Source organism: Nicotiana tabacum, chromosome 5 (assembly GCF_000715075.1).
Source record: "Nicotiana tabacum cultivar K326 chromosome 5, ASM71507v2, whole genome shotgun sequence".
NCBI classification, from domain to species: Eukaryota; Viridiplantae; Streptophyta; class Magnoliopsida; order Solanales; family Solanaceae; genus Nicotiana; species Nicotiana tabacum.
Window position 1 is genome coordinate 123,091,167 of NC_134084.1, and position 66,795 is coordinate 123,157,961.

General features: G+C 39.4%; 3 protein-coding genes, 2 long non-coding RNA genes and 1 other non-coding gene across 12 annotated transcripts; 2 read left to right on the forward strand and 4 right to left on the reverse strand.

Annotated features, from left to right (window-relative positions):
* Window positions 1-22,839: 22,839 nt before the first annotated feature.
* LOC107762761 (heme-binding-like protein At3g10130, chloroplastic) lies at window positions 22,840-34,688 on the reverse strand. 5 transcript variants are annotated; one of them, XM_075254011.1, is made up of 9 exons: window positions 34,339-34,688; window positions 33,960-34,049; window positions 33,778-33,848; window positions 31,871-31,996; window positions 25,355-25,456; window positions 25,150-25,254; window positions 23,898-24,033; window positions 23,325-23,434; window positions 22,840-23,208 (listed from the first exon to the last, which is right to left on the reverse strand). In XM_075254011.1, the coding sequence occupies exons 1-9, from the start codon at window positions 34,547-34,549 to the stop codon at window positions 23,134-23,136; spliced, it is 1,026 nt and encodes a 341-aa protein (XP_075110112.1). In that variant the 5' UTR covers window positions 34,550-34,688; the 3' UTR covers window positions 22,840-23,133. The 5 variants fall into 5 exon arrangements, with proteins under 5 accessions (XP_075110112.1, XP_075110111.1, XP_075110115.1 ...); XM_075254010.1 differs by having other exon boundaries at window positions 33,960-34,052; XM_075254014.1 differs by having other exon boundaries at window positions 32,071-33,848; window positions 34,339-34,676.
* LOC107825072 (uncharacterized) lies at window positions 30,696-31,862 on the reverse strand. Its single transcript, XM_016651908.2, has 2 exons — window positions 30,990-31,862; window positions 30,696-30,911 (listed from the first exon to the last, which is right to left on the reverse strand). The coding sequence occupies exons 1-2, from the start codon at window positions 31,818-31,820 to the stop codon at window positions 30,834-30,836; spliced, it is 909 nt and encodes a 302-aa protein (XP_016507394.1). The 5' UTR covers window positions 31,821-31,862; the 3' UTR covers window positions 30,696-30,833.
* Window positions 34,689-39,541: 4,853 nt separating the features above from the next.
* On the forward strand, window positions 39,542-43,968 carry LOC107825070 (uncharacterized). 3 transcript variants are annotated; one of them, XR_012709749.1, is made up of 7 exons: window positions 39,542-39,704; window positions 39,842-39,939; window positions 40,080-40,137; window positions 41,034-41,062; window positions 41,194-41,290; window positions 42,735-42,782; window positions 43,667-43,968. It is a non-coding gene; the product is annotated as an uncharacterized LOC107825070 (long non-coding RNA). The 3 variants fall into 3 exon arrangements; XR_012709748.1 differs by having other exon boundaries at window positions 39,543-39,704; window positions 41,039-41,062; XR_012709747.1 differs by lacking the exon at window positions 41,034-41,062 and having other exon boundaries at window positions 39,547-39,704.
* Window positions 43,969-45,814: 1,846 nt separating this feature from the next.
* LOC107825071 (uncharacterized) lies at window positions 45,815-47,154 on the reverse strand. The gene is made up of 2 exons (XR_001656987.2): window positions 46,782-47,154; window positions 45,815-46,251 (listed from the first exon to the last, which is right to left on the reverse strand). It is a non-coding gene; the product is annotated as an uncharacterized LOC107825071 (long non-coding RNA).
* Window positions 46,874-46,979, reverse strand: LOC142181416 (U6 spliceosomal RNA). The gene has a single exon (XR_012710069.1). It is a non-coding gene; the product is annotated as a U6 spliceosomal RNA (small nuclear RNA).
* A 1,275-nt stretch (window positions 47,155-48,429) lies between the features above and the next one.
* On the forward strand, window positions 48,430-49,663 carry LOC142180940 (uncharacterized). The gene is made up of 2 exons (XM_075253045.1): window positions 48,430-49,416; window positions 49,502-49,663. Exons 1-2 carry the CDS (start codon window positions 48,430-48,432, stop codon window positions 49,661-49,663), a joined length of 1,149 nt encoding a protein of 382 aa, XP_075109146.1.
* The last annotated feature ends 17,132 nt before the right edge of the window (window positions 49,664-66,795 follow it).

A 66,795-nucleotide genomic window follows, 5' to 3' on the forward strand; every position in this document is an offset into this window, starting at 1 on the left:
AAATCGCATCAAATAATGCTAAAATCGTGAATCACACCCCCATTCAAGCCTAATGAAACTAAGAACATCTAACTTCTATATTCGATGCAAAAACCTATCAAATCAAGTCCGATTGACTTCAAATTTTGCACACAAGTCATAAATGACATAACAAAGCTAGGAAAATTTTTAGAATTAGATTCCGACCCTGATATCAAAAAGTCAACTCTCCGGTCAAACCTAAGAAATCTTTAACCTTAGATTTCTAGATTTCGTTAAATGGCAATAATTTAATCTAGGGATCTCCAAATTCGATTTCGGGCATATGACCAAGTCCCAAATCACGATACGGAATTACCGGAATGGTCAAAACTTTTATCCGGGTTTGTTTGCTCAAAATGTTGGCCGAAGTCAACTTAGTTGAGTTTTAAAGCTCTAGTTCACAATTTAATCTATTTTTCACATAAAAACCTTCCGGAAAATTATACGGACTGCGCAGGCAAGTTGAGGAATTATTGATACCGCTTTTCAAGGTCTTAAAAATACCGAGATGATTATTTAATTTAAAGATGACATTTTGGGTCATCACAAACAGTCCAAAACAGAGTTCTCCATCTCAAACAAAAATGGATGAGAAAGGTGTGCATTCCCCAATGAATGCAGCAAGATCCACTGTATCAGATAATGATACAGCTAGTCCGGTTCAAACGGTAACCGGTAAAGACACATCAAATCCGTTTATGGCTTTCACTTTGCCAAAAAGTGAAGATGAAGGTCCATCTAGAAGAAGACTACCCAGAAGGTTAACACAGGGAGAAGCGTTAAAAAGAAGGGTATAATTTCAAAAAAGAAAAAAAATGAAAAAATAGAAAATATAATTAAACAGACATTAGAAAACCTTTTTTCAAGAAAAGGAAGAACAAGACAAACACATGGTTGAGAATCCAAGTCCAAGTCCAAGTCCAAGTCCAGAAAAGACCCAAAGTTCAGGAGAAGATGACAACTATGAAGACAACCTAAATTATCAAGATGCTCAAGATCATATGATGAGTCAGAAATGCGTTTTGCTACAATAGCTATACATAATTTAGACACATAAAAGCAAAGTCTAGGTTAAACAGCAAGTAAAGAGCACCAAAGACAAAGGAAAAATGACAAGGCTTGTATACAGAGCAATAATGTTGGCGTACCAATGAGAAAAACAAGAGAGTAAAGAAGATGTGACATGAAGAAATGCTAGCTGTGCTAAAAGACAAAAGTGACAAGTGACATAAAGTAGAGAAGATGTGACAAGAGGTAATGTTAGTTGTGCTTAAAGACAAGTTAAAATTTTGAGTGGAAGAAAAAGTTACGAACACAAAAGGAATCTTTGACCAAGCCATGTGAAGATGGGGCCAAATGAAGTACCCTGCAAGGCTGGACAAGATAGATTTCGAAAGAGTTTGGAATCCATTTGTCACGACCCAAACCCTGCTCCGGTCGTGATGGCGCCTCTCGTGAAAACAAGGCCAGCCAACAAACCCATATCGCCTTTCCAAAAATAGTTAAACATTAATAAACAGTTTAAATATGATTTAATGATATAATTAACGGAAGCACAACCCGACACAGCCCTAACCGGGATGTCACAAGTCACGAGCATCTACTAGGGTATAAATACAACTAAAAGCCTGGAGTGTACAAATACAGACTAATGAAATGAGGAGAGAGAAAAGTAGTGCTGCGAACGCCGGCAGCTACCTTGCTAAACCCTAATGACTCTGCCTCCGATCAGCCAAAACATACCTGAATCTGCACACAAGGTGCAGGGAGTAATGTGAGTACTCCGACTCAGTGAGTAATAATAATAAATAAAGACTGAAGGCAAGAAATCATGCAAAACACAAGGTATTCCATACTGAAGCAGTAAAATCACTTTAAACAGTAAAGCAGTGAGAAATCAAGTGAAAATCCCTTCTTTTTGTTCCAACAAGTAAAGCAAGTAGTTTACGAGTAACAAAAATGATAGAAATGTAAACAGCCCCTCGGGCAAAACATGTACAACAAACCGCCCCTCGGGCATAATATCAACAAAACCAGCCCCTCGGGCTCAATATCATAACAGTGCCAGCCCCTCGAGCTCAATATCAGAACAGTAACAGCCTCTCGGGCTCACTCTCAGAATAGTATCAGCCCTTCGAGCTACCTCACAATCACTCAGAACAATGGGTACTCGCGCTCACTGTGGGTGTACAGACTCTGGAGGGGCCCCTTATGGCCCAAGCACTATATCAAGCCACCTCGTGGCATCATCACTCAGAATATCCTCACATCATTCAAGCCACCGCGTGGCATATAAAGTATCGCAGGCCCTCGGCCTCACATCACTCAAGCCACCTCGTGGCATAAATAGTATCTCAGGCCCTCGGCCTCATATCACTCGGCCTCACATCACTCAAGCCACCTCGTGGCATAAATAGTATCTCAGGCCATCGGCCTCATATCACTCAGCATATCCTCACATATGTCCCTCGGCCTCACTCAGTCGGAAATCATCATAAGCCCCTTGGGCATTTGTAAAACAGTAGTTCTCAGCCCAAAATACCATTTAAAAATATCATTTGAGTTTTCAAATCTGCATAAAAGTGACTGAGTTTGTAAAACAATAATTATCAACAGGACTGAGTTTAAATATAAGTCAAAACAGTGAGGAAATAGTGATAAAAATTCCCAAATGATTCAAATAATTGGCACGAAGCCCAAGTATGGCAATCAACCCAAATCATGATGATAACAAATAAGTTTCAATCAAATATGCGGTAAAATCATCAATCGGGATGGACCAAGTCACAATCCCCGGTAGTAAAAGACCTCGCGCTCATCATCCATTGCGGGTCTCACCTCAATATAGCACTACGATGTGCAAATCCGGGGTTTCAAACCATAAGGACATCATTTACAATCATTACTCACCTCGAACCGGCTAATCCTCTAGCTAGTGATGCCCTTGGTCTCTCAAATCGACCTCCGAATGCCTGGAATCTAGCCACAATAATTCGATTCAGTTAATAAAAATTATAGAAATTAATTCCATATGAAATTCTACATTTTCCATTAAAAATCCGAAATTGCACTCAAAATTTGCCCGTGGGGCCCACGTCTCGGAACTCGACAAAAATTACGGAATATGAAACCTCATCCAACCACGAGTCCAACCATACAAATTTTACTAAAATCCGACATCAACTCGACCCTCAAATCTTCAAATTAAACCAAGAGGGTTTTCAAGATTTCCCAACTAAAATCACCAATTAAATGCCAAAACTAGTAATAGATTCGGGTAATCTAACCACAATTAAGTTAAGAACACTTACCCCATTGTTTTCTCTGAAAATCTCCCGAAAATCGCCTCTCCCCGAGCTCCAATTTGGTAAAAATGGAAAATGGGAACTCAACATTTTGTCCAGAATTTCCGTGGTTACTGTTCACGTATTTTACTGTTCATATGTACTATACACGGATACTGTTCATGTTTACTGTACATGGTACTGTACACGGATACTGTTCATGTTTACTGTACATGGTACTGTACATGGATACTGTTCACGCAGGTGCGGTTACTGTTCATACGTGCGAAAAATGCAGAAACACGGATATTGTTCACGCAGGTGCGGTTACTGTTCACACGTGTGAAAAATGCAGAAACTGCCCAGAAAATTGTAGCAACTTTTCTTTTCACTAAAAAGCCCTAAATCCATCATACGAACTCGGAATTCGATGATTCTTGTTCCTATGAGTCTCAAATAATAATACGAACATAGCCCTTCAGTCGAAACTCAATTAGGAGCTCATTTGCTCAGTTCAATACCCATTTCGTTCGTTAAACAATTAACTCATGTTTCATGTCAAAAACCTAATCGCGACTTGATGAAATTAGACCAAACTTTCCAGATCAGTCCTATAATTCATTATCAAAATTCTGGAAGTCTCGAAATCAAATTTCAATCTCTAGAACTAAAAATGGACATTTGGATCATTACATGCTTATGCTCAAAACGGCAAAATCTTCCAAAAACTCTTCCAAAACTTATCTGAGCCTCATGGGACCCCAACCAAACATGCTAACACACCCCATGACATCATTCAAACTTGTTTCAGCCTTCAGAATGCTGAAAACAACATTAAAACATCGAATCAGCCTCGGATTCAAGCCTAAGAATTCCAAAACTTCCAAATTCCAAATTCGATCAAACATTCTATCAAACATCCTCCGAATGACTTGAACTTTTGCACACAAATCCCAAATGACATAATGAAGCTACTGCAACTTCAGGAATTCCATTCCGACCCCTATATCAAAATATCGCCTATCAACCGGAAAACGCCGAAATCTCAATTTCGCCAATTCAAGCCTAAACCTTCCACGGACTTCCAAAATGCATTCTGATCACGCTCTTAAGTCCCAAATCACCTAACGGAGCTAACCAAACTATAAAAATTCAAATCCGAGATCAAATACAAACAAGTCAAATCTTGGTCAAACCTTTCAAATTTCAAGCTTCAATTGAGAACTGTTCATCCACATTCATTCTGATTAACCTGAAACCCAACACCAACAATTTACATAAGTCATAATACACCACACGGGGCAAGTCATGCCCGAGAACTGGCGATCAAAGTGCAAAAGCTCAAAATGACTAGTTGGGTCGTTACATCCTCCCTCACTTAAACACATGTTCGTCCCCAGAGTTGTTCTAGAAGCCAACTCATAGCTGAATAACCTTACCATGTATATGCCCGGGGGTGACCCCACATCACCCTATCTCACATAGGTCTGATAACACATTGCAACTGAAATTGCACAATCCAATCAAGCTCATAAGCCATAGAACCACCTTTTCATTTCTGAAACCATCGATACGATCAAAACCTCACACTTATACTCTGAATAGACCCGAACTAGCTGTAGTAACCCATGCCTGCAACCTCGGGAGCAATCCCATGATATACCATATAACTCTAACGCTCGCAGCAATAACTTCTATTCACAGCAGCTGCCCATAACAACCAAATACTGATAGAAAACCTCTTATCAGCTAAAGTCTCATTCCAACACTTTCATATACTGCCAACGATAAATGAAACATGCAATAAATCATAACCATTTCGCAAATCAACCATTCATGAAGCCATTTCTCCTCTGGCAATTACCATAGCAAAAATTTTTTTGAACTGAACCTCGATGTTTACCCATCAAACATGCAGAAATCGAATCCGTTTATTTTCATTAATGATCCCAACGATCTCCTCTGACCCAACACACTACCCTGGTGACATGTCACACCAATAGAGGCCTAAGCCACATCTAGCATACTACGCGCACCAATAAGCAACGGTCCGAACATACTCAAATCATGAAAATGACTCAAATGAAAGAGTTGTACCTCAAGCTCACCAGTACCACCACAATGCAGGACTGAGAACCCATCTCACATCATAGAAACAGAATGCACGAATCTAACCTGCAAGGTCATACCTCCACATATATTCACTGCAATGCGCGACCTTATTTAAACATTGCTCCACATGGAACCACCTTAAGTCACTATGCTCGAAATCAACAACCACGCACAATTTGATATCTGGAACCAAAGCAATTCATCATACTCACGGTGAAGCAAATAACATACACCACGCAAACCCGATAGGACATAACCGATACACCGTTCACCGAGCAACACCAAATTACTCTTCCCGCTCGACTTCCATTATGAAACTCTGATAGAACCGCACCATAGGTGCCTATAACCAACAGATCGTATCGTCTCACAACACAGAAAGGCAACTCATAGATCTCCCCAGATCACTAATAAGCTCAATAACGGTCGAATCAACCTATCCCTCAACAATACAATTCGGGGCCAACCAAGCCGACTCGAGCTAGAACACGCATCCACATTGGCCTGCCAACGAACTCCTTACCAAGGAAGCCTAAAGCTGCTCCTTCAACTACCATAACTCCTTCCGGAGCCATACGATACGGTATCCGGCATCACATAAATACCGAAATCCACAACATCGCCCGACGACATGCCAGGCCACAAGAAACGCTTTCGGAAAGTCCCTCAACACCGGAACTGAATCAATGGTAGAAACCTCTACACTAACATCCATCACGAAGGCCCAATTAAGAAAAGCAATCCTTCCTAGCCGTTCGCTGGGTCTATGAAATATAAACCACTCCACTAGAACATAACCCGACGCACATCGCTACTCAACCTTTGGTATTTCCAACCTAGCCCATAATGTAATAGTCCAGAATAACCCAACACTGAGACGATCAATATAAATCCCCAACATCACATCCAAAATATAACATACCAAGCAAAGAAAGATCCACTCAAGCCTCCAAATCTCGGTAGTCACTAAACAGTGCTGATACACACGATCTACAATCACAACATAGCCTGAATATGAGAACTTTCGTCTCCATGTCCATACGGCACATGAATCACCATATCCTAACCCAATTTCACCGTCCGAATATATGCCACACCTTTAATACCCAATCATTCCACTATAGATACTCTAAAATTTCCCTGTGCCACCAAGCAAACCCGAATATCACCAGTCGATCTAAAAAGAAGGTGCCGCAATACTACCGAAGTGCTATCAACTTAATAACATTGCCCTTTTACTAAAACATAGACTCTCGTCAAATCATTACCAATTAGCAGTACCATTTCCTTAATCATCTGAGGCTACCCACTGCCTAAGAGTTTTATGAACTTCCTTTCAGAACTGAACTGTAACTCATCTAGCCAAGAACTTCCATTGATCCCATATAGAAGAAAAATCATTACATATCCTATGCTTCTCACACTCAGAGAAATTGCACCTCTCCAACCACGGTAGAAATCAATAAGAACTCTCCCAATTCCATTTGCACAAATGCAACTGCCAGGACTGAATTGTGACGACCCAAAGGGTCATCACCGTAGTTCTTTCTTGTTCTGCGCTTTCGAGGCCTTGAAAACCTCGCTTTTAGTTGCCTTGATTGGCGTGCGTAGTTCGGGCACATAGCCGGAAAGTTTGATGTTAGAATATGTGAATTATGTGAAATATTTGATGAATTTTGGTATTAATATGCATAATGTTGACTTCGGTCAACATTTTGGGTAAACGGACCCGGACCTGTGATTCGACGGTCCAGGAGGGTCTGTAGAAAAATATGAAACTTGGGCGTGTGCCCGGAATCAAATGCTGAGGTCCCAAGCCTGAGAAATAAATTTTTGAAAGAAATTGTTTTTCTGAAATTTGATATGAAAATTTGAAATGAAAAAGGGGTTAGAAAATATAGGTATCGGGCTCGTGTTTTAGTTCCGACGCCCGATACAAGTCTTAAATATGTGTTAAGCACTATCTGTAAAGTTTGGCTAAAAACGGACGTCATATGACATGTTTCGGACTAAAAATGGAGAATTTGAGTTATGAAAGTTGAAGAAAGAAAATCATGTGTTTGAGGCTTGATCCTATGTATATGACATTATTTTGGCGATTTGATCGCACGAGTATGTCCGTAAGATGTTTTTAAGCTTGTGTGCATGTTTGGTTTGGAGCCCCGAGGGCTCGGGTGAGTTTTGAATGGGGCCCGTGAGGTCTTAGACTTAGAAAAAAAAAATATACAGGTTCAGATGTTGCAGGCCCAGCGCGGCCGCGGCCATTTCCGCACGGTCCGCGCTGGCAGCCACGCAGCCGCGGTGCTTTTCTGTGCGGTCCGCGTGGTAGGTTCAGAGGGTCGACCAGCGCAGCCGCGCACCAAATCAGTGCGGTCCGCGCTGGGTGGGTTCAGAGAGAGCCCACTTCTCCCCTCCCTCAGCGCGGCCGCGGTGCATTTCTGTGCGGTCCGCGCCAGCCCCCAGAAAAATGTATAAATTCGGGATTTTTAGTCATTTTTCCACTTTTCAAAAACCCAAAACCTAAGAGGCGATTTTTCAAACAACTTTTCTTCTTCAAAACGATTGGTAAGTGATTTCTAACTTAATTTATTTATTCCTTAATATCTTTTAACATAATTTCAACTTCAAATCAAAGATTTTCATGGGGAAAATTGAGTGTTTTGGGTAGAACCTAGGTTTTCTACAAATTGAGAAGTTGGACCTCAATTTGGGGTCCGATTTAAAAACAAATCATATATTTGGATTCATGGGGGAATGAGTAACCGGGTTTTGGTCCGAACCTCGAGTTTCGACCACGTGGGTTCGGGGGTATTTTTGACGTTTTTGGGAAAAACCTTGAAAAATTTATTTTCATGCATTGGGGATGATTCATTTAGTAATTATTAATGTGATTAAGTAACTTATGACTAGATTCGAGCAGATTGGTGGTGGAATCAAGAGGTAAAGCTATACTAGAAGTGTGAGTTGAGTTTGGAGAATTCGAGGTAAGTGTTTGCTCTAACTTTGCCTTGAGGGAATAGGATTAGGATGATATTTGCTACTTGCTAATGTGGAGTACGGTGTATAGGCATGGTGACGGTTATCTATGCACCGGAGTCTAGCATGATCGTGAGTCTTGATTGCTTTTAATTTGAATAATGTGATACAAGCTCCTTGTTTATTTGATGAGTTTCATATAATGTGAACGGTTGAGGTAAAATTGTGATTGGTGTACTTTTGGAGCGTTAGCTCGAACATGAAGGTGTTAGTTGAGGAAGAATGGATTTATAGAGGAGAATTTGTTGTGAATACTCCCTTGCCGGGATGTGTAGACTGATATATATATTCTCCCTTGTCGGGATATTTTGGGTTGTTAGTTGTACCCTTGCCGCGTTAAAGGTATTGAGTTGTCATTCTCCCCTGGAAGGGTCTTCTATATGAAGTCAGATATTATGAACTATATTATGGGGTCGTGTGGCACGCCATCCACTTATATATGATATTATGGGATCGTGTGGCACGCCGTCCACTTATATATGATATTATGGGATCGTGTGGCACGCCGTCCACTTATATATGATATTATGGGATCGTGTGGCACACCGTCCACTTATATATGATATTATGGGATCGTGTGGCACGCCGTCCACTTATATATGATATTATGGGATCGTGTGGCACGCCGTCCACTTATATATGATATTATGGGATCGTGTGGCACGTCGTCCACTTATATATGATATTATGGGATCGTGTGGCACGCCGTCCACTTATATATGATATTATGGGATCGTGTGGCACGCCGTCCACTTATATATGATATTATGGGAACCGGAGTCTCTTCTACTTATTTCCGATATTTCATTTTTATCTGTTACTCCTCGATAGCATGTCCCCTCCCAGTTTTACTTTGTATTACCTTGTTATTATTTTCTTGCACTCGTTGTATATATATCTGTACAGGTTAATTGTGGTAGGTACTGTCTAGCCTCGTCACTACTTCGCCGGGGTTAGGTCAGGCACTTACCAGCACATGGGGTCGGTTGTGCTGATGCTACACTCTGTGCATTTTTGGTGCACAAATCAGGGAGCAGCTTACGGACCACAGCAGTAGGATTTCTGGGAGCTGTCTTCAGTCCAGGGACTCTCGAGGTAGCCTAGCTGGCGTTCGCAGGCCAAAGTCCCTTCCCATGTTTTTCGTTTGTTCATCTTGTATCAAACAACATGATGTATTTCCTTTCAGACATTGTTTGTAGTATTCTGTAGTAACCGTGAGCTAGTAACACCAGACCTTGGGTAGTGATGTGTATTAAACTTCCGCACTTTTGGTTTTCAGTTGCTTTAGATTTAAAGTCTTCCGCTTAAATTTTGTCTCGTTTATTATTTTGTTTGAAAGAAAGCAGGAAAGGTGTTTTAAATATTTGGCTTGCCTAGTTCCGATAGTAGGCGCCATCACGATACCCGATGGTGGAAAATCCGGGTCGTGACAAAGTTCATTTCAGAGCACTAGGTTACTTAGGTCTCACAACTCACGGACAAGCTCAGTAGAGTCTGAAGGATCGATACGGAGACGTCTGTATTTATCCCGCAGAGGCTACTGAGTTAGGAAAACTTCACCTTGTTCATTCTTGTCGTGCGATTTTGTTTCTCAAGTACTGATTGTCTTTCCACTCTGTTCTTTCGCAGATGGCGAGGACACGTGCTTCCTCTTCTACCGTGCAACAGCCTGAGCCCCCAGCAGAAGCTCCTATTAGGGGCAGAGGGCGAGGTCGTTCCAGAGGCCGAGGCCGGGGCAGAGCTCAGCCCCGAGCAGCATTTCCAGCGACGGAGCCTCAGGTCGATTTTGAGGAGGAGGTTCCGACCCCAACTGTTCCAGTGGGCCCAACTCAGGTCCTAGAGGGTTTCATAGCCACTCCAGTGCTTCAGGATGCTTTGGTCCGACTGGTAGGCTTTATGGAGGGCATTTCTAGAGCGGGTTTGCTTCCCGTAGCTCTAGCCACATCTCAGGTTGGGGGAGGAGTTCAGACTCCCGATACTCGTACTCCAGAGCTGGTAGCTCCTCAGGCTCAGGTTCCAGCAGTTCAGCCAGCCGTGGTAGTTCAGCCAGCTGTGGCAGCCCGGCCAGGTATTGCGGCTCAGTCCAGTGATGGTGCGGCTATATCCGCGGATGCTTTGTGGAGGCTTGATCGTTTCACCAAGCTCTTCATAACCACATATAGTGGCACCCCCTCATAGGATGCTCAGGATTTCATATTCAGCTGTCATGAGGTTCTACGGACTATGGGCATTGTAGAGACCAATGGGGTTGACTTCGCCACTTTTCGCCTGGCAGGATCCGCCAAGACTTGGTGGAGGGATTTATGTTTAGCCAAGCCAGCAGGGTCGCCATCATTGACTTGGGATCAGTTTTCAGAGTTATTTCTGGGGAAGTTTCTTCCAGTTACTCAGCGAGATGCTCTTCGCAGGCAGTTTGAGTGTCTCCAGCAGGGTCCTATGACGGTCACCCAGTATGAGACCCAGTTCATTGATCTTGCTCGTCATGCCATTGTGATACTCCCCACCTATAGAGAGAGGGTGCGGAGGTTTATTGATGGGTTGGCCCAACCGATCCGTGTTCAGATGGCCATGAGTGCCGGTAGTGAGATTTCATTTCAGGAGGCGGCAGATGGTGCTCGCCAGATAGAGATGGCACTTGCTCAGGGAGGTGGTCATGGGTCTGATAAGAGGCCCCGTCATTCTGGTAGATTTAGTGGTACCTCGTCTGGAGGTAGGGATTTTTATGGTAGAGGCCATCCTTCGAGGCCCTTTCAGTCAACTCTCCAGGCTTCTCATGGTACACCAGGTGGTCGTGGTTCTCAGCCGCAGTATTCTGACCAGCAACTCTTCAGTTCACTATCAGCACCTATCAGTGCACCACCACTTCATTTTTCTCAGCAGCCGAGGGCTTGTTATACTTGCAGCGATGTGAGTCACATTGCCAGATATTGCCCTCGAGCTTCCAGCAGCTCGCAGCAGCAGGGTTTTCGCCCGATGGTCCAGGCACCAGTTGCCCCACAGCCTACCCAGCCAGCTAGAGGCGGGGTTAGAGGACATAGAGGTGGAGGTAGAGGTCTTAGAGGTGGAGCTCAGACCGCTAGAGGTAGGGGTCAACCAACAGCAGATCGTCCTAGGGATATGATTCAGGGAGGTGGGGCCTAGCCCTGTTGTTATGCTTTGCCAGCCAGGCCAGAGGCTGAGTCATCAGATGTTGTGATTAGGTACTATTCTGGTCTGTGATAGGGATGCTTCTGTGCTATTTGATCCCGGATCTACGTATTTATATGTGTCGTCCTATTTTGCACCCTATTTGGTTATGCCTAGTGACTCGTTGAGTATTCCTGTTTATGTGTCAACACCGGTGGGTGATTCTATTGTGGTCGACCAAGTTCATCGTTCTTGTATTGTAGTGTTTGGGGGTCTTGAGACCCGTGTTGATTTGTTGTTTTTGGACATGGTCGACTTTGATGTTATATTGGGGATGGATTGGTTATCCCCGTACCATGCTATCTTGGATTGCCATGCCAAGACCGTGACCTTAGACTTATCGGATTTACCCCGTTTAGAGTGGAGATGGACTTCTGGTCATTGTACCCGCAGTATTATCTCGTATGTGAAAGCTCGGCGTATGGTCGAGAAGGGATGTTTGGCCTACTTGGCGTATGTTCGCGATTCTAGCGCGGAGGCCCCTTCTATTGATTTTGTGCCCGTTGTTCGGGAGTTTCCTGAGGTTTTCCCTTCAGACTTGCCGGGTATGTCATCCGACAGGGATATCGACTTTTGTATTGATTTGGCCCCGGGCACTCAGCCCATTTCTATCCCGCCATATCGTATGGCCCCGCCGGAGTTGAAAGAGTTAAAGGAACAGCTGCAGGATTTGCTTGAGAAAGGTTTCATTAGACTCAGTGTTTCACCTTGGGGTGCGCCGGTGTTGGTTGTTAAGAAAAAGGATGGTTCGATGAGAATGTGCATCGATTACCGGCAATTGAACAAGGTTACAATTAAGAATAAGTATCCACTGCCGAGGATTGATGATTTATTCGACCAGCTTCAGGGTGCGAGGTTGTTCTCGAAGATGGATTTGAGATCTGGTTATCATCAACTGAGGATTAGGGCGTCTGATGTCCCCAAGACAGCATTTCGCACTCGGTATGGGCACTATGAGTTTTTGGTCATGTCATTTGGATTGACTAATGCCCCAGCAGCGTTCATGGAGTTGATGAACCGAGTGTTCAGACCTTATTTGGACTTGTTCGTGATAGTCTTCATTGACGCTATTCTTATATACTCCCGTAGTCAGGAGGAGCATGAGCAGCACCTCAGAGTGGTCCTTCAGACCCTAAAGGATAGTCAGTTGTATGCTAAGTTCTCAAAGTGCGAGTTTTGGTTAAGTTCAGTCGCATTCCTGGGTCATGTCATATCAGCAGCAGGTATTCAGGTAGACCCGAAGAAGATAGAGGCAGTCAAGAACTGGCCTCGACCAGCTTCAGCTACGGATATTCGGAGTTTCCTGGGGTTAGCAGGTTACTACCGTCGGTTCGTGGAAAGGTTTTCATCCATTGCAGCCCCTATGACCAGATTGACCCAGAAGGGTGCCCAGTTCAGGTGGTCGGACGAGTGTGAGGCGAGCTTCCAGAAGCTCAAGACGGCTCTGATTATGGCACCGGTATTGGTTCTGCCCATAGGTTTTGGGCCATATACGGTCTATTGTGATGCGTCTCGTATTGGGCTTGGTGCAGTGTTGATGCAGGAAGGCAAAGTCATTGCTTATGCTTCGAGGCAGTTGAAGATCCACGAGAAGAATTATCCGGTTCATGATCTCGAGTTGGCAGCCATTGTTCATGCCTTGAAGATCTGGAGGCATTACTTATATGGCGTAACGTGTGAGGTTTACACTGATCACAAGAGTCTTCAGTATTTGTTCAAGCAGAAAGAGTTGAATTTGAGGCAGAGGAGGTGGTTAGAGTTGCTAAAGGATTATGATATTACTATCTTATACCACCCGGGGAAGGCCAATGTGGTGGCCGATGCATTGAGCAGGAAGTCCGCCAGCATAGGTAGTCTTGCTTATATTCTAGTCAGCCAGAGATCGCTTGCTTTGGATGTTCAGGCCTTGGCCAATCGTCTTGTGAGGTTGGATATTTCTGAGCCTAGCAGAGTGTTAGCTTGCACGGTTGCTCGTTCCTCACTATTAGAGCGTATCCGCGAGTGGCAGTTTGAGGATCCCCATTTGTGTGTCTTGAGAGACACGGTGCAGCGTGGAGGTGCCAAGAAAGTAACCTTAGATGATGATGGTGTATTGAGATTGCAAGGGCGAGTTTGTGTGCCCAATGTTGATGGGATTCGAGAGTTGATCTTAGCGGAGGCCCACAGTTCTCGGTATTCTATTCACCCGGGCGCCGCGAAGATGTATAAGGATCTGAGGCAGCACTATTGGTGGCGTAAGATGAAGAAAGACATCGTTGCGCAAGTGGCTCGGTATTTGAATTGTCAGCAGGTTAAGTACGAGCATCAAAGACCCGGTGGTCTATTTCAGAGGATTGCACTTCCCGACTGGAAGTAGGAGAGGATTATGATGGATTTCGTTATTGGACTTCCGATGACTCGGAAAAAGTTTGATGCAGTTTGGGTCATTGTTGATAGGCTGACCAAGTCAGCGCATTTTGTTCCTGTTGCAACCACCTCTTCGTTCGAAAGGTTAGCCGAGATTTATATCAGGGAGATTGTTCGCCTTCATGGGGTGCCGCTATCTATCATTTCGGATCGGGGTACGAAGTTTACCTCGCATTTCTGGAGAGCGGTTCAGCGATAGTTGGGCACCGAGGTTGAGTTGAGTACAGCATTTCATCCCCAGACGGATGGTCAGTCCGAGAGGACTATTCAGATTCTTGAGGACATGCTCTGAGCCTGTGTCATTGATTTTGGAGGCTCGTGGGACCAGTTTTTGCCTTTAGTAGAGTTCGCCTACAACAACAGCTACCAGTCCAGCATTCAGATGGCTCCGTATGAGGCGTTGTATGGTAGGCGATGTCGGTCTCCAGTTGGATGGTTTGAGCCGGGAGAGGCTCGATTATTGGGTACAGATCTGGTTCAGGAAGCCTTGGACAAGGTCAGGATTATTCAGGATAGACTTCGTACAGCTCAGTCCAGACAGAAGAGTTATGCAGACCGCAAGGTTAGAGATGTTGCTTTCATGGTTGGTGAGCGAGTATTGCTCCGTGTATCGCCTATGAAGGGCGTGATGAGATTTGGGAAGAAGGGCAAGCTCAGCCCTAGGTTCATCGGTCCATTTGAGATTCTTGATCGTGTGGGAGAGGTGGCTTATAGACTTGCCTTGCCACCTAGCTTGTCAGCTGTGCATCCCGTGTTTCATGTATCTATGCTCCGGAAGTATCGCGGAGATCCATCGCACGTGTTAGATTTCAGCACTGTCCAATTGGACAAGGATTTGTCATATGAGGAGGAGCCGGTGGCTATTCTAGACCGGCAGGTTCGACAGTTGAGGTCGAAGAGTTTTCCTTCGGTGCGTGTTCAGTGGAGAGGTCAGCCTCCTGAGGCATCGACCTGGGAGTCCGAGTCCGATATGCGGAGCCGTTATCCTCATTTATTTCCCGACTCAGGTACTTCTTTCTTTTGTCCGTTCGAGGACGAACGGTTGTTTTAGAGGTGGAGAATGTGACAACCCGAAGGGTCATCACCGTAGTTCTTCCTTGTTCCGCGCTTTTGAGGCCTTGAAAACCGCGCTTTTAGTTGCCTCGATTGGCATGCGCAGTTCGGGCGCGTAGCCGAAAAGTTTTGATGCTAGAATATGTGAATTATGTGAAACATTTGATGAATTTTGGTATTAATATGCATAATGTTGACTTCGGTCAACATTTTGGGTAAACGGACCCGGACTTGTGATTCGACGGTCCCGGAGGGTCCGTAGAAAAATATGGGACTTGGGCGTGTGCCCGGAATCAAATTCTGAGGTTCCAAGCCCGAGAAATGAATTTTTGAAAGAAATTGTTTTTCTGAAATTTGATATGAAAATTTGAAATGAAAAAGGGGTTAGAAAATATAGGTATCGGGCTCGTATTTTGGTTCCGACGCCCGGTACAAGTCTTAAATATGTGTTAAGCACTATCTGTAAAGATTGGCTAAAAACGGACGTCATATGACGTGTTTCGGACTAAAAATGGAGAATTTGAGTTATGAAAGTTAAAGAAAGAAAATCATGTGTTTGAGGCTTAATCCTATGTATATGACGTTATTTTGGCGATTTGATCGCACGAGTAAGTCCGTAGGTGTGCATGTTTGGTTTGGAGCCCCGAGGGCTCGGGTGAGTTTTGAATGGGGCCCGGGAGGTCTTAGACTTAGAAAAAAAAATATACAGGTTCAGATGTTGCAGGCCCAGCGCGGCCGCGGCCATTTCCGCGTGGTCCGCGCTGGCAACCACGCGGCCACGGTGCTTTTCTGTGCGGTCCGCGTGGTGGGGTTCAGAGGGTCGACCAGCGCGACCGCGCACCAAATCAGTGCGGTCCGCGCTGGGTGGGTTCAGAGAGAGCCCACTTCTCCCCTCCCTCGGCGCGGCCATGGTGCATTTCTGTGCGGTCCGCGCCAGCCCCCAGAAAAATGTATAAATTTGGGATTTTTAGTCATTTTTCCACTTTTCAAAAACCCAAAACCTAAGAGGCGATTTTCTAAACAACTTTTCTTCTTCAAAACGATTGGTAAGTGATTTCTAACTTAATTTCTTTATTCCTTAATATCTTTTAACATAATTTCAACTTCAAATCAAAGATTTTCATGGGAAAAATTGGGTGTTTTGGGTAGAACCTAGGTTTTCTACAAATTGAGAAGTTGGACCTCAATTTGGGGTCCGATTTAAAAACAAATCATATATTTGGATTCATGGGGGAATGAGTAAATGGGTTTTGGTCCGAACCTCGAGTTTCGACCACGTGGGTCCGGGGGTATTTTTGACCTTTTTGGGAAAAACCTTGAAAAATCTATTTGCATGCATTGGGGATGATTCATTTAGTAATTATTAATGTGATTAAGTAACTTATGACTAGATTCGAGCGGATTGGTGGTGGAATCAAGAGGTAAAGCTATACTAGAAGCGTGAGTTGAGTTTGGAGCATTCGAGGTAAGTGTTTGCTCTAACTTTGGCTTGAGGGAATAGGATTAGGATGATATTTGCTACTTTGCTAATATGGAGTACGGTGTATAGGCATGGTGATGGTTATCTATGCACCGGAGTCTAGCATGACTGTGAGTCTTGATTGCTTTTAATTCGAATAATGTGATACAAGCTCCTTGTTTATTTGATGAGTTTCATATAATGTGAACGGTTGAGGTAAAATTGTGATTGGTGTACTTTTGGAGCGTTAGCTCGAACATGAAGGTGTTAGTTGAGGAAGAATGGATTTAAAAAGGAGAATGTGTTGTGAATACTCCCTTGCCGGGATGTGTAGACTGATATATATATTCTCCCTTGTCGGGATATTTTGGGCTGTTAGTTGTACCCTTGTCGGGTTAAAGGTATTGAGTTGTCATTCTCCCCTGGAAGGGTCTACTATATGAAGTCTTATATATGATATTATGGGATCGTGTGGCACGCCGTCCACTTATATATGATATTATGGGATCGTGTGGCACGCCGTCCACTTATATATGATATTATGGGATCGTGTGGCACGCCGTCCACTTATATATGATATTATGGGATCGTGTGGCACGCCGTCCACTTATATATGATATTATGGGATCGTGTGGCACGCCGTCCACTTATATATGATATTATGGGATCGTGTGGCACGCCGTCCACTTATATATGATATTATGGGATCGTGTGGCACGCCGTCCACTTATATGTGATATTAGGGGATCGTGTGGCACGCCGTCCACTTAAATATAATATTATGGGATCGTGTGGCACGCCGTCCACTTATATATATATCATGGGAACCGGAGTCTCTTCTGCTTATTTCCGATATTTCATTTTTATCTGTTACTCCCCGATAGCATGTCCCCTCCCAGTTTTACTTTGTATTATCTTGTTATTGTTTTCTTGCACTTGTTGTATATATATCTGTACAGGTTAATTGTGGTAGGTACTGTCTAGCCTCGTCACTACTTCGCCGGGGTTAGGCCAGGCACTTACCAGCACATGGGGTCGGTTGTGCTGATGCTACACTCTGTGCATTTTTGGTGCACAGATCAGGGAGCAGCTTACGGACCACAGCAGTAGGATTTCTGGGAGCTGTCTTCAGTCCAGGGACTCTCGAGGTAGCCTAGCTGGCGTTCGCAGGCCGAAGTCTCTTCCCATATTTTTCGTTTGTTCATCTTGTATCAGATAAACATGATGTATTTCCTTTTAGACATTGTTTGTAGTATTCTGTAGTAGTCCGTGAGCTAGTGACACCAGACCTTGGGTAGTGATGTGTATTAAACTTCCGCACTTTTGGTTTTCAGTTGCTTTAGATTTAAAGTCTTCCGCTTAAATTTTGTATCGTTTATTATTTTGTTTGAAAGAAAGCAGGAAAGGTGTTTTAAATATTTGGCTTGCCTAGCTCCGATAGTAGGCGCCATCACGACACCCGATGGGGAAAAATCCGGGTCGTGACATGAATCCTTCTAACTAGACCAAGCTAAGCAAGCCATCAAAACCCAAGAGCATTGTTGCAAAATAGTTGTAGGAACTCATTACCTCGAACACACACAAGGAATTAATCATATCCTTACCATACCGATTTGGACTACTATCAGGATACCCCATCTATCTAAATTCCTTCTGATTCATCTTCAACTTGATATTCCTTCTTGCTGTAGCACCACAATTTCCTCAACCTAGGCTTATCACACGAAACCCAAGCATAAAGCTACACCGTCTAAGGCTCCTACGTTGCTGAATACTCTTTAAGTGTTCCCCAAAGCCATTACCTTCACCTTCCCGATACTGATATATAGAATCCCATAATTAATATAGAAAATACCACAAGTCTTGCCATCTTCCACTGAAAACTCAGTTTCTATCCATAAGTACAACTTAGAAGCCTCCAATTATTGCATGTAGAGTTTTGAACACAATAGGACCATTCTCTAGAGTCATCCACACTACTCAAACCGTAGTTAGATTGATTAAACGAACCGAACAACCTGTGCTTCATTAGCACTCCGACACTGCAGAATGTGACCTCATTCCAATATAACCAAGCAACTTCCTGCTCTATGCATCGAGCATTCGTTACCAACCACAACTCAAGTCATTCCCCGATTCTCGTACACCCATAAAGCATAACATAGACTATATTGAAATTTCCTTTACTCGAGCCACAACTGATTTACAAATACGCCTCGAACTGGAACCATTAGAGCACATAAACGTGCAATCAACTATTCAATAGCGGACTCCCCCACTTGGCTCGAAGCCATAGATCAACACACGCTCAATAACTCATAACGATTATACTCTATTGATGTCATGATACCATAATGAGATTAAACTCAAATCTTTTATTAGCTTGTGAAAACACAGATCATCTAGAATTTTAACTCTTCTGCAAATCTCGCATTCCACTCTCGCAACAGTTACACCCACTCACTAAGCGGCCCAATTTAAGTTGCAACACATATCCTTCACTCGCAAATCTAACAGACACATAAGGATCGTATAACCTCAGAACACTTCGCATGAGATAACCCACCTTCTTCGCCTTAAACTAACATTTATGTATACCTTCCACCGTCATAACCATTACGCAGTCACTTAGTCTTCCTGAGTCTGAACTCATACCGCAACATGAAATTTACTTCACTCCCAACTAGGACACATGAAAAAACTCTTTGCACACCCATAACTCGAGGCTATACCTCAAATCAAGATGGATACATCTCGCAGTACTAACATACTTATCATATAGTTATCCAGCCATCACTCCCACTAATAGGGACACTACCGAACATATAAGTTCAAAAATACTTGCTCACACAATCAGCACCTCGGTGCTCAAGCCATAGGCAAATATTCGGCCTTAAGTCCTCCAGACTGGCCCAACATCAAACTCACAGAGATCACATCTCGCCCCTCGATCGGGGAATCACAAGCCACCAAGGCACATCTGATACTGAGCTCTCATGCGCGCATACGAACGCGTGGAAGGAATTCAAAGAGTTACATTTCAAGCTGAATCAAAGGACGTACGATAAGAATTCAAGAATGTGAAGTTTTCCTAAAGGTTCTGCAGCCTCTCGAGGATAAATACAGACGTCTCTGTACCGATCCGCGAGACTCTACTAAACCTGCTCATGATTCGTGAGACCTATGTAACCTAGGCTCTGATACCAACTTGTCACGACCCAAACCCCGCTCCGGTCGTGATGGCGCCTCTCGTGAAGACAAGGCCAGCCAACAAACTCATATCGCCTTTTCAAAAATAGTTAAACATTAATAAACAGTTTAAATATGATTTAATGATATAATTAACGGAAGCACAACCCGACACAGCCCTAACCGGGGTGTCACAAGTCATGAGCATCTACTAGGGTATAAATACAACTGAAAGCCTTTTAACTCTATACCCCCTCTTATATATATGTATATATAATACTTCGTTGTACTACTTTAACTACATATATAGCATGTTAGAGTATATTTTAGTGTATTCATCCCTTGTATTACAAATATATATATATATAACACTTCGTTGTACTACTTTAACTACATATATAGCATGTTAGAGTATATTTTAATGTATTCATCCCTTGTATTACAAAAGTGTTAACGGATTACATTTATATTATTTAAATAGTAAATATAAAAGTGATTTTTAATTTTGACCAATGTTGACCTGAAAAGAGACCAACTTTGGTCGCTAATTATCCAGAAATTAAAAATTAGCGACCAAAGTTGGTCGCTAATTTTAAATAAGATTTATTTATATTTGCTTCCCCTTTCATAACCGACCAACTTTGGTCGCCAATTTTAAATAATATTTATTTATATTTTATAAAATATTTTAAATAATAATATAATTATTAAAACGTTATAATTGGGTCCCACATTAGCGACCAAAGTTGGTCGCTAATTTCAACATTTCTTTGACCAAGTAAGTCTGACCAGTCCGGTCAACATGTTGACCACTTTACCGACCAAAAAGCGACCAACCTTGGTCGGTAAATTATTTAAAATAATTATTTAATAATTTTCTCCACATTAGCGACTAACTTTGGTCGTTTTTTTTGACCGACCAACTTTGGTCGCAATTTTTTGGTCGATAATTCCCAAATTTCTAGTAGTGATTTTTCGCTTGTCACTCGCGCCTTGTATGAGAAAAATACATTACTTGAGCGGATATTAGTTTTACTCAGAAAAAGAATTGGAAATAAAAGGTCATCTGCACAGTTTAAGTGTGTAGTGTTTTTCGAGACAAATTTAAGGGGAAACTATATATTATCCTATTATGTTTAAGGATGGAGCAAAACCATGTACATGTATTGGCCATTGAGTGCCCTTAGACTTTGGGTAATGTAAGGGAAGAAAAGAAAAAGGTAACCTAAGTGGACTGGCAGCATGCAGCCATAGATTAATGGGTGAGAGTGACTAGTTGAGAGCCCTTGACACCAGAAAAGTCATCAAATAATACTGAGGTAGTAAGTTGGTTGGTATAGAAATGAGATAAGTACAAAAGATTTCAGGGTCCTACCCAAAACCTATACAGGAAAAACTATCTTAGCAAGTAATTATGTTCGCTGAAATGTTTGGCCAGCATTATCCCAAAGAATATAGAGATTTGTGTGACCTAAGCTGAAGCTAGTATTGTTTCCCAACGGTTTATCAATTTATTTAATTTTATGAAGGCATAAGATCACTCCCTGGATGGACGCAGCATTATGATTAGTCAAGCTAGTGAATTCCAGATAGTTATTGGTAATACCAAAAAATAGAAAGAATTTATATGCCTATAGTTAGGCAGCTAATATTATGCATTTTCCTGCTCTTTTCTGGTTAACTAGACCACAGCTTATTGTTAATTAAGACATACTAATAAGTATTTGGTAAATATGGACAGAAATTAATGGATTGCCTCTTTCCTCACATCAATGACGGAGAGGTCCTAATGATGGGTTCACCAGTCACCACATCTAAAGGCCAAATTAATTTTATAAACACACCCTCTCTTGTGCATATATTCACGTTTCTAACCATAAGAACATGATTTCAGTGTCACATGAAAAGTTTCCACTAATAAGAAATTGCATTTTTTAAGGGAAATTGGAAGACTCTCGAGTGGAGGTAGAATAACCATGAAAAGTGGGACAGGGTAATGCTCCTCTCACCAATTCATCACTACAATAGAAATGAGAAAGATATGTCACAAGTAAGGTTAGATTGACCCTGAGAAGCAAACTCAGTCCTAACGGAGAGATTTGGAAAAATTAGTCTGATCTCAAATCAGCTCACATTTTCGGGTTATCCTACAGGCGACAAGGGAGATTGAGAGGTTTAATAATCAATACCAACAGTTCAGTAGTTTGAACTCAAGTCACCATTACTTCTTCGGGTTATCTTAAAGGGAGATTGAGATGCTTGACAATCAAATTACAGATCTTCTATTTTGAAAAAGTTAAATTATCGTATATTCCGCATGTACTTGCTCATATAATCAGTCTCAAACCATGACAAAGAAGGATGGTTGCAGTAGGTTAAAGACCAACTTAAATCTAGTCAATTTATGATTAATCATTGAAATATTTGGACATAGTATGTATATTGATAATTCATATGCAACTTCTAACTAGATTGAGACTGATACCTAGTTGTTGTTGCATTGTCAAGTAATATGCAACATATAAAGCTAAAAGGAAAGGAATCTTTATGCTCGATAAGAAAATTGATGACAAAAGAATGTGGAGTACTCGGAACAATCCATGTCCGAGGGAGTACAAAACATTAAACTGCAGCAACTCACATATAAGTGGTACCCTGGGAAAAAAAGGCAGCCCGGTGCACGAAGCATCCCGAGTTTACGCAGGGTCCGGGGAAGGGTCGCACCCTAAGAGGGTGTGATGTAGGCAGTCTACCCTGAAGCAAGCATCAGTGGCTGATTCTATGGCTCGAACTCGTGACCTCTAGGCAGTGATGTAGTGTAGTATTACCGGGCTCAACTGAACCCATAACTTTTGACGCGGAGTAAAAATTTATGTGTAAAAATTCATTAAAATTACAAAAATAGTAAATATGAACTCATATCTTTAAAAATATAATGGGTTCAATGCTAAAAACTTTAAAAGTTGAACTCATAAAATTTAAATTCTGGATCCGCTTCTGCCTCCAGGTCACACGGAGACAACTTTACCGTTGCTCCAAGGTATCCCAGGACAAAACCACATTATCTGCTATTCAAACATCGATCAGCTTCCAGGAGATTAATAATATTACCCAAAATATGCCCAATAGAATTCAAATGGAGGATCGAGAAGAGTATTAAAGACAGTGTTATTATATTCAGAGTTGAAGCATAAGTGACCTTACATTTCTGTGCATGTACATAACCTTGTTACCAAAATGTCAAGCAATCACCAAATATATATATATACATATATATATATACAAGGAGTATATCAACACAATATATTTACGCCATATATGTTTTGCTTCACTGGTTTCTATATATCAGTGCACGGATTTATCTGCAAGATGTTGCACCCTGACTAGCTATTCCTGTTTCCTTTCAACTTCCAGGCTAATCTCATTCCGACGTGTGAATGGAAGAGTGAATGGTGGATTATACTGCAAGCAGAAGTATAAAAAAAACACAACTAGTATGTCACTTGGGGGTTACACTAGGCCAAAATCTGTTCCCCAGGAGAATTACAAGTACTATTGAAATGGTTCTACGAATATACCTGTGCAACTTCTATCGAGGCACCATCTTTTACCCGAAACTCTGCATCTCCCTTTAACGCAGCACATAGTCTTGATTCTCGGGCTTTAACTTCTTCATCAGTCACAAAACCTTTGGTGAATCAAATGGGAGAAAGCTAGCTAAGTTAGGATATAAAACTTGAAAATAGAATTCCTAAATGTTTTTGCTTTTGAACTCTGAATGGAAATTGCTATCTACCACAACAGGCATATAGCACGTCAAAGGAAAGGCACAGAAAATACAACTAGATGCAAGTTTCTCTCATATCAAAACAAGAGAAGCTATCAATAAAGCACTAAGTAAACTTAAACAAGATTTACTTCTATAGACCAATGAGACAGAGCTCGGCTTCCAATTACTAGGATATTGAATTTCAAATAAACTTTAATGCAAATCTGTCTAGAACTTTGTATTAACAGCAACAACTATGCCTCAGTCCCACAAAGTTGGGGTCGGCGCTATGAATCCTCACTTCTTTCGATAAGCTCAACTCATATCATCATCATATAAAATAGAACTTTATATTGACATGCTAAAATCTGAAATCACAAACCTGAAAAAGCAACAACGGCGACAGTTTTCCTAGGCACCTCCTTGATAGTTACGGAGGAATCCTTTGGTAGTGGCAAGTCCGAACCATACTTTGAGGGCATGACAAAGGACATCCTCCACTTTCCTTGATCTTCCACCTAATGAAATTCTTAATGAAATTCCAGTGGGTATATTTTTTGGTGAAAATATGTGCGCACGACATTCCGAAATACAAAAACTATATACACAATGTTTATCTTTTTTTCTTCTGGGTTTAAGCCCTATAACATAGGATCATACATCAAGCTAAAATGAGTTTTTCTTTTCTAGAATGGACTAAATCCGGTTTCAAGGTTTCTGGGAGTAAAGAATTCTTATAGGATGCCAATCTATATGGAGGGCCCATTTTCACATAAAATTGGTTTTTTATGTTACAAAATGTTATTCTCAGAAATTAACTTAAGAATTACAAGAAAATGTGTTATCGTTTATATAGGGGTGTATATTTTATTCGTACCATAACCTTTATCATTAAGAAGATCGTTCTTTGTGACTGTTATTCCATTCGACACTTGTTCTAGACTAAGATTAGATATCGCATTATATGGACAAACCTATAGGTATATACCATGTGTGTGTGTTTGTGTGTGTGTAAGTATCTGATAGGAGTTTTGTGCATTTTTTTCCTAATTATTAGTATACTTTGAAGAACCTGCAAGAAGTACCCACACCCATGTCACACTTGTTTGAAGGATCCATGCAACATAATCAAACCTGGAATCTAACAGTTTCCACTCTCCCAGATATGGATTTGCAATACTATCTGAGAGTATTACAGGTTTAAACTATAAGCATCCAGAATGTTTACGTTTTATATGTACCCCCATCCCCCGGCGTATAGGCCTAGCATACAATTGAAAGATCCTCAAATCTCAATCTAAAGCACATGTCCTCTTTTATCAATTCCAGATCAAGAGCTTAAATGTTTTCCTTGTGATAGGTAACCAGATGATGTTTCTTTTCAATAGAATCAGTGAAGTCTGTATTTCCATTTGACGACCTGTGGTCATTTTAGAGTAGTTTTTCATTTACCATTTCCCAAGTTATGTGGTGACTCAACTTCAATAGATTAGCAGTTAATATTTTGAGTAACACCATGTCATACAAAAATGCATGCGCATTAGTAACCAAACCATATGTCACGAATGACGTAGTAAATATACACAGCACAAGAACTAAAAGGGAAAAAGGAATGACCAGAAGACGATCTGTACCCTTTTAGTTATCACTGAAGTAGTCATTTCCATCTTCTCCCCATCAGATTGAGTTCTACGAGTGATTACGGGTGTTGTCATCGCCATACTTTCCTTCTTTGTGTTCTGGAAATCATCAAGAAAGAGAACATAACCAAAGAAGAACACCATTACAATGTGGTTGGAGGCGATCTAAGTTTGACTCTCTATAAGTACCTTTAACTACCTTACCAAACAAGTACTCTGCCAATGTGTTGAAGGATTGAGATGCACCATTAAAATCAAACCCATATTTCCCAAGCATTGTAGCCTCCGCCGCAAAGTAAGGCTGTTTAAAGTCACAATATTACTTTAGATAAATCAACTCGGAGTTATAACGAAAAGAAAAGATGGTTAAAGGGACAATAAAGAAAAGAATAATTATCAATATGACAACATAAAGAGATGTCGGTGATTAAAGTTCTAATAATACAACATATCTATAATCTAGATTAATGCTATTAATAAAAATAAGTTAGGAATGACTAAGGAGGACAAGAATTTAAGAGCATATACACATAAGAAGAAATATCTGCACCATAAATAACAGGGCGACTGATGGTCCAGATTCAATTTTAATACAAAAGTCGATCTGCCAAAACGATTTTATGTCAATGAGGACTTTCAAATATCAGGATCCAGGGCTTCCGTGTGCACGGAAAGAGCTTATGACATGCTTAATTCTAGGTGATCAAACCAAAAATTAGAACATAAGATGATTATTTGTAAAAACTGGCACCTCTGCTTTCTCATCATGTTTTAACACTGAGTCAACAACATGTTTCTCAAAATTGAGAAAACTCCTGATTTGTGATCATTAGTCTATTTCCGTCAACTCCATTCTTTTCCAAAATACTTTTGAATACCAAATCTCATTCAGGTTCATTTGTTTCTTTTTCTTTCTTATTAATAGACATGCTGACCCCCTGCTACAACTATCGCTCTCCAGTTGTGCCATGTACTTAAACAACCTTACTCTCCTCGTTCCATGTGTATTGTGCATTTCATAATCCATTTGCAATCCCCAGGTGCTTGTTTTTTATGACCATAATAAGGGAAATCACATATATGAGCTAAGGCCCATTTTATTGGAAAAGATCGTAGAATCAAGTTACAACAAAATCTGCATGAATGTCTCTTGTTTCTATTTACATGACCTGGTAAATTTTACCAACTAATGCTTTCTTGTATTAGTAACCTTGATTACTTCAAGAAACGGATCATTCTACTTCACTATAATCACCATATATCAAGAATTACTGACTAAATGATTAATCTTTATTTGAGAATATATAGCTGGTGTGAACAAAACGTATCTTACCTACTATTTGTATCTATGTAAGTAGTATTCTAAAGGTTTCTCATAACAAGTTTGCCCTCTATCTTCAACATATTTTAATGAAGATTCATTTTTTTTCCCGTCAAATATTGCTCCCCTCTCATCTGGAACCACTCCCCCGATAAAGTTGCAGAATGGATGCATACAAATCTAGACTCTACTGGGAAAAAAAAAAAAGGAATGACAACATTAGTAATCACGACCAAGCTGACCAACACCCCGTCTCAGTTACTGGGCAGTGAAGGTCAACAGAGCCCACTCCATTTCTCTTCTATGACATCCGATGAATCGGTAAGAGTGACGCCTAAAATCATGACCAAGATACATCAGTGGCAAGAAAATGTTGAGTCAAGCAAAGGGCAAGGATACCCTGACTATATATAGCCAGGGAAAGCTCTCAACTTGGGGTGGTTCTCCGATTTCCCAAAAGGAAGACAAAAAGCTCCCTTCTTGTATTCTAGAAAAAGAGGAAATGACCTCGAAGAAAATGTGTAAATCTGCTTCCTCATCGATTGATGAGAAAGATAATGTCGAATCTTAATAAGATCGACCACATCTCTTTCATCCCATATGCAATTATTGTTGTTAACTTTTCGATATGGAATTAATTATGTTTGACTAAGATTTACCCCTTCATCTTTAATTGATTTGTTAAAAAAGGTTTTAATATCTTTTGAATCAAACAATTTGGCGTCGTCTGTGGGGATTTCTTAGTGAAAATTCCTAGTTTCTCTCAGATCAAAGCCAAGAAACACAATCACCCACCAAAGGAAGCACGAAGAGAGAATCCAACCCACGCGAGACATGGGAGCAGCGCAGTAAGGGAAGGAGAGCCAAGTAGGATTACCAAGCCTAGAAATCCTCGCCACATCAACCACACATATACTAAACAAGGCAAGCGGTGTTACCAACCTGTTCTCCCCCACCGGACCACCTAGCGGGAGCGAAGGAAATCTCATCCTCACCTCCCACTCTTTGTCCAGACAAGCACATAAGACCCGCGTGGACGAACGTACACAGGAACATCTCGATTGACGGACAAAAATTGCTTCAACACAGCTGAAATACCTCCTGCCAGCAACATCTCCGAGCTGGACGGCAGGAGTCGGACAAGAAAACTATAATTCGTACACAGCACGAACCTAAGCGAAATATCAACACCTCGTATTCACCAGCGTTGCACCGTCTGGTGCAAGCAATACCAAACAAACTGGGACTCCTACGGAAGATGTCCAACTCTCAAGAAACTGGGAACGACGACGGGCTGTTATTTCGATAAGTTCGAAATAACACCTTCTAAGGCCGAGGGCCTTCGCCAAAAAAGAGAAGGGTTCGACCTCGATCGAACGACGACGGCCTGTTATTTCGATAAGTTCGAAATAACACCCTTTAAGGCCAGGGGCCTTCGCCAAAAAAGAGAAGGATTCGACCTCGATAGAACGACGATGGGCTGCTATTTCGATAAGTTCGAAATAACACCCTTTAAGGCCGAGGGCCTTCGCCAAAAAAGAAAAGGGTTCGACCTCGATCGAACTACGACGGGTTGTTATTTCGATAAGTTCGAAATCACACCCTTTAAGGCCAGGGGCCTTCGCCAAAAAAGAGGAGGGTTCGAACGACGATGGGCTGTTATTTTGATAAGTTCGAAATAACACCCTTTATGGCCAGGGGTTTTCGCCAAAAAAGAGGAGGGTTCGACCTCGATCGAACGACGATGGGTTGTTATTTTGATAAGTTCGAAATAACACCCTTTAAGGCCAGGGGCCTTCGCCAAAAAAGAGAGAAGGGTTCAACCTCGATCGAACGACGACGAGCTGTTATTTCGATAAGTTCGAAATAACACCCTTTAAGGCTAAGGGCCTTCTCCAAAAAAGAGGAGGGTTCGACCTCGATCGAACGACAACGGGTTGTTATTTCGATAAGTTCGAAATAACACCCTTTAAGGCCAGGGGCCTTCGCCAAAATAGAGGAGGGTTCGATCTCGATCGAACGACGACGGGCTGTTATTTCGATAAGTTCGAAATAACACCCTTTAAGGCCAGGGGCCTTCGCCAAAAAAAAGAAGGGTTCGACCTCGATCTAACGACAACGGGCTGTTATTTTGATAAGTTCGAAATAACACCCTTTAAGGCCAAGGGCCTTCGCCAAAAAAGAGGAGGGTTCGACCTCGATCGAATGACGACGGGCTGTTATTTCGATAAGTTCGAAATAACACCCTTTAAGGCCAAGGGCCTCCGCCAAAAAAGAGTAGGGTTCGACCTCGATCGAACGACGATGGGCTGTTATTTCGATAAGTTCGAAATAACATCCTTTAAGGCCAAAGGCCTTCGCCAAAAAAGAGAAGGGTTCGACCTCGATCGAACGACGACGGGCTGTTATTTCGATAAGATCGAAATAACACCCTCTTAAGGCCAAGGGCCTTCGCCAAAAAAGAGAAGGGTTCGACCTCGATCGAACGACGACGGGTTGTTATTATGATAAGTTCGAAATAACACCCTTTAAGGCCAAGGGCCTTCGCCAAAAAAGAGGAGGGTTCGACCTCGATCGAACGACGATGGGTTACTATTTTGATAAGTTCGAAATTACACCCTTTAAGGCCAAGGGCCTTCGCCAAAAAAGAGGAGGGTTCGACCTCGATCGAACGACGACGGGCTGTTATTTCGATAAGTTCGAAATAACACTCTTTAAGGCCAGGGGCCTTCGCCAAAAAAGAGAAGGATTCGACCTCGATAGAACGACGATGGGCTGCTATTTCGATAAGTTCGAAATAACACCTTTTAAGGCCAAGGGCCTTCGCCAAAAAAGAAAAGGGTTCGACCTCGATCGAACTACGGCGGGTTGTTATTTCGATAAGTTCGAAATCACACCCTTTAAGGCCAAGGGCCTTAGCCAAAAAAGAGAAGGGTTTGACCTCGATCGAACGACGACGGGCTGCTATTTCGATAAGTTTGAAATAACATCCTTTAATGCCAAGTGCCTTCGCCAAAAAAGAGAAGGGTTCGACCTCGATCGAACGACGACGGGTTGTTATTTCGATAAGTTCGAAATAACACCATTTAAGGCCAAGGGCCTTCGCCAAAAAAGAGAAAGATTTGACCTCGATCTAACGACGACGAGCTGTTATTTCAATAAGTTCGAAATAATACCCTAAAGGCCAAGGGCTTTCGCCAAAAAAGAGAAGGGTTCGACCTCGATAGAACGACGACGGGCCGTCATTTCGATAAGTTCGAAACAACACCCGTTAAGGCTGAAAACCACGGAAGGAAAGAAAAACCGGGACTCGCCATACGGGCATCTATCTTGCACCAAAGCCATAAACAGTTGAAATAAAAGTGAAGTACAAGACAAATAGCTAAGAAAAGAACTCTCATTTATACAAAGTCACAGTGCGGGCTATCGCCACTTACATATGGCCCAAGCCAACCAAAAAAAAACAACAACAACACGAACGAACGACAATCGACAAACAATTGAAAATAAAAACAAAGGACAACATTCTTCATTCGGCGTCATCACCGCCGTCACCAGCACCATCACCATCACCACCATCATCGTCGTCTCCAAGAGGTTCTCCATTACCATCATCCGCATCCCCATTAGCTTTGGGCGTCGCTGCGTCATACCCACAATTGATGCGAGCCTCCCGTGCTTTCGCTCGTGCTTCTTCATAAGCAGCCTCAGCCACGGTGCTCGCCTCCCACAAACTCTTATATATATCCCGCTGGGCTTCAGCATAAACCCAGAGCTCATGCAATTGGGCCGGAACGGTAGCGGAAGATGACTCAACTTAAGCCAATAATCGCTCATTTTCTGCCTCCAAAGCCGCGACCCGATCTCCCAGAACCGATGCCTCTTGATCAATCACGCTGATGCGCTCCTCGAGCCTCGCCTCCCTGAGGGTAGTTGTCGCTCTCTCCGACTCCTGTTCGAATTGGAGGACGCGGATGGTGTTCTCCAGGGCCATCGCCCTCGCCAAAGCCTCGGACCAGGCACTCTCAATGCTCTCCAACCCAGCAACTTTGCTCTCCAGCGCAGAAAATTTTCTCATCCACTCCACGCTCATCGCCTCGACCTTGACCAAGTTCTGGTCCATCTCCGGCTGCATCGACCTCAACCTTCCCTGCAGATGCTCGCATTCCGCTGCAACCCCCTTACCCAGCTCGAGCTCCTCGTCCTTAATTCGAAGTTGCTCCTCGAGTGCGCTCCTGCTGCGGATGGTCTGCATCAATTCCTGGTCTCTTTTCTCCAACTCCTCACCAAGAGCCCGATTACGGGGGTCCGTCCTCAACCGCTCATACATCTCGCGACACCTGTCGCAATAGCGACGCTATTTCTCCAGCATCTTCAAGAAAATCCTTGCCCGGATGTTGGCCCTGTGAATGTTTTCCACTTCCACCATATATGTCTGAAAAACGTAAAGACGGGGTTAAAATAGTACTTTCGAGAAGGGCGGAAGCATAAAGCGAAATAAAATGTATCGTACCCTTAAGACCATGACGGCCACCTCGTCTATCAACTCAGCATCAGGAACAGACCGAAGGGACTCATTCTCAGCTTCGGAGCATAACAGGCTGAATTGCGGTACCAGATCCTCCCCTTCCGCCAAGAGATTAACGCCAAAAGGGATCCGAAGAATACGGGCCAAGCCCCCTGCATTAACCACCGAATGAGTAAGACCCTCCTCAAACATCCTAACATCATCGGGGTCCAGGTCTGACTCAGATTCATAGTCGTCAACCACCACGCCTTTTCCCCTTTCTGCAGCTGAAGAGGAAGCACGACTTGCTGCAGAAGATGAGGGCATGTCTGAAATCACGACGGCAACCCCAGAAGTCTGATTCTCCACCGCGACATGTTGTTGGTCACCAACAACGGCAGGGATTTCTGATTGAGCCAAGACGGCGGCGGGAGTTTCTGATTGCTGATCGCGGACACCGACCATTCCAACGGTTTGCTTCGTCCCTATGGGTGGAGCCGCAATAGCACCCTCTCCAGATCCCGTCGGGGAGAGTCGTCCAGATGAATTACTGTTGGGGGACGCCGTCTCAAACTCTACTCTCCGTCTCTTCAACGGTCCCTCTTCCTTTCCAGTAGATGGTGACTCACCCGTTGGGCGAACGATATTGGTCGGAATCTCGTCATGAGAAGTGGCCCTCGCCGGAGTAACCAAGGCCGCAGACTCAACTGAAGCAACCCTCGATGAAGGTCGGGCAGTGGGTACTGCGATAGGGCGAGCGGATGCGGCCAGCTGGCGGAAAGCTAACGAAGGAGCCCTTGCTCTCCGCACCCTCCCTAACAACGACGAACAACGCATAAGAAGCTAAACAAAAAGAGGAAGAACAGTAGACAGAGAAGTCGTCTCACCTGTAAGGGGCCTGCGTCCGAACCTCTCATGAAAGGTCGATCATGTGCGAATCCCCACTGTATGGGGAAGTATGGCCTCCACCCATTCACGGATACCTTCGACAGGCAAAGGGGGCAATCTCTCAGCTGCAAAGACGAGATAAAGTTTAGTACTCGCAAAAAACGGTCGAGCATTTCACTAACTAAAAATACAAACTTACGTGAGGAGTTCCATCTCTCAGGGAATCCCGTTGGGTCCGCCACAATATGTTCAGTCCGCACATAAAAGTAATTCTCATAGAAACGACGGTTGGTCCTGTCGTCCATCTTCACCACCAGACCCCTCGACCCCCGAGGGCACATGTGAATCATTGAACCACGAATAAGTTGAGGAGCAAAGATGCTGAGCATATGGTCCAAAGTAACCTCACGACTGACGAGTTTTGCATACTTGAGCAGCATAAGAAATATCTTGTACAAATACGGTGAAAGTTGGGCGGGACACACTTTGTAAAAGCGGCAAAAATCCACTACCAATAGGGGAAGAGGAAGTGTGTACCCTACGATGAAGGGGTAGGCGTAGAACACACAGTACCCGGGGCAGTCGAAATGAACTATGTCTTTTCCCACTGCCGGCCGCATATCCACGTAACCGGGAATCCCCCACCTTTCCTTCAACTCTACAATGTCCCTCTCCCTCATGACAGAGTGAACAGGTTCTGGTTCAACCCCGGCAGGAGTATTGAAGTCAGTCGGCTCTCTCACAAGGCGGGCCAAGATCTCAATCACTGAGGGGACCTCCTCATCCTCCACCACGTCTGCCCCTCCGGTGATCTGGGAAACATTTTCCGGTGTCGGATTAGCAGCGGGGAGATTGTCACGAGAAGAATCACCAGCCATTCTTGTCAGAAAGTACGCCAAAGAAATAACAGAAAGAAGAGATGAAAGTTTTCAGCAAACAAGGGGGGCACGAAGAAATTCGAGGTATCGGAAAGAAAGTATATCAGCAGAATTCTCCCAAGTGAAAGATGAAGTGTGTCAATCGAATGACAAGTTTCCTCTATTTATAAGAGACATAAATCCCCCGAGCACGAAACCTAAGAGTCGCCATTCAAATCAGATAGGGCACGAAACGTTTCAGTCTCCTAGAAACGTGTGTCATAATGGTGATAACCACGAACCAACGCTTCAATACCAAACGATGTTTCGGTTTCGAAACCGCCGCAACGGTCCAAGAGGATCAAAAGAACGTCGCCACTCCGTTAAAAACCTACAAAATGTGACTAAGGAACGGAAAGTCGTAGGTCAGATTTCTCTTGAAGTCGTAACGAACATGATCCGTCTGCCGAGTCCGACATAGGACGACCCCGACAGACGGAGGGACTAACTGTATTGGTCAAAATCTGACCATCACGACCAAGCTGACAGACACCTGTCTAAGTAACTAGGCAGTGAAGGTCAACAGAGCCCACTCCATTTCTCTTCTATGACATCCGACGAATCGGTAAGAGTGACGCCTAAAATCATGAACAAGACACATCAGCGGCAAGAAAATGTCGAGTCAAGCAAAGGGCAAGGATACCCTGACTATATATAGCCAGGGAAAGCTCTCAACTTGGGGGCTTCTCCGATTTCCCAAAAGAAAGACAAAAAGCTCCCTTCTTGTATTCTAAAAAAAGAGGAAATGACCTCGAAGAAAATGTGTAAATCTGTTTCCTCATCGATTGATGAGAAAGACAATGCCGAATCTTAATAAGATCGATCACATCTCTTTCATCCCATATGCAATTATTGTTGATAATTTTTCGATCTTGAATTAATTATGTTTGACTAAGATTTACCCCTTCATCTTTGATTGATTTGTTCAAAAAAGTTTTAATATCTTTTGAGTCAAACATTAGTAATAAATAGAATCATAGGGTAAATACCTCAACTTGTCTTATCTCATACAGATCACTGCGTTTCAGAACATTGAATTTCACTGTCTCCAGATCCGGCACTTCAAGAAGATAACAGTAATGGGAGCTAGTCATTAATTTTAACCATCAAAATTCTCATTATTATTAAAATAGAGAATATAACAATCATAGAAAAAATTGAGAAAGAATACCAGACATCAAAGCTTCCTCTAAAGTCCGATTTTCGAATATCCTCTTCGAAAACACGTATTTCGCGGTTTCACCCGCCAATTCCGTCAGAACTGCTAACAATAAAAAAAAATGTAATAACAATTAATGAATCAGTCAATCGACTAGGTTCTCATTCCTAAACTAGCCAGAGGACAACATGAATCATTTATATCTGCTGCGCTTCAGCCATCAAGCACAATTCCATTCCCGTACAGGTAAATAATTAGTCTTTTAAACTAAATTAATTTTTTTTCCCTGGAAAGCACCGGACGAAATGTTAAAAGAAATCAATTTTTTTGAGAGACAAATGCTTAAAATCCGATTAAAGCGAGAAATTAGGAATTGGAGTGAAGAAATTACGTTTCTGAGAGAGAGAAGAGGTTTGGGAGGCGAGAGCGATGACGAGGGAGATGCGAGCTTCGAGAGCTGACGTGCCGTTCCTGCGCTGCGGAGCAGTTGTGGCAACGCGGGAGCTGCTTCTGTCAACTGCCATAGAATTGATAGGCGAAGGTCTGGTTCTGTTTCTGCTAAGATTGTGAGCAGAGATGGAAGAAGGTGAGCACAGAAGCATCTTAACGACGTTACAGTGATTGTTTCACTCCTTTTGAAATTCTGTTTGCTTAAACGAGCAGAGTGCTTCAAAAAAGGGGATTGTGGCGAATTACTTGGTGAATTCCTTATCACATATTCCTTTCGTTACTTGGTAAGACATCTGTCTTTTTACATATAAGTAAAGGTCATTTTCTTAAATAGTAAATTATAAAGGGACATGATGTTCAATAGCACAATAAATATAAAGATATAACAATCACAAATCTTATTATTATTGAGTAATTACCAGATGGTCAGAGAATGTACTAGATCTGATTCTGCTGTCCCTTCAAAAAGCAACTAGAGTTTTCGCGGTAAATCCAGCCTTTTCCGATAACTACATGTATATTTCTATTTTGTTAGAAAAAGAGAAAGATGGCATGGGAAAATGAGACCAGCATCTCTCGTAGCCCCAACTAGCTTGCATGATTTTGATTGGATCAGGAGAATCCTCTTAGATTTTTAGCAAATATTGGGTACCCGAAAGCTGATGACATTATTCTAATTGACGAGATAAGAGGCGGCGTCAACGAGAGGCTAGAGATTTGGAGACATGCTCTTGAGTCTAAAGGTTTCAAGTTGAGTAGGACGAAGACGGAATACCTCGAGTGCAAATTTGAAGTTGAGCCGACGGAAGCGGGAGGTGAAGTGAGGCTTGACGCTCAAGTCATTCCCAAGAGAGGTAGTTTCAAGTACCTTGGATCGGTTATTCAGGGGATCGGGGAGATTGACGAGGATGTCACACACCGTATAGGGGTGGGGTGGATGAAGTGGAGGTTAGCGTCGGGAGTCTTGTGTGACAAGAAAGTGTCACCGTTACTAAAAGGTAAGTTTTATAGAGCAGTGGTTAGGCCTGCCATGTTATATGGAACTGAATGTTGGCCGGTAAAGAACTCACACATCCAGAAGATGAAAGTAGCAGAGATGAGGATGTTGAGGTGGATGTGCGGGCATACAAGGATGGATAAGATTAGGAATGAAGATATTCGAGAGAAGGTGGGTGTGGCCCCCATGGAGGACAAGATGCGGGAAGTAAGACTCAGATGGTTCGGGCATATTCAGAGGAGGAGCACTGATGCACCGGTGAGGAGGTGTGAGCGACTGGCTGTAGTGGGCACGCGGAGAGGTAGAGGACGACCTAAGAAGTATTGGGGAGAGGTGATCAGACAGGACATGGCGCGACTTAGGATTACTGAGGACATGGCCCTTGATAGGGAATTATGGAGGTCGAACATTAAGGTTGTAGGTTAGGGGAGAGTGTGAATATTTCTACAGCACAATAGAGTGAGACTATCCAGTTAGGAGTTAGACTAGGAATGTCATTGGTCGTCTATTGATGCAGGGCTTTACCTTCTAGTTGTACTATACCAGCCATCTATTTCGTATTTCGTATTTCGTATTCTGTATTTCATATCTCTTATATATTGTTGTTATTTTTATTATGCATTTTTATGGTACTAATATATCATCTCCTATTGCTTTTTTGAGCCGAGGGTCTCCTGGAAACAGCCTCTCTACCCTTCGGGGTAGGGGTAAGGTCTGCGTACATATTACCCTCCCCAGACCCCACTTGTGGGATTATACTGGATCATTGTTGTTGTTGTTGTTGTTATGGCGTTACGATCAGTCATCATTGGAAATGCATATCCTGTCGTGTCAGTGGCGAAGCCACATGGTTACAAGTTCGTCGAAAAATTGTATTGTGTATATAGATAAAATATTATGTTTTAGAGGTATATAATATGTATTGAACACCATTTGTCAGAATATTTTTCACTTCTTTCAAATTTGAATGCCCTTGAATAAATTACTAGTTTCACCACTGTATTGTATATATCAATATGCCTTATTTTCAAAAAGAAAGATACCCAAAACTATACATTATATGTTTCTAATGCCTATTTGATTGTATAATTTGTTTCTTTGGCATTATTTTTCTCAGGTGGATAAATAATTAGCTAGAAAAAGTCATGGGGTTGTTTGAATAATAAAAATTACTAGGATCTGTTAAAAAGAAAACGCAGTGTCACTTTCCATATCCTCGTAGAAGCGGAACGTTAAGAATGTTCCTTCTCCTGTAACTACTTTGGAATAAAGAAAGAATAAGCAAATAAGCCTGGATTTATTGCAAAAGTGAAGAAACTTGCAATAAAAGATAGAAAAAGAAAGAATAAGGAAATAAATCACAATCTGTAACCACTTTTGCATCAATCTTGCTCTTTCTCATATTGTTTGAGCTCTTAATTTCTTTGCTTCAATGGCTTTCTTTTGTAGCAGCCATTATTTGTTGCTCGTGCTATTGGTCCAGTACTCCAGTCTTTTCTCCTTGTTCTGTCTTTCTCTTTTGCGAAGGAAGACGGCCCTTTTAACTCCATTTACAGTTTTGGGGATAGCGACTCTTCATCATTAGCTCATGATCAAATTGTTGTTGGGGCATATACTATTAACCATGCATTTGGATATAGTATATTCTAATAATTATCATGGTTAAAAGTCTAAGTGTGAGATTGTTGGGATATATACTATTAACCATGAGTTTGGTTCAGATATAGTATTTATTATGAAATAATTGTTTATTCAGTTTTAATAAAGTTTTAAATAGATCATATAATAGTCTGTGTCTTTTGCTTATATAGTAGATAATTTAGTGTATAGAGTTTAGCTTATACACGGAAGATTAAATCATCGGTTCTTATAAGTATAAAGTTTGAGTTCACAATCTAATGATGGAATTGGACAAACCATCAGGAATGATTGTAGCACAAGATTAAATATAATTAATCTTGATTATGGGAATGGTTTAATTCCAACTTCTTGTGCTAGTACATTTTGTATGTATTGAACGGACCAGGTAGAGATAAGTATTTTATACTGACTTAATAAAATAAACTCTCTAGCCATTAAATGTACTTATACTCTTAATCTTGATATAATTATTATTAGTTGTGTATATTATTATTGTTTTGATTTATTAAAAGACAAGATTCTTTCGTGGGTCAATATGCCTGGTAAATTGGATAATAATAATATACATTGGCGAAATAATAGTTAGTTGATGGAATCCATGTCTCGGTTTAGAGATTGATGATATACCTTTATGAAAGCTTATAAGTTTGCATGTGTAAACCCGGCCGGTGGATTTTGTATCCGACACATGAAATAAGTTAAGCGAAAGTCTAAAGGAAATAATTAATAAATTAAATCATCAGTAATTTAATTTAATTGATTCGTATCTGAATCTTAACATGGGGAATTAAATAAGATTTAATTGATGAATTTCGAAATTGAATAAGGAGTGTAATTACGAATTTTTAGTGGAATAATTCGTAATTAATAATGGTGGATATTAATTTCGAAAATTACAAATTAATTCCATAATTGGAAGCCTTGTTAATTAAATTCTGTGGTCCCTACTGTGCCTAAATAATAGGAAATAAAGGAATCATTTTTCTGGTGGAAAAGAAAACCTAACAGGTTTTGGAAAAGGGTCTTAACCCTTAAAACTTGTGCTATAAATACATAAGGTTTTCCACCTAGAGGGAGGAGTAGATGGTGGCTGAAATTTTCAGCCAAGTTTTCCTAGAAATTTCGCCCACACGAAATTGCTATTTTCGGGTATTATTTGGGTAACACAGTAGAAGACCGTGGAACGTTCGAGGATCACGATTGTGCGGGTGATGGAGATTCCATTGAGAAGTTATGGAACTGAAGGCTCACGTGGTAGAAGAAATATGTTCACGCTTCAAGAGGTAACCCGTGAAATCTCGTTTATGCTAATTGTCTAAATTACATATGATTTTGATACTGGGATTGCTTCCGCCGCATATAATAATCCATCAATTGTTGCAACCCTCAGTTTGCCTTATCCACAGCCATACACCCAACAAGGCACTAAGTACTTCGAGTCTGGTCTGAGTTTTGCAACTCCTTGAGCAAACATCATGCCATTTTTCTTCCTCGAGAATGGCATCCCACCACCGGTCAATCTCATAACCTATCTAAGATTGTCTCCTTCATGAAGTTCTTCTATAAAGACTGCACCTTTTTTCATGACTCTGGCAGAAACAGGGTTCTCCAGAAAGCACTTATCTTTATGGATCAACTCGGTATCAATGACGACAAGCAGGCTTTCTTACATGGAAAATCCATATCTGAAGTGTCTCATCTTGTGCCTGAAGTGGTGGAGACTATTAAAAATTCAGTTGAAAAGCTCATCAATGAAGCTGGAGAAAATAAAAAACTTAGTATCTGGAATTCATTCGTGGGCTGCTTTCTGGTTTTCGGACTCTGTTTCCCGAGGGTGACCCAATTCGCAAACCAGAATATGCCACAGAGTTATTGCATGTTTTGATCGGGCTTCGTATTTGCATTGGGATGGATTTCGACTGACTCCTGAGGCGTTGGATAACCTGGTGGATACGCTCTTCAATAAAAAGGGATTTGTATGCCCAAATTCAAGTTTAGAGAAGAAACACAGCAGCAGTAACAAGGCATCATTCCAAGATCATTCACGAATTAGAGATATGTCTTCTGTTGTTAGGAATTTACTCCTCGTCTATGCCAGTTCTCTGTATTCAATACAATAGCATTAGATTTTGTTCTAATCTGTTTAATGCAAAGACTAGGTTCTCATTGCTTCATATGTACAGGGGAATGCCCCTCTTAGCTTCTGAAACAACTAGCAATTCGTTTCGCTCATACTAAATAAAAGTATCCCGATTTAATTCAAATATTTTTCCAAGGCTTATTTATATGTTTGTTATCTAGCTTATTTTCCTGTTGCCTTTAAACCTTTATTTCTAAGCCTGAGATTAATAAAAAAAAAGGTGTAACTATTTGTAAGAAGCTTAGCAACAGAAATAAGGATCTTACCATCAATTAACTTCATATTATATTTTTTCTATTTATTTCTATTATATAGAAAAGGAAAGATGTCGATCAAGGGCAAAATTGTCATTTTGCTCAAAGGAAAAAGTGCCTTCCATCATTTTTGACACACACGACAGAGTCTAGAATCTGCTCTCGTCTTCCGTCTCTTCTATTCCAACCGATGGAGGAGTTTCAGTTCGCCTTCTTCAAACTTTCAACAATACTCGTAGCTCTTTTCGTCTTCTTATCTATCTATTAGATTTCAGGCATTATTCGCTCAATCCTTGCTCGCATCTTCTTTGTTTTCTCTTTGTCTTCTTTTCTTTCTTTGCTACTTTTAGATCTATTTAACTGTTTTCAATTTCATGGATAAATTTCCTTGGATTTTGTATTTTCCAACCAGATGATGCGGAATTACCATTTTAAGGGCTATTCTCCGTCCAATTTCATTGATGTTGCCTTCTTCTTGCTGATTCACCTCTATCTCTTCTTCTTCATAAGGTATTGAAATTTATTGTTCTACTAACTTAAAACAAAAAGGATATTTAATTTTACTCCTAATTCATGTTGTTCTTCCTTTTCTTTACATTTTTTGTATATGTTATATTTCTATGAATTGTGAATCGCGAGTATGTTTTCAGGCTCTTCTTAACTGCCTCTGCGCACACCCCTCACTCTCCATAGCCGAGGAAAAGAACAGTAAGAACTCATGATAACCTAATTTTGATAAAGCACTAAAATTGGTGTATGGGTTGAGATTGAAATAAAGTGAATGAATTAAGTCAAATGGCTATTGGGAAAAATTTATGCATATAAATTTCTATTGACAGATTTTATTCATTATTTCATGTCTTAGGAATGCTTAATTAGGCTTAAGATGATTTGGGAACTTTTCTTAAAAGTTGTGTTCGAGCAACATCTGATTGTTTAAACTTAAATTCATTTATCTGGCTACAAATTTATGGAATAAGGAAGGTATGTTAAAGGGCATGTAATGGGATTGCTTTATATGATGACTCATTGTTGTTGATGGGATTTGAAAGTAGAGGAATATTTAAAAGTAGAGGAGTAGGAAGTAGAGCACCGAGGATTGATAAAGATTGTATGAAGTTGCAAGACACTAATGGTCCAGAAAAAGGACGAGAAAATAGCACAGATATCCAAAACTTTAAGAAGCAGACAAGAGGAATAGAGATGTAAGGACATGTATAAGAGGATACCTAAGCCAAGGAAGTAGCTTAATTTTTTTTATTTTTTTATTCCTTGTTTATTGGCATCCACTGATACAATGTGTGTTCAACTATAAATTATAGTTGTTTGTCTTATTGGAAATTCTCATTCACCCATCTTTAAGCCTAATTTGTCTTATTTTCTACTGATATGTCCATGTCTTATTATCAACATATGTTATCTTCACCTATACTTTCTTATTATTCTCTACTTTTATGCAATTTTATTAGAATATTCTTTAAGTTTGTATTTTATTAAGATATTTTGTCCAAAAGTATAAGTGACGGATGGATCTTTCCATCTTGCATACTTGACTGATTGATTCACTTGGTTACTTCTTGACAATTGGTTTTTTCTCCTGTTAGTTCAGTACCGAATGCATATGGATTATCAGGTTTGTATATTTATCAGTGGAAAATATTATTGCATTCATAAATACACTTTGTTTTAACATAAATATAGCATGTATTAAAACATTCTTCCATGATGATTACTTTCAACTTTTACAAATTAAAACTATTACAGGAACCTAGAAAAAGGATTATTTTCAAGGTCATGAAAGAGTACTCAAAGGTCCTCCTCCATCACTTCAAGTGGCAAAGGCTGTGAACTATTTAACTTGGTACCCTTCTTTTTATCCATCAAGGCCTCTACATGCTGCTCTTTACTTCCTTTTTGGGTGTAAGTTTTTTTTTCTTCATATTTATGTTTATCATTGTGATTATTGATGGTAAGGCCCAGCTCTCTTCGCATTCAGTTTCTTAAATCAATTGGTGTGTTTGCTTTTGTGCTTTTAATTTATTTCATCACTTTCAAGTTGTAGTTACAAGTTCAAAGATCAATTGATTTTTTTTTAATATTCCGGAACATATGATGACTAATAGCTTGTTTGGCCAAGCTGCAAAAATTAACTTATTTTGAGAAGTGTTTTTTCTCAAAAGTGCTTTTTTCAAAAGTATTTTTTGGTGAGAATCAGTTTGTGTTTGGCTAATTAATTTGAAAAGCACTTCTGAGCAGCAATTAGTATTTGGCCAAGTTTTTAAAAACTGCTTCTAAGTGTATTTTTCTTAAAAGTGCTTTTCAAAAAAGTGCTTTTGGAGAGAAGCTACTTTTTTCTGCTTCTCCAAAACTGCTTCTGCTTCTCCTCAAAAGCACTTTTCTTTCTTCAAAAAGCTTGGTCAAACACTTTAACTTTGAAAAAAAAGTACTTCTTTTAAAAAGAAAAGTGCTTTTGGCTTTGGAGAAGCTGGGCCAAACAGGCGATAAGTCTAGCATTCAAAAACTTTCCTCTTAGTTAGAAAAGGTAGTATTGTAATGCATGAAATAACTGGTGATCGAGGAGGTTTTATATTCATACTTTGAAAGTTCTAGCTTTGATATTGCCTATTATTTGTGGCTACAAGAGTTGCTTTAATTTTTATTTGGCTGAATAGGTAGGGTGATTTATGATACAATAACATGTCGTAGTATGTACACTTTCGGAAATAAGTACTTCGTAAAATTGTACTATTGTTAGGTATTGAGTTTTATTTGTGAATTGAAGTATATAACTCTTTCGCACAGTGTATTAATACCATGAGATATTTTTCCGTTCTATGAGTTTATCTACTAAGATTAAGGACAAATAAAATAAGAAATCAAGGATAGTTTTGCATAATTATTGTAGTGTATTTGGTAACAGTGGCATGGTATAACTTTGTTTGTTTCCTTGGTTATAAGTCTTTGCAAATTAAATATAATGTACTACAAATGTATTTATAAAAAAGTGCAATTTATGCAAAAAGGGTGACAAGAACAAACCAAAATTTTGAGGAAAAAAAAAAACATATTACCTAGGCTGAGTGCCATTTCAAACATAAGGTGCTCTTGCAGATAGAATAACACAAAAACGTCATTATTGTTACTTAGTTGATCAACCATTAGAAGTTTGTTGATTGACCGTTGTTTGGGAAGTTCTAGAATAAGTACCATCTTGAGCTAACTATCTTGAACACAATTTTATGTTTGATTATATCTTCTTCAGTATTTCGTGAACTCTAAATTATTTTCATTGTTGACTCTGGTAGAAATTGATTATTCATCAATGGGAGATTTAAAAGAACCCCATGACTGAGGTATGTATTAGGTCTTGAGCACTACCAGCTTACTCAATATATTTAGATATAAAGAATGTGTTTTATTGTAATTGTCTTGAAGAGTTTGTACTTGAATTAAACTATCTACTCAGTTTCCTTTCGATATTTGACTTATGGAACTTCAGTTTGATACTTTATGTGATAAATACAGTCAATAAATCAATCTATCTATGTCTTGAAACAGAGAAGAAACTTTTCAATTAAGGTTTGTGAAGAAAATGAGAAAAGCAAAGTGGATCACTTTTTTATATTTCCCTTTTCGTGTATTAGAAAATTTTATTATTGACAAAGACCACACTAAGATAATGCTGAGATGACATAAAAGAAATATTAATATCAGTCCATATTTATTCTTGCAGTGATGACAAAAAATATATCAATGTATTTACTTCATATCCTTATATGTTCTTTATAACGAATGAACTTTTTGTGTCACTTAATAGTCATATGATATTAATGTATCTTTTTCTTTTATATGAGGGAAAGTAAAATGCATTGACCAACTTTTCTGGACATCATTTGCATTTCACATAAGTTGTGTCAGCATTAGCTTATCAAAGAAAACATAAGGCTTAGCATTTTTTCGATTTTTTCGTTAATTGTTAGGTGGTTAAATCTTAATGATAGGAAGATCCTATACTGTTTTGATAAAATATTATATTTGATGTATCTTTAGATTGTAGTAACAGTGTCTTGCTATAAAAGGCCATAATTTGACTCTTGAGTATAGTATTTTTCGAGTAGTTTATTTGTGGTGATCGCACTTATCTCTTTATGTCGTGATATTTTTCAATTCTTGCTATCATTTAATATTTTCTATCTCTAAATATTTGACTTCTTATTCTCTACTTGGAATAGGACAGGTTGTCTGAAGAACACATAGTAGCAGATGTATGAATGCAATACACAAAATATTTGCCATACTTTATGTGGCTCTTAGTTGGACTATGTTCTCTTTTGTTTATAGTACAAACACGGATAGCAACTGATATATTTAGTTGATCACGTAGCATAAGATAGTGGGTAGAAAACGATGAAGAAATAAGGCGTACTTGAGCTTGAGTTTGATTTTGTAAGTATATTTAAAGGAAGTTGAAGAAAAGGAAATATTTGCTCAATTTTGATAAATCTAGGGAAGCAATATATATTGTTCTATATTTGTCACTATTTTCCAAGGTTGGAAGTGTGTTTCTATGTTTGTGAACTTATGTCCAATTCTAAACAGGGGCATCCCTTCTTTAAAGCGGGTAAAACAACGTTTTAGGCCCCATATTTATGGGGGTCTTATTTTTTATTACACCTAAAAATGTTGTGAATGAAAATGTTTGATTCTTTCTTTAACAAATATAGAGAAGAAGGATTAGCAATTGCTATGATTTATGTCAAGGAAATTACATTTGAAATGAATATCGAACGCAAATAACGTGTGATATGTAGGAAGAAATAATTTGATGAAAATGTTGATAATGAAATTTCAAAATCTCTTGAAGAGTCCTTTAGAGTTGATTACTTTTTATACATAGTAGATTAGGCTAATTTTTTATTTCACAACAAATTTGAATACTTTGAAGCATATGAAAATATTTTTGGTTTTCTATTTAGCGGTAAAAAAACTGAGATCACTAGATGATAGAAATTTGAAAAAATATTGTCTTAATCATGAATGTTCCTTAAAGCATAATAATCAATCAGATATTTATGGTTTAGATTTATTTTATAAATTAGTAGTGTTAAGAAAAATAGTATAATTAGAAGATAATAGTTTAATTGATATATTCAATCAAATAAAAAAATTTGATTCTTTTTCAAATGTTTATATTGCTTATAAAATAATGTTAATTGCTTTTGTTACCGTTGCTTCAACGGAAAGAAGTTTTTCAAAATTAAAATTATTCTTACCTAAGATCAACAATGTCTCAAGAGAGGTTAAATGAATTAGCTATATTGTCAATTGAGAAACACTCTTTAGAAGAAATTGATTATAAGAATATTATTAATAACTTTGCAGCTAAAAAAAGCTAGAAAAATAGAGTTCACATAAAAAAAAATTAAAAAGTTAAGGCTATCATAAAGTTTGGCTTTAGACCACAAAAATCATCGGACTGGCCTAATTCTAAACCTTTATAGTTTTGTAGGTTCGCTATGTGAATGCGATATTAGACAAGAACAAAACGGGATCAGAATTCAAATTGTTGGGCCCGTGCTATGCACGGGCAACACTTATCTAGTACTTAATAAGTAAGATTCTTTTTCTTTTGTGAAAAGACTTGGGCACTATAGGGTTGTGACTTATCATCTATGATTTGATGATTGAGAACTAAAGCAATCTTTTTGCCCAATTAACCTTTTGGCTTAGTTGAAGGATCAAACATAAGCAGACTAGTTGAGTCTGGTCTACCTGCTGGTATCCGCTGTTTGTATATGAAAATCCAGTTAACAGCAATTCAGGCTCTAACCCAATTCACTTCACTTGGTAAAGAGAGAATACAAGAATTAGGAGAATCACAGTTAATTCACATTTCTGTCAGATCAAATCATTAGGGATGGAAGTTGGGGATTATGGGGAAAGGTAAATTGAACCTAATCCATTTTGTTTGACTTTGAAAATACATATGCCGCATGATATTAGCCATCTAGACATTCTGATGTTATCACATATATAACAGAACAACAAACGCAAGATGTGCAAAGGATAAAACATCCTACTGCATCACAAATGTTCTAGGTTATGTTAATTATGCTATTCGGACACTGAAAACTCATGTACATGTGGTACACATTTTCGACAGACAGAACTAGTCGCTTGCACAACAGGCTGCAAGGGATAGACACAATCAATTTTATAAGTTTTTTCTATATTAGTTCATAATTCACTTCATTAGGTACCATTGTCTTCTCATTTTGTAGTCCATCTGTTGAACCAACTTTCACTATCTTCTGGGAATCAGGAATAGATCCCGCAAACTGCATAGTTATTTATATGCTGCAATATTACTAGGAGAGAGATATCATTTATGAAAAGTCAAGAAATTTAAATGTCGGGGACTTCAGAAAGAATCATGTCTCTATCTTTCGTACAACTTAAGTCAGTAATTCCACTGATAAAAAAAAAGAAAGAAGTAAAGCAGTTCACACAGCACTCAAAGATCAACAAACATTAACAAAAAGCACAGTACCTCGTCTTAACATCCTTCACATATCCGTAGGTGCTATAATGACATTTAAGCATATAAAAGAACCACGTGTTATTCGAACAACCATAGGACCTTTCATTGAAATCCCTTTTTCACCTTTTCCATAGGAAGGCTCCTCCTTCAATGTCCTCGCTTCATTGACGTCTTTAACACGTCATTGTTAAAGAAAGGAAAAAGTTGCTTATATGACACGAAGGTTACTAGATGAGAAGCTTAGAACATAGATACTTCCGCGCATGCTTGACTTAGAATAACTGCAAATTAGTATTCATAGTTTTTTCACTGCAGAGACCAATCTCATAAAGGAATTTACCAACAATTTGGACGAGCTTCCTCAACTTAAAAGAGTATAGAAGGATGGAGAAAAGCCATTGCACAAAAAGCGGCTCAATGTGCAAGTAGATTAAATATAGTAGAACGAATCTATGAATTTATTGATTTTGAATAGCAAACAAGCAATTGTAAACCCTTGCATAATGGGGAACAAAAGATAATCAAGTTTAAAGTAAACCATTGCATTACGACATCGCTGTGATTAAAAGAAAACTAATTAAACAACGAATGATCTTTCAAATTTGCCTCAAAATTTACCTTCAAAAAGAAGAAACGCAAAAGACCATGGAGTGATAAATGTTCCTAATGTAATATGTGTGAATTTCACAATAACATCATGATAAAAGCTAAACAATCAAATTAGGGAATAATAACACGCCTATCGCCGTCAGCTAAATTTGGGGAAACAGGAAATAAAACAGATGAAAAAAATACTGAATAGTTTACGAACCTTAAGAAATCTCGTGAGAGAGCATCGCCGCCGCCGACCGGCAAAAAGAGTTGAGTTTGGGAGCGAAGCATCACCGCCGGCGAAGGGGCAAAAAAAATTTGGACCATTTCTCGATTGTGCATATCATCTTTGAGCAGGGGCCATGCTAATCTTCTGTGTATCGTTCCAAACGAACTCCAGTGTTGAGCTTCCGCAATATAAACAGAGCAAAAACTTCTTCTGCAGCCCATGAGGGAGAATAATAGCCGGTTTGACCAAGCTGCAAAAACGACCTTATTTTGAGAAGTATTTTTTTTCAAAAGTGTTTTAGAGTTTGTGTTTGGCTAATTAGTTTGAAAAACACTTCTGAGCAGCAATTAGTTTGGCCAAGCTTTAAAAAATTACTTCTAAATGTATTTTTCTCAAAAGTGCTTCTCAAAAAAGTGTTTTTGGAGAGAAGCTATTTTTTTCTGTTTCTCCTCAAAAGCACTTTTTTTTTCCTTCCAAAAGTTTGGCCAAACACCTCAATTTTTGGCCAAAAGTGCTTTTGGCCAAAGGAAGCTTGGCCAAACAGGCTATAAGTTGGTTGGCGTTTTATTGGGCTTTTGTTTCTTGTTTAGTTTAAGGCCCACTTGGTTGATAACTAACTAGTGGGCCTCGATTGTAGACTACATTCCATTTGAGTACTACTACTATAATTTATAATTGTTTTTCATTTTAAAATGGTAGAAAAATATACGTAAAAATTGCACGGGCGTTCTATTTGGGCGCCCCTTTTTAACCTGTAGCCGCTTTGTTTTTCTGTTTGTACCCGTACCCGTTTTTTTTAAAAGCCTTTTAAAAAGACTATTTTGCCGTCTTCATTAAAAGACTACTTTCTCTCCAAGTATACGCTAGCCCTTTACTGTCTCTGTCTCTCTCTCCCGTTATTCGCATTTTTTGATTTGTTCTTTCTGAAATCAAAGGGTTTTCGTCGTTATTTTGATTTTTCAACTGCTATTCGTCGTTGTTCCCACATTACGATTTAATCACATGTACATTGCATTAATTTTCTGGGTTTTATTTTACGATTTCCTGTTTTTTTTCTTGTTTTGGTTTTGATAGTCATGTATTTATGATTAAATAGTTTCTTAGTGTTTAGTTTGATAAGTGCATTAGTTTTACTTTTACGATTGTGTTTTTAGATTTTTTGAACGAGTTTTTATGTTGTTGATGAAAATTCTATAAATTCTTCAGTGATTAGACGTCCAAATTTTAAAAAAATTGAGAGTTAAATAGATGATACTATTAAAGTGATGATACCTTAGATAGGAGCTGAAGTTTTTTTTATGTTTTGGAATTATTTTTGGATTTGAATTTGTGTTTGGTTTTTTGTAAAAACTACAACATAGGGCTGAATGTTTTGTGTTTTGTAACTGGTGAGCTGAAATTTTTGTGTTTTGTTACTGGTGAACTTCAGCTCTAGAGCTGAAGGTTTTGTTTTTGTAACTGTCGAACTTCAGCTCTAGAGCTGAAGTTTTTGTTTTTGTAACTGGCGAACTTCAGCTTTAGAGCTGAAATTTTGTTTTGTAACTGTCGAACTTCAGCCTTCTTAGAGGTTGAAGTTTTAACTGATCTTTTTGATAATGTCCTGATGTTATTTTTTGTATGTTTTACTTTTTTTGAACAGATGGCACCTAAAACACCTAAAGATCCTAATGCAGCTAAAGTACGCAAAGCAGCTAATACACCTAAAGCACCTAGACAACCTGTAATACCCCCAGGTCCTTATGTCCCTGCTCTTCCACCTACAAGACCAGGTCAAAGATATTTTGAGTTTCGAGATTGGTTTAACTCTAAGGGTTACTGGAAGGGGAACCACGATTTGAAGAAATTAATTGCAACTTTCTTGACTCCTACACAACGGGATAAGCATCATAATAGTACATTTCGATACATTATGGCTATGGAGAATTTCAAATGCAGCATGAAGTTGGTTCATTGTCTGTGTCTTTCTCGAATATTCATGAATGATCGAGACTCGATTAGTTTCAAGATTTTTGGCCATGATGTTTCCTTCACCCTTGAAGACTTTCACATTATGTGTGGTTTGCGGATCACAGCATATAATGTTAAAAAACCAATTAATCGAGAGAGCAATATTCTGAAGCGCTATTTTGGTAAGTCCAAGGGTGTGACTTTGAAGGATATTCGAGATTTTATGACTCAGAATGAAATTCCAAAGAATGTTGTGAATCACATACACGTATGCGAGAGCGATGATGATGCTGTGAAGCTTATGGAAATTCTTGTTGTAGAGTCTATTTTATTTGGGAAAAAGACTGAGTCATCTGTGATGGAGGAGTATGCATCTATTGTTGAAGATGATAAGGTTTATGCTGAATATCCTTGGGGTAATGTGGATTATGAGAAGCTCATTTACTCACTGAAACATGCATTGGACAAGCAGAACAAATTCCATGCAACTGAGTATAAACTTGGTGGATTTTCTTATCCGTTATGTGCTTGGTTCTATGAGCGCTTCCCAGATATTCGGGAGAAGTATATAAGAGAGGATGAGTACCTTGATACCCCTCAGGTTCCCAGGATGTTACGTTATGTATGTGTGGGAGAGCCTAAATTTCCCGAACTTTTTGAGATGTTCAATAGTCATAAAGTAAGTTACTTTTTTTTGTCTTTGTGTTAATATGTTGGCGTATTAGTTTTCTTCTTATCATAATATACTTTTTTGTATTAAACAGAAATATCGCAGCTTTAGGGTGTTGGATATAATTCCTACAGAAGAGGAATTGAATTCAATGCCTTTAATTGGCCAATTACCATGCAGTCGGATTCGTTCAAAGGTACTTAACGCGAGTCCTTCAACTGGTGAATCACCACGTACTCTGAGTCGATCAAAATAATTGAATCGAACTCTTGTTATTGGTGAATCACCACGTAATCGGAGTCGATCAAAAGAAGCGAATCAAACTCCTTTTATTGGCGAATCATCTCGTACCCATAGTCGTTCTTACCGTTTTACAAGTGACTTTGATGACAATGAATTACTCGACACAATATGTTCTATAAGTTTTGATCTGAAGTTTTTCGGTTTTGTGTTTTGTAAAAGTACAACATGTTTTTGAGCTGAAGTTTTGTTCTTGTGACGACCCAAAGGGGTCATCACCTGTTTTCTTACCCATTATGTGCTTTCGAGGCCTTGAAAACCTCATTTAGAGTCGCTTCAATTTGCGTGCGCAGTCCGGGCGTGTAGCCGGAAAGCTTAAATATGAAATTTTGTGAAAAATGCTAAGTTTTGATATTTAAAATGAATAAAATTTGACTTCGGTAAATATTTTGGGTAAACGGACCCGGAACCACGATTTGACGATCTCGGAGGGTCCGTAGGAAAATATGGGACTTGGGCGTATGCCCGGAATCGAATTCCGAGGTCCCAATCCCGAGAAATGAATTTTTGAGTAAAATTGTTTTTTTGAAATTGTTAAGGAAAATTTAAATGAAACCTGATTAGAAAGTAATGGTATCGGGCCCGTAATTTGGTTCCGGTGCCCGGTACAAGTCTTATATATGTTTTAAATCACTCCTGTAAAGTTTGGTTAAAAACGGACGTCGTTTGACGTGATCCGGACCCTAATTGGGAATTGATGTTTGAAAGGGAATCTAAGAAATTTCACTGATTTTGAGGCTTAATTCGATGTTCATGATATTATATTGGTGATTTGATTACACGAATATGTCCGTAGGGTGTTTTTGAGGTAGTGTGCATACTTGGGTTAGAGTTTCGAGGGCTCGGGTGAGTTCGGAATAGGTTCCGGGATGCTGTAGGCTTAAAAGATCAGATGTTGCAGGTTCAGGTAAATATTGCAGGCCTCTGAACCCTTTAGCGCGGCCCGCGAGGAATTGCGTGCGGGCGCGGAGGGGCCAGCGCGACCGCGGTCGCCTTTGCGCGGTCCGCGGTGGGTGCTGTAATTGAGGCTTGAGCGGTGTTCAAAGCTTAGAGGTAAGTGTTTGGTCTAACCTTAGCTTGAGGGATTAGGAGTGGAGTCATATTTGCTACTTGCTTCTTGTTGAGTACGAACGTATAGGCATGATGACGAGTATCTATACGTTGGTGTCAAGCATGACCGTGAGTCTTAAATTGAAAGTGGTTGTGTCCTTAAACGACATTTCAGATGCTTTAATTAATGATCTTTTATATTGCGCAAAGAATTGTTCTATCCTCGTAGATCTTATTTATGTTTGAGCATTGTCATTATTTGGGCTGAGTACAAGCTAAGTTAAGATTGGTTATAGCTGATTCTCCCTTGCCGAGATGATTGTTTCGATATCTTTGTTCCCTTGCCGGGAAACTATTATATTGTTTTTGTTCCCTCGCCAGGAGGTTATTATATCGCTTATGTTCCCTTGCCGAGATTTCTTGTAATTGTGTGATGAAATGGGAGCGGGTGGTACGCCTTCCACAAGATATTATGAAATTGAAGAGGGTGGTATGCCTACCACAATATATTATGAAATGGGAGCGGGTGGTACGCCTACCACAAGATATTATGAAATGGGAGCGGGTGGTACGCCTAGCACAAGATATTATGAAATGGGAGCGGGTGGTACGCCTACCACAAGATATTATGAAATGGAAGCGGGTGGTACGCCTACCATAAGATATAATGAAATGGTAGCGGGTGGTACGCCTACCACGAGATATAATGAAATGGGAGCGGGTGGTACGCCTACCACGAGATATGAGAAATGGGATCGGGTTGCACGCCTGCAACAAGATGAAACTGAAAGTGAAAGTTGCCTTTATTTTCTTCATTTGTGATAGAAGTTATATTGCTATCCTCCTTATTATTCCCTGTTATTTTCTTTTAACTGCTATCCCCGAAGCATGTTTTTCCCTTCCCCAGCTTTAACTGCTTATTACTTGTTTACTTTTCCGCCATATATTGTATGACTGCACAGGTTTATCTGGAGTCTAGTCCTAGCCTCGTCACTACATCGCCGGGGTTAGGCTAGACACTTACCAGCACATGGGGTCGGTTGTGCTGATACTACACTCTATGCTCTTTTGCACATATCTAAGTCTTGGACAGTAGCAGTAGCGTGGGAGCCAGCCTTCAGTCCAGTGAAACACCGAGGTAGCCTTGTAGACGTCCGCAGGACCGACATTTCCTCTATCTTTTATTTCAGTCTGTTATCTCATATATTCGAGACAAACAGTTTATATTTTCTTTCAAACGGTTGTATTTAGCACTCTTAGAAGTTCGTGAGTAATGTGACATCAGTTCTTGGGTAGAGGCACATGTTGATTCTCGCATTATTGTTTAGTCTTCTTTAATCTAAGACTTCAACATAATTATTTAATTCCGTTGCTTTCATGTTATCACTGATAATTTTTAAAAGAAGTAATTGTTAATGAAGTAAGCAGTTAAGGATTAGCTTGCCTAGCTCACATTAGTAGGCGCCATCACGACTCCCGAGGACGGGAAATCCGGGTCGTGACAAGTTGGTATCAGAGATCTAGGTTACATAGGTCTCACAACTCACGGACAAGCTCAGTAGAGTCTGAGGGATCGGTACGGAGACGTCTGTATTTATCCCCCAAAGGCTACAGAGATAGGAAAATCTCATATTTGTTCTTTCTTGTCGTGCGGATTTGTTCCTCAAATGCTAATTGAACTTCTACTATGTTCCTCGCAGAGGCCGAGAACATGCGCTTCCTTATCTACCGCTCAACAGCCCGAGCCCCCTGCAGCAACTCCCACTAGGGGCAGAAGGCGAGGCCGAGGCCGTGCTAAAGGCCGAGGTAGGGGCAGAGCTTAGCCCCGAGCAGCAGCACCAGTGGCGGAGCCTCAGGTTAATTTCGAGGAGGAGGTTCCGGCCCCAGCAGTTCCAGTGGGCCCAGCTCAGGTCCCATAGGGGTTCATTGCCACCCCAGTTCTTCAGGACGCTCTAGTCCGATTGGTGGGCCTCATGGAGAGTGTCACCCGAGCGGGTTTGCTTCAGTAGCACCAGCCACTTCTCAGGCTGGAGGAGGGGCTCAGACTCCCGCTAAGCGCACTCCAGAGCAGGTAGCTCCCCAGGTTCAGGTTCCAGTGGTTCAACCAGCTGTGGCAGTTCATCCAGGTGTAGTGGCTCAGACCGTCGATGGAGTGGCCATGTCCGCCGATGCTTTGTGGAGGCTGGATAGGTTCACCAAGCTCTTCAGTTCTACATTCAGCGGTGCATCTACTGAGGCTCCCCAGGATTATCTGGATAGTTGTCACGAGGTTCTTCGGAACATGGAGATCGTTGAGACCAATGGAGTTGATTTTGCTACCTTTCGACTGTCTGAATCCGCCAAGACTTGGTGGAGGGATTATTGCTTAGCTAGACCAGCCGGTTCGCCATCTTTGACTTGGGATCAGTTCACAGTGTAGTTTCTGGAGAAGTTTCTCCTCGTGACTCAGAGAGAGGCCTTCTGGAGGCAGTTTGAGCGCCTCCAGCAGAGTTCCATGACGGTCACCCAGTATGAGACCAGGTTCATTGATCTAGCTCGCCATGCTCTTGTCATACTTCCCACCGAGAGAGAGAGGGTGAGGAGGTTTATTGATGGTCTTATTCAGCCGATTCGTCTTCAGATGGCCAAGGAGGCCAGGAGTGAGATCACATTTCAGGAGGCGGCCAATGTGTTCTTCCGAGTTGAGATGGTTCTGTCGCAAGGAGGTGGTCATGGGTCGGATAAGAGGCCCCATCATTCGGGCAGATTCAGTGGTACCTCGTCTGGAGGTAGAGATTCATATGGTAGAGGCCATCCTCCTAGGCCCTTTCAGTCAGCTCTTCAGGTCTCCCATGGTACTTCAGGTAGTCGTGGTTCTCAGATGCACTATTCTGATCAGCAGCCTTACAGTGCACCATCGGCACCTATCAGTGCACTGTCACTTTAGAGTTTCCATGGTCGTCATCCCCAGCAGCCAAGAGCTTGTTTTACTTGTGGCGACACGAGGCCATTGCTAGGTATTGCCCTCGAGCTTTGAGCAGTTCTCCGCATCAGGGTTCTCGTGCTATGGTACAGGCACCAGATGTCCCACAACCTGCCTAGCCAGCTAGAGGCGGGGGTAGAGGTGGTAGAGGTGGAGGTAGAGGTCCTAGAGGCGGAGCTCAAGCCACCAGAGGTAGGGCTGTGCACGGATCGGATCAGATCGAATTTAGCATATTTCGGATTGAAATTTCGGATTTCGGATTCCACAAATTGCAATCTGAATCCGATCTGAATTATATCGGATTGGATCGAATTTTTAAAGTTTGGATTAGTTTGGTGATCGGATTTTCGGATCGAATTGTACGTATTATTAAGTACCTTTTCTTTTATTCTTTTTTGCATCCATATACACATTCCAGTTCATTTATATCGGATGAGGTAAGAAAATGACTATAAATTACAGTACCTCAAGATTTTACTTTTGACTTCATTCCAGTTAATAAATATGTTACTAATAGTATAACATTGTCGCGAAAGCAATCTGAGAATCCAATCACTGCCAGATCATTCGGGGTGATAACAAAAATTCTCCAACAAGAAAAAGAAAGAAATGGCATGTACATGACTGGATTATAAGATTAGATTAACTTATAAAATGCAAATCCAAAGACTATAGTGAGAAAGACAAACAAAGCATGTAATTTTTGAGAAAATTCAGTTGCATGTGGTAAGCACCAGTTCATCATAGGTGAATTTCAAAGAAATTCACAGGCGTCCATAAACAAAACACAATCTTCGTTCTTCATAACAAAACAAAATTAACTAAAATCCCAAATAGATGTCTAATCACTAATGAACTGAAATCCTCAACCAGAATTCCTTAATAGATTACACAAAAGAGTTCCAAGTTCCAACTTCTATGGCCATCACACTTAGTCCTGATTCCTGGCACGCTTTCAAGTTCTGCAACACTGCACTTGTCAAAAATGAGAGAATCAGTAAATGTGTATCATGTTAAGCTGGGCAGCCTATATGCAGCAGCCTATATGCAGCAGCCTATATGCAGCCTATACAAGTTGTTTTCAATGTTCATCAGAACATAGCCTAATGCAGCTGCTTGACTGCTTGGTGGCAGAACAAAACAATACAATAGAGAAGGCTTAATGCAGCAGCTTGGTTCAATTTATTAGAAGGCTTAAGCCTATAATAAAAGTAGGAACTGAAGTCCACAATTGTATCATACTCATTAAAACATTTAAAAGTCACGGTGAAGATTTAACAGTAGGAATTGTTACTAATCAAACATCTTAAGGAGATTACATGGAATAGATTTAATAGCAAGTCTATGCTTTCCATAACAAACCAACCAACCCCAATAATCCCCAAAAAAATTTTTTAACATGCCACGAACTCATACCTTTTATATGTCGACGATGCAAGGCTCTCTTCCGGTATTAATCAAGTCTGTAGAATAAGATAGTAATAGAATAAATTAGTTTAAAAATAATCTAAATAAACATAACATAAGTATACATTAAACACAAGTAAAGTAATAGAAGAAATAAGATAGTCTTACCCGCTTCAAGTTGTTCAAGATTATCTAAATCTTCTTCAATTTTAACCGGAGTTGTTGATCCATTCCAAGCCAATCTTGGACACACACAAGAGCTTGAACCAATCTAGGAGTCAATGAACTCCTAAATGGATCAAGTATGCGTCCACCTGTACTAAAGGCTGATTCTGAGGCAACACTAGAAATAGGAATAGCTAGCACATCACGTGTCATCTCAACAAGAGTGGGAAATCTGGGTGAATTCAACTTCCACCACCCTAGAATGTTAAAAATTTCAAAGTCTTCCTCAACATCTTCACTCAAATATTTATCTAACTCTGTTTTAGAATCAATTCCTTCACCCTTCTTGTGCTTCTTTAAATCTAACATGAATTTTGAAAGCGATGATGAAGAAGTAGATGAAGTTGGAGAAACTGGACATGAACTAGGGGAAAATGGAGAAGAACCGGAATATGGAGAAGATGGAGATGAATCATTCTTCTTTGCATACACATTGAACAAAGATTCCATGTATGTCTTCACCTCAATTTGTATTTTCACACCTATTGTTTCTCCAAACATAGCAGCAAGAGCAAACAAAAGAGATTGAAACTTGTGGTGTGGATCGAACACACATGAAATAAAAATCATTTTGTTCATGTTTTGTGGATCCCCCCAATACTTATCAAACATCTCTTTCATATTCATTGCAATTTCTCTCAAGGTAGCATCTTCACTTTGCATCAACTCTTTCAAAGAAGAACCAACATCACATATCTCAAGAAAGTGCACATTAGACGTAATATAAAGTGTACCTGATAGATTCAAGGTGAGTTCATAAAATATTTCAAGAAACTTCACAATACGTCTTACACTATCCCAATCAGTACTTAAAAGTGGACCTGCAGGCTGTCCATCCTCACAAATACAGTTAGAAATACATGACATCAAACCATAATCAATATCACAATATTTTGTAAAGGCTTCCTCATAAACTGTAGCAACCTTCAACATCAAATATGTGGAGTTCCACCTAGTAGGAACATCCAAGCACAAAGAATTTTTAGAAGTTATCCTATCGAGATCACAACATTCTTTAAACTTCTTCCATCTTGCGAGAGATTGTCTAATGTACCTAACAGCTTGTCTTATTCGTTCCACAGATACACTCCCTTCTCTCAACCCATCTTGAACAACTAGATTGATGATGTGAGCCATACATCTAACATGAACATGCTTACCTTCCATCAAGTTAGTGTTCCATCTAGTTAATTGTTTGGATAATTCTTTAACCATGACATCGTTAGAACTTGCATTATCAATTGTCACAGTAAATACTTTATCCACTCCCCATTCAAGTAAATATTTAGCAACACCACTAGCTAAATCTTGACCTTTGTGACTAGTAATTGGACAAAAAATTTCAATATCTTTTTATGCAAATTCCAATTCTTATCAATGTAATGTGTTGTAACACACATATAGTTAATTCTTTGAATTGATGTCCATGTATCAGTCGTAATACAAATTCTCTGTTTTGATTCTTTAAAAATTAACTTCAAAGCAAGTCTCTCATCATGGTAAATCTCAAGACAATCCCTAGTCATCGTAGTACAAGATGGAATATGAAATAAAGGTTGAAGAGTGCTCACAAAGTCTCTAAATCCATCCTTTTCAACAGAAATGAATGGTTGTTCATCTATAATTATCATATGAGCTAAAGCCCTCCTACATGCCTCTTGATCAAATTTCCAAGGGATAAGTGAGACATCACCTGTTTGACCTTTCGGTTGAAAAGATAATTTTGTCTAGCTTGTCTCCGGCTTGTGGGGATTGTTCGGACACTTGAGAAGATGTGATAGCAAATTGCTTGTACCACTATTTTTGGTGTTAGCTACATATTCTTCTGGACAGTACTTGCATTTTGCCTTTTTAACACCCTCTTCATCAGTGAACTTACTGAAGTGTCGCCAAGCCACTGATCTTTCTTTCATGGTTTTTCTTTTCTTCGACCCAGATTTAGATTCAATGTTGGTTGTGGAATCATTTGAAGCACCACTTTCACCACATTTTACAAGAGCTTGAACTTTATTCACCATCTCTACCTCATCTTCCATCTACGAAACAAAACAAAAAATTAAAAGTAAAATCAGATTCAAAATAGTAGTATAGCTACAGGAGCATACCGAGATGTCTTTTTTTAAACTTCTGCAGAAGATTTATATATTAAGAACGCAGAAATTTGAGCTTTAAATCTGGCGTTAGCTAGAATCGCTAAGTTCTGCTTGACCAATCAAAGCCAATTCTATCTTTCTAGTTAGTTTATATTTCTTTGTTTAATTAATATTATTTGATATATATATATATATATATATATATATATATATATATATATATATATATATATATATATATATATATATATATATTGATTTTGCAGCATATACCAAGACTTCAAGCTGAGAATCTTGAGCATAACAAGACGTCATGTCAACTAGCCTTGGCCTGGGTACATCACGAAGGAAATGATGTGTGCCCCATTATAGTATGGTATATTTCTGTTTAAGAAAGTCAAGAGTGAAACCCCCAATTTATTTCATCAATTTTATCCAAGAAATAAAAGAGAACAAACACTTCATTTAAGCTCTAAGAAAGGGGGAGAAAGAGAGACAGAGAGAGAACGAGAGAGAAGGAGTGAGTCGTAGTGTCTTACCAATGCGGTCGCCGGTCGCCGGAACACAGAGAAGAGACAGAGGAAGCGACGAGCAGGAGCAACTTGTGGCGTGACTCTGTCTCTATGAGAGTAAAAGTCTGAGTCTCTGAGATATGGCTGTGAGAAAAGAATGAGAATGAAATAAGACCTAACCCTAAAATAAAATTAGTATTTATACTTCCCCTAATAAATTCGGATTTCAGATCGGATCGGGTTCAAACAATACAAATCCGAATCAAATCCGAAAATCCGAAATTTTAATAAAGCAAATCTGAATCCGATCCAAATATCCGAAATCCAAAATCCGAAATTAAGCAGATTGGTTTGGATTTTGGATATCCGATCCAAATACATAGCCCTAGCCAGAGGTGGAGGCCAACCAGCAGCAGGCCGTCCTGGAGAGGCAGTTCAAGGTGGTGGGGCCCAACCCCGATGTTATGCACTTCCAGCCAGGCCCGAGGCTAAGGCTTCAGATGCAGTTATTACATGTACTGTTCTGGTTTGTGATAGAGATGTTTCAGTGCTATTTGATCTAGGGTCTACGTATTCATATGTGTTATCTTACTTTGCACCGTACCTGGTCATGCCTAGTGATTCATTGAGTATTCACTGAGAAAGGTTCAGATGATCTAGTTGTTGGCACTGAAAAATATGCACCGAGTTGTCCTTTGGAAAGTGATATTGGAAAAGGCAATTTGTTTGGTGATGGAGATCAAGCACTTGTTTGTACTTTAGAACTGAAAGCGAGTGATGTGTCTAGCACTATTAGGAAAGACGATCGGTATGCAGGATTACTAGTTATTTGCAAAGAACTTCTAGGTGGTGATACACAGGAAATTATTACTATAGGTATAAAGTGTGAAGTTTATAATATTTCAATGATACCTTAGATTAGAGCTGAAGTTTTGTTTCATGTGTTTGTGTTTTTTGTAAAAACTACAGCATGTTTTTTTGCTGAATGTTTTGTTTTGTAACTGGTGAACTTCAGCTCTAGAGCTGAAGTTTTTATTTTTGTAATTGTCGAATTTTTTTTTGTAACTGTCGAAGTTTTTGTTTGTGACTGTCTAACTTCAGCCTTCTTAGAGTTGAAGTTTAACTGTTTTTTTATAATATCCTGTAGTGAAATTTTCACTACAGGTATAAATTTTTTCTATGTTATATATATAGAAAAACTAGTTGATCTATTCACCCTCTTTATGAATATGCAGTGGAAGTTGAAACTAGTTGTGCTTCAATTGACACAACTCAAAAACTCTCTGATGATGCTGAATTGAATGAAGGTAGAGTTGAGAAAAACCTTCTAGAGAATACTCCAATGCTCCTAGACGTTGGTTCACAAATGAATGAAGCTGTAAATGTTGATATTGACAAAGGCATGCAGCCTAGGGAAACCACAGCGGAAGACAAACGTCAAGGTATTCTATAGATCATGAATTTATAATATTTGATTGAAGTATATTTTTTATAGTTTGAAATTTTACATACTTTATTTTCTTTTTTATGTTTTTGAATAATTTTTCAGAAAGACTCGAGGCAGCTCAAAAAGAATTTGGTGAGCTTATGCAGCTATATGAAAAAGGAGAAATACATATATTCACACATGTTGCCTCACATACAGGTGTGAAGTGTGTTGGTATTATTTTATAAAATTTAGTTAGTATTATTTAGTTTTTTTTTTTGCATGAAGATACAGGATCTGTTGGAATGCAAACACCATCTGTGTCGCAACACTTAGACCATGTAGTTATTTTCTGCAATTCAATTACAAGTTTTTTTTTGCCTGATGTGTGTTTTCTATCAGTTTTATTTATGTTTATATTTTCCTTGCTTTTGCAGATCTCATCTGATGCATCGGAACTTCTTCCAAAACCTAAGAGAAGGAAGATTTCCAGTTCTCCTATGTGTGACACCAATGATATCCCCAACTTCAATTTATGTTCATTTTCACTTGGTAGTACACAAGGGGCTGATTTAGAAGGTAATTCTGCTATTGTTGTTGTTCGTGAAGAGACACAAGAACGTCGTGAACAACAGGGAGTTGGTCAAGCATCTGCCATGATGGCTGTAGTTTTTCCCCCTGCTGCTGAACAACAACAGTAAGTTATGATGGAACAGCAGGAAGAGCAAGCAAAAGGAAAACTAGATAAAAAAGGGAAAAAGATTCGTATGGAGAGTATTTGGTTGAGATCTCCTTATGTAGTTTATAAAAAAAAAAAGCAAAGGGGGCAAGATTGAAAAGTAGGAAAGAATACAAGAAGATGTCCCTTCCATTATGTTAATCAAGATAGTGGATTGATCGAAAGATTTACAGAGTGGTTGGAGATGGATGCCAGTGAATATGATTCGAATCGATTCAGATTAGCTGGATTTGATATTGCAAAATTATTCTTTACTGAGCCTATGGATCCTGACTCTAATCTTGCGGATGAAGTAAGTTATTAAGTTTGTTTTTTGAATTGGTTTTCAACTGTATTTTCCAAAACTTCAGCTTATTTTTTATAGTAAAGTTTTTACACTGTAGTTTGGAAAACTTCAGCTTTATTCATAGTAAAGTGCTGAAGTTTTTTAGCTTATTTGCTAAAACTTCAGCCTAACACTTCAAACTGAATATGCTTAAGTTTTTGTCATGCTGTTTGTAGTTTTGTAATGCATTTTTTCTAAACTTCATAGTGGTATTTTCACATGTTATCATTTGTTGTTGTTCATTTGCAGCATATTGATGTGGGCATATATTACTTGCGCAAAAAATATTGCTATCACCTTCCACGTTATCCAAAATCAAGATGTGCAGTAACAGATTTACTTTTCGATCAGTATATGACTAAGGCTGGATGGTATTCATCCTTTAGAAGAAAAGATGAAGATAATTAACAAAAGGAAGCAAAAGAGAATGCAGGATCAAAAAAAGAGCAAATCAAAGAGAAAGAGGATATCCAAACAACAGGCTGAAGAAGAAGAAGCGGTTATTCAGCCACTTACGAATTTTAGTTGGTTTGAGGAAGAATCAACGAATGAAAAGGTGGCCAACTACGTAAAAGGCCTCGACCTTTCCTGTGGTATCTCATGGGCATCTGCTAGAAAAGTATTCTTTCCATTTCGACTTAAGCCAAGGACGGGCCAGACATCTACGCATTACTTTTTTGGAATTTTGGACTTTAAAGATAAAATTATATATGTGTATGATTTCATGGGCAGTGTAACATACGATCGTGCGCTTGAACATGTCAAAATTTATGCCCGATTGATCCCACACTATCTCAAATGCTTGGATTTTGGGGCACACAATAAATTTTATAGGGAAAGTCCTGTGGAAAATTTTCAAATTACGTAGATGAAGATACCACAACATACTAACAAGTACGTGTTTCGCATATGTTTTACCATGCATCTTATGTTTATTATTTTTTACCCTTGTGTTAACGATTCTTCAATTTCTTTTTCATGTGTTTTTTGTAGTGTTGATTGTGGTATATTTGCTCTTAAGTTTATTGATGCAGTTGAAGAAAGAAGATGTCTTCAATTTCGATCAAAGTTAGTCATTGACATTTAGGAGAGAATTGGCTGCCAATCTTTGGGCTCATGGAAAGTGGAAAAAAGATAGCGGCTATGAAATTCCAGAAGAATAAGAAAGACATGATTATGGAGATTTTGAAGAGACTCTATGTGAATTTTTTGATTAGAGGATTGGTTGAACATAATTTGGATTTTGTGAATATACATTAATTATTTTTTTAGTTCACTTTTGTGTCATACAAATATGTTTGTGTCTTTTATCATGAATTTTTAAGTACATTTTTGTTTCAAAAAACTTAAGCATGAAGTAAATGACTTCTGCTTTTTAAGCTGAAGTTTTGGTTAAAAGTCATAACAAAACTATTGAATCCAACACAAAAACTTCAGCTTATCAGCTGCTGAAGTCTTTAGAAATATACTAAAAAACTTCAGGACATAGGGCCGAAGTTTTTTGAAAAATCTTTACGACAAAAACTATTGAATCCAATACAAAAACTTCAGTTTATCGGGTGCTGAAGTCTTTAGAAATATACTAAAAAACTTCAGCACATTGGGCCGAAGTTTTTTGAAAAAGCTTTACGACAAAAACTATTGAATCCAACACAAAAGCTTCAGCTTATCGGGTGCTGAAGTCTTTAGAAATATACTAAAAAACACCAACACATTGGGCCGAAGTTTTTTGGAAAAGCTTTACGACAAAAACTATTGAATCCAACACAAAAACTTCAGCTTATCAGGTGCTGAAGTCTTTAGAAATATACTAAAAAACTTCAGGACATTGGGCCGAAGTTTTACTATTTTTTGTGGCCTTATTTTTTACTATTTTTTTTATTGCACTTACCAACTACTAGAATTTAGCACTTATTTGTTTTGCCAACTACTTATCTTGTTACATTCAATTTCTGTGAACAAAAAACAGTTAACAATCTCTTCAGCATTTATAGATATTAAATTGATTAGGTGCACTCTTTGGCTATATTAACAATCTCTTCACTTGAAAATTTCATAGTCATCCATAGACTTCCATCATATTTCTTTAAATTTGTATTCAAAGAAAAACAAGAAAATGTTGGCTAAGACATGCTTATTGGGTGTAGCAGGGAGTTCGTGGGGAGCAAAGATAGTGAAGGAGAAGTCGAAATACTTTATATGTGAAGGACAGTGGCCAGATCAAAAACTCGAGCTCCAGGACAATTTGCTCTTTTTACTAGTTGATAAATTTAACTTTTAGGAAAAAGAGTAAATTTCCTGGGGCTTGAGTTTTTGATGTGGCTACTCTCCGTCACATATGAAGTATTTTGGACTTCTCTTTCACTATCTTTGCTTCCCACGAATTCCCAGATGCACACCAGTAAGCATGTCTTTGGCCAATATTTTCTTGTTTTTTTCTTATGAAAGAAGACGGTAGTTGCAAAAAAAATCATAGTACTAAACTTCGTCAGCCTATGTTAGGTGCTCGTATTGCCACTTCTGTGAATCAGTTGAAGACATAGTGAAGGTTCATGGAATGTGGTTAACAAAACCAAGAAGAGCAACTAGGACATGACTATGGAGAATATGAAGACACTCTGTGAATTTTTTGAATAGAAAATAACTTGTAAACAAAAAACTAATTTTTTCTTTTTTTCAAGGATGTAAGTGAAAACAAAATTGGATTTTGTGAATATACATTATTTTGTGTAAATTATGTGACTTGGATTGATTCAAATATGTTTGTGTGTTTTTCCATGAATTTCAAGTATATTTTTGTTGAAATTCAGCATGCTAAACTTTAGCATGAAGTAAATAACTTTTGCTTTTTAAGTTGAAGTTTTGGTTAAAAGTCATAACAAAAGTGTCAAATGTACGACAAAAACTTGAGCTCATCACTAAATACACTAAAGCAGTTTCTGCGTAAGTTATTTGAAAAAGCTTTACGACAAAAATTATCGAGTCCAGGACAATAACTTCAGCTTACCAGGTGCTGAAGTTTTTATAAATGCACTAAATACTTTCAGCATATTGGGCTGAAGTTATTGAAAAAGCTTTACGACAAAACTATTGAATCCACGATGAAAAGCTTCAGCTTATGATGTGCTGAAGTTTTTAGAAATGAACTAAATAACTTCAGCACATTGGGCTGAAGATTTTGGAAAAGCTTATGACAAAAACTTCGACATGTTTTGGGATTTTTTAAAGTTGATACTTATCTTTTTTTGCATTTACTATCTATTTTTTGTCTTTTGTCACCTATTTCATCTTTCATTTACATTCGTTTGACTATATAGTAAATGATCCGAAAAGATATTTTTCAGGCTGAAGTTATTTTTTTACTATAGAAAAACTGTGGGCTTTATTACGGCTGAAGTTACATTTTTTTTTGCATTTACCACATACTTATTTTTACCACCTACTTATCTTGTTTCATTCAATTTCTCTGAACGTAAAGCAGTAAAAACAGCTGAAAAGTTACTTTTACATTTATAGATATTAAATTGATTAGGTGAACTCTTTGTCTATATTAACAATCTCTTCACTTGAAAATTTAATAGTCATTCATAGACTTCCATCATATTTCTTTAAATTTATATTCATCCTTAGTCTTTCAGCTTTTGTAAAAGAAAAAATGTCTGGTGCAAGCGAAAGTATGAAGCCTAATATGGATGAAATTATGCAGAAGTGGGAGAGTTTGAAGTGTGAGTGGTACAATAACAAAGCGATGGCTAATCTTATGCTTTTGTGGGATCAAATAAAGGCTGATTGGGAGAGAATCAGACCAAAGATCTTTGCGAATGAATCATTCCAGAGCAGGCTTAACCTGGAACGTAGTTGTGGAGGTTATTCAACCTCGTTCGACAAGGTTGTGCAGCAGTTTGATAGTTTTCAATTTCCCAGCTGGAACGACTATTCCAAGATGCAAAACAACTTGAAGACTCTTCTTACTCTTATGGACAGAGTAATCGGCGAACAAAGTCAGTTGCATGATGAATTCAACAAATTGAAGATTGATCTTCTTGGATTCAGTGGTCTTTTGCCTGACTACCCTATAGCTATCTCCGATACTGATGATGATGATATATATAGAGAAATTAAGGAGTACTGTGATGATGATGATGATGGTGATGATTGTTAGTGTTTGTAATCCTTTTTTTATGTTTTAATGCTATGCTTTTTTGTTTACTTCAGCCCATAAAGCTGAAGTTTTTAGGTTCATTTTGTATAACTTCAGCCCAGAGAGATGAAGTTTTGTTTGTACTTTGTTTGTTGTTCTCATCTCTTTTTATATCAATATAATTGTCATCCTCTTTGTCCTTAGCTTTCTATTGCATTATCCTTGTTATTTGTTGGTATTCGCTTTATATTTCTTAGTTGCAGTATGGTTCTTAGTTTTTATTAAGTTCTTTTTCTATAACTTCAGCTTAGAGATGCTGCTGCTTTTATTTGTACATGCATTTCTTTTTGTGTGTTGTACGCGTATGTGTGTGTGTGTGAGTGTGTGTATATGTGTTTTTGTTTAAGGATATGTATTTCATATATTGTAAGCTAATTTTTTTTTGTCACAGAAGTCATTGCGTACTTTTAAAAATGCAACCAAACCTGTAAGCCTGCGCAACAAAAATGAGTGATTTGTACTTTAGCAGTATATAAAATAGTCCAAGAGCTTTTTTTATTCCTATGAAAAAAATCACATTTCAATTATGTCATACAATAAAGAAAGTCTAAATTCAGACCAAGGATTATTGAAGGTTGGAGTATTTTTCAGTGTGTTTCTTGGAATATGGATGAGGTGCTTGAGAAGACAAGCAAGTTGTTCTGTTATGCCCGGCTTGTTTACATCGACTGCATTTGGTAGACTTGAATGGTACTGATTCAGTCGCAAGTATATGCCTCTTCTTTTGTCTCCTTCCTTGTAAAATCTCTACATCGGGAGGTTTTGTGATCTCAGATTGTACATTTTGTGGTATATCCCATGATTTTTGATCTCCCACGGTATTCACATGTCCTTCATATGTTTTCAACCATGTTTCCCTTGAATACCAATTTGAGCAGTAATCAGATTTATGCAAATATCTCTTATTTATAGCAGCAATTGCATGTGGACAGGGCAATTCATCAAGCTGGAATTCCAGGCAGTCACAAGTTCTCTTCTTTAAGTCCACAATGAATTCGATTCCTTCACTATTTATTCTAAAAAATATTGAGTCAAGGTTGAACACCTAACAAGGAATAAAAAATTAAGACAAACTATATTAGTGTATTTTTGCTTCAAAAAGAAAAAGTATGAAATTTTTTAAATGTAAGCAGTAAATCACTGCAACAGATATAAAAAGCTGAAGTTAATAAATATACTCACAAACATTTTGCAAGTCAAGTCCATCTTCCTAGTCATCTCTTCTTCTGCCCATATTGATACTCTGTGAAAAGTTTCATTTGCCTTTTTTCTTCGTTCGTAAAACCACTCTCCCAACTTTTCTTGGATGAAATCTAACATTCTTAAAATAGGCATTTCTCACCCTTTTAGTAAAACAGAATTCATTGATTCTACCATGTTTGTTGTTAGCATATCATAACGTCGTCGTGGGAACCACGATCGAGCCCATCTCTCGGGAGGCTCTTCTATTATGTAATTGTATGTTTTCTTGTCAATACTTTTGAGTTGGGACATTAACTGATTAAAATCTTCACGTTTGTATGACCTTGCAGCACTTTGAAAAAGATTTATTACCGTGGCTTTTGCATATTTTTGCTTTAAATTTTTCTCAAAGTGATAGAGGCAGATACCATGGTGAGCTTCAGGAAAAACTTTTCTAATCCCATTTGCGATCGATTGGTCTCTATCTGACAAGAAAACCAGTTCACGGCGGACTTGAATTGCTTTTCTCATTTCCCCGAAGAACCAAATGTATGCCTCATTGTTTTCTAAATCTGCTACACCAAAACATAGAGGAAAGATTTGATTGTTTGCATCTTTTGATACAGCAACAAATAGAACACCACGATATTTTGACTTCAAAAACGTTGCATCTACTGCAATAACGGGTCTACAGTAAGACCAACCAGCTATTGATGCCACAGGAGCAAAGAACATGTAAGCAAATCTGTACAGTGAAACACAAAAAAACAAATCATAAGATGTGAAGTTTTTCAAATAGGAACATTTGAAACTTCAGGTTGATGGTTAGTATTGTTTTGCTTACCTATTCTGCGCATCTCTTTTTATGCTTGTGTACGTTCTAGGTTTGCGCACCATTATATGTAGGTATGAAGGAAGAATCTGGTAGTTCTCTTCAGGTGTTCCCCTTATGCAAGCAACAACTTT

What these genes read in the sequence shown, in the direction of transcription:
- LOC107762761 (XM_075254010.1), bottom strand. Translation starts at nt 34,549, where the DNA reads ATGCTTCTGTGCTCACCTTCTTCCATCTCTGCTCACAATCTTAGCAGA. An exon ending in ATGAGATAAGACAAGTTGAG is followed by an intron (nt 31,997 to 33,777) that starts GTATTTACCCTA and finishes TCGTCTTTGCAG; the next exon opens with CTGAGAGATTGCCCCCTTTG. An exon ending in CGCCGTTGTTGCTTTTTCAG is followed by an intron (nt 23,435 to 23,897) that starts GTTTGTGATTTC and finishes GATTCACCAAAG; the next exon opens with GTTTTGTGACTGATGAAGAA.
- LOC107825072 (XM_016651908.2), bottom strand. Translation starts at nt 31,820, where the DNA reads ATGCGTTGTTCGTCGTTGTTAGGGAGGGTGCGGAGAGCAAGGGCTCCT. An exon ending in TGGCCGTCATGGTCTTAAGG is followed by an intron (nt 30,912 to 30,989) that starts GTACGATACATT and finishes TACGTTTTTCAG; the next exon opens with ACATATATGGTGGAAGTGGA.
- LOC142180940 (XM_075253045.1), top strand. Translation starts at nt 48,430, where the DNA reads ATGGCACCTAAAACACCTAAAGATCCTAATGCAGCTAAAGTACGCAAA. An exon ending in AGATGTTCAATAGTCATAAA is followed by an intron (nt 49,417 to 49,501) that starts GTAAGTTACTTT and finishes TGTATTAAACAG; the next exon opens with AAATATCGCAGCTTTAGGGT.